General features: G+C 35.0%; 2 protein-coding genes across 2 annotated transcripts; both read right to left on the bottom strand.

Moving 5' to 3' along the window:
* Nucleotides 1–28,338: 28,338 nt before the first annotated feature.
* Nucleotides 28,339–33,253, bottom strand: LOC120274170 (magnesium-chelatase subunit ChlH, chloroplastic). Its single transcript, XM_039280941.1, has 4 exons — nt 31,803–33,253; nt 31,611–31,693; nt 29,585–31,387; nt 28,339–29,328 (listed from the first exon to the last, which is right to left on the bottom strand). Exons 1-4 carry the CDS (start codon nt 33,184–33,186, stop codon nt 28,474–28,476), a joined length of 4,125 nt encoding a protein of 1,374 aa, XP_039136875.1. The 5' UTR covers nt 33,187–33,253; the 3' UTR covers nt 28,339–28,473.
* A 1,547-nt stretch (nt 33,254–34,800) lies between these two features.
* Nucleotides 34,801–41,484, bottom strand: LOC120272982 (putative leucine-rich repeat receptor-like serine/threonine-protein kinase At2g14440). The gene is made up of 9 exons (XM_039279626.1): nt 41,338–41,484; nt 40,736–41,276; nt 40,133–40,581; nt 39,914–40,049; nt 39,752–39,823; nt 39,608–39,676; nt 39,458–39,529; nt 35,235–35,306; nt 34,801–35,153 (listed from the first exon to the last, which is right to left on the bottom strand). Exons 1-9 carry the CDS (start codon nt 41,417–41,419, stop codon nt 35,117–35,119), a joined length of 1,530 nt encoding a protein of 509 aa, XP_039135560.1. The 5' UTR covers nt 41,420–41,484; the 3' UTR covers nt 34,801–35,116.
* Nucleotides 41,485–72,089: the final 30,605 nt, after the last annotated feature.

The raw sequence follows: 72,089 nt of genomic DNA, 5'->3' as shown, positions 1-72,089 counted from the left end.
TAAAACAAAATAAAAACTCAATTGAGATATAAGAATTAGTGAATTAAATTTCTTATTTATTTTAACAAAATCAACCAATAAATAAATAAATAAATAACACCGAGAGAAGTTTGATAATTATATATTAATATATTAAATTTGTAAATATTTAAAATATGTAAAAATAAATGACTAAATTAGAAAACTCTACTGTATATAAAGTCATTTATCAATTTAAATATCAAATTTGAGTAGGTTTTTATAATATAATTATGGATTTAATATTATATTTGCTTATTATTAATTATTATAATATTTTTTTATATTTAATTATTGACCCCGGTTCAACCTCGGTTCGACCCGGTTGAACCCATTGACCCCTGACCCCTGGGTTTAGCCGGGTCATTGCCCTGGCCGGGTCTGACAACCTTGATAATTCTACTCTTGTATTCTCCATTCTTTCATTAGAGTTTGCCTTCACAAGTTAGATTGTGGCTTGCTAGAATAGGGCTGGCACACATGTAATAACATCTTTCGAGCTTGTTTGGAGTTAATTCACATTAGATAGATTTATCCCAATTTTAGTATATAAGTCTTTGTGTGACGTGCCAAAATTAAACTGAGTTTCACGAGTCAAAGTGTAGCTCCTTGAGATTGTGAAGAGATCATCTGTGTTATAAAATGTAGAATGAAATAGAGCAGTGTCACGAAAAAAAAAATGAAAAATAATACTGAAAATAAAAAACACAAAGATATTACTTGGGAAACCCCTAAATAATTAGGGTAAAAACCATGGACAAAAATAAACAAATTTATTAGGTGGAATAATTTTGGAGTTACAATCTCTCTAATAATAAGTAGAAAAACAAACACTTTCTCTTATACTAGAAGAATAAAATACTAACTCTCAAAATTTAATTTTTTCTCACCTTCTCATTTTTCCCTCACTCTCACATTCTCTTTCAATTTGGTATAACGAGAGCTTCATTCTTCATGGCTATTTATCAGCAAGATTAGATGAGATTAAATAGTTTAAACTCTTAATTAACTCATCTAATCTCACCCACCAACCAAAGGTAGGTGTGATCATTTTTGACAAACAAAACCTCACATGCACAACAAGTAATCAATTTTAACAATCTGGCATTGTGGAGAGTTTATAAAACTTGAGCTCTTCGGGATCAAGATGAATCTTCTCACCTCACACGAGCTCACCAAAACCAAACGAGCTTGTCCCCAAAGCAGGGTGAGCATAAAGAATAAAATATAAATAAAATATAAATGTAACAAACATAAAATAAAATTTTTTTTTTATAAAATTAGGTATAAGTAATATTTTTTTTTTTTAAAAAAAATTTATTAGGTATTGAATACTTAGTAGGGATCTTAAGGTCATTTTCAAATGTACAAAGGTACAAAGGATTTTTCGGTCCTTTTCTTCCAAAATATTATTAGGAGTTGTACTTGTTTCTTGAAAAAAAAAAGAAGAAGCGTTTATCAGAAGGGTAGTAATTGGAATTATAGAAAAGTGGGTTGTTTCTTGTCTTTTCTCTGTTTCTTAGCTGCAAAGCAGCAGGCAAACACCCTATTTTATTATATATATATAAGCTCTTATTTTATTCAGTCATGTTATTAAGTCAATGATTAAGGACAGATAGTCAGGAAGTAACCTTATAACTTCCTTTTGCTTTACTTAATTAAATGATGTTAAACTAATGCTAAATATACATACTTTTCTCTAATCAAATATTAATCAATTCTAGAATGAAATTGTCAACGGCGGGACAGGCAAGTCTTGGAGGCTGAAAAAATTAATTAAATGATCAATTAAGTTCTTTTAATTAAATAATCTAATTAAATACTATATTTTGGCATTTCTTATACTTTGAATTTGCTATGAATTTGTTATGATATGATATTGACCTTTCATTGTTTCATTAGAGAAAAAAAAGCGAAATTTGTGAACCATTTAGATGAAGAAAATACATAAAATGATCTACTTCTTTATCTCTTCTTCTTATTGTGGGTGATACTACTAGTATAATTCCGCTCAATTTTTAATGTCTTACCTTGCACTAATGATTTTTTTTTTTAATTATTTTCTTGAATCCTCTATTTATTTTATTATTTTTGCCTAGTCATTTAAAATATGTTTGGTTGTGGAGTGGATTGGGAGTGATATGTGGGGTAGTGGAGTATGAGTAAGAATAATTAATTCCTCCAGAGATTAGATTGCCTATTTGTTTTATCTTATTTAATTTTATTGTATTTCTATTTAGATATGGAATTCTATATTTTTTTTAAAATATAATTCTTGTTTTGTTGATTCTATGGAAAATTACCATAATCATGAAAGAAAATGGAAGTGATGCAAGCTAAGATGAGAAAGGATAAGAATGGTAAGTGTCTTTTTGTTCGCTTATTTCGGATGTTCATTCACATTATTTATTCTAATTAGCTTTTAATTACTCGCATGGATTAAGTTAACAAAGTTCCAATAATTAATAGATAATTCATCCACAAAGTATAAGATATAAAAACTAATGTCTGCCATGCGGAGTTCAATTGGGCAGAAATAATTGGGTATATTAACTATTAGCTCTTGGTTATTTTTACCACAGTCTAAATAATTTATGTTTTCTTTTTTCCTTATAGGCTTGCTAGTAAGACTTAATGAGAGATTGAGTCAAGCTCGCTTGGCCTCATCCAACTAACAAGAGGCTGGGTGAGCTGAGTTCACTCGGTTATTTAGTCTACCTTTAGTTCTTAGGAGCCATGCGCGAATCATTGAAGCTGGTGCATTTGGATAGCCAATGAGCCCTGCTCGAGTAAGAGGAGCCATGTGAGGCTCACAAACCATTTACTGGGGCGGGGTGAGCTAGTCAGGTTATGGGAAGCCTACTCATGACTAATTGCGAGGAGCTATATGCAATTTTTATAAAAGGCTATCCTTTATTTATATTAAAATTAGACTTTTAATTTTTTTTCATTCTTATAAAAAAAATAAAGTTAATTTTTTTGTCACAATATTTTCCCTTGTAATTATTAGGTGTATCTCAAAGTTTTTGAATAATAGGGACAATGGCACTTTTTTTATATGAATACAAAGCAGATGCAAAAGCAGATCTTTGGAGCCGGATGTCTGATATATATGCAGTATGAGAATAGTATAAAAAAATCTCGAGTGAGCGATTATATGAGCGATACGGTGAGCAGATCCTGTCGGGGAGGGATTTGAACCCATGACCTCCCCCTTATACTTTGGTGTCATACCATTGGGCTATCCAATGGTTGACTCTCAAAGTTTTTTAATAAAATTTTATTTTATTTTATTTATGGAGTTTTTTTTGTTTAAACAAAAATTTTCTTTATAATACATAGTATATAAAATATAAGAACAACTTATATTTTTAGTCAAACAAACTCATTATTTTTAATTAGAACTAGTTGTACATCCACATATATTTTTTTTTTTATAAAACTCAATCTTTTTTTGATTAAAATCAATTTCAAAAAAATTAATGGGCATACAGTCACATAATAAATAATTCCAATTTATTGATTTTTTTAAGAATTTTAAAATTTAGAGGGTCATTCGAGAAAGTTGACATAGTTTTACAATTTTCAGGGGTTTTAATGCGAAAAGTACTATACTTCGTTGCTGTTTCCCGCCCCTTTCGTTCATTTGTTTCCTCGGATTAGGGATTGCTTCCCCACTCCCCTGCTCCGGTTATCGCCGGCGATCTCTTTATCTACTCTTCAATCCAATTCAGGGCCTTTGGTACTTCACTTTACCCCTCTCTCTTGGGTTTTTGTAGCAGGAATTCGGTGGTATAGTGCTGTGGTTTTGTTTTGATTTGAGTTTCTCTGTATGTCTTATCTTCTTTGATTTGAACTTTGCTAAGATGGGTATGTTTAGGATTAGGTTTAAGATTGATGTTGATGATGATGATGTGCCATTCATGGTTTATGTTAATATCTTGTGAAAATTTTAATTATATTTGTTGAATCCCATGAATGAAGGAAAGTAGAGGAAAGTAAAGAAATGGAAACTTGAAATATATATATATATATATATATATTTAAGAAATGCTTGTTGTAGTGATCTTGAACATTGAGAAAGTGTTTAGCGCTAAAAATTTTTACTGCTGCATTTAATTTTTGCTTCTTGGAAATGTTTGTGGGAATGATCGAACATCAATAGATTTTCAAAATGTCTTTTTTTCTTTAATTAATGAAAGAATTTGCAAATGATGGGAATAAAAATTAATGGTGATGCAAGGTGGACTTGAAATAATGGAGAGGAAAACAAGAAGAAATCTTCATATGGATAATACTTCTACCTAGAGATACTAATAGTTCATTTAAATCTAACCATATATTATGCTGTTGTTCTTTAGGAGTTGTGTGTAGAGTTCCTGGTAAATTTCATGAAATAAGAGCAAGGAAAACAAAATGTAAATTTGAAGATTGATAGCTTGGAACAATAATATTTATGCACTTGCACCTTGAGATTAGATGCCACTTTAGCTGTATAATCTCTTTTTCTTAAATCTATCTATATATTGTGGTGTTGTTCTTTAGGAATTGGCTGCTGACTTCTGGGGGAATTTATTTTATCTTTATGGCGTTTGAGGTTGATATAAAAGTTGATGAGCTCTATTAATTGTGGAAATTGTTTTCATTTTAACTTTTGGTGATGTGCTTGTTTAAGGATGAGTGACAAAGGTTGATGGTAATACAAGGGTGCTTACCTACTCTTCTTCGAGAAAATTTAATGCCATTTAAGAAATTTAGCCTTGTTGTATATTAGCAATAGCCAATAGGTTAGTGAAATCATGCAGAACAGTTTCAATGGATCCTCATGAAAAAAAATTAATTATCTACTAGCAATAGGATAGTGAAGGATACACTTTTCCTCATCTCAGCTCGTACTATTTTCATATCATTATGTAATTTATCGTCTTCTAAAGAATTCAAGCAATCCCCATATATTTATGGGTTTTTTTTTCACTATAACCACTCGTTTTTTTTTTTAAATTATCAAAATAATCATACCCAAAATATATTTTCCAAACTAACCATGAAACCATCACATCAACCCCATCTCATCACCCATGTATTTTTAAAATATAAAATATTAGGTATTTTTTTCAAAAACACCCTTTATTTTTAAGAAAAATACAAAACAAACATATTTTTATTTTTTAAACCATTTTCTTAAGTTATTATTATTATTATAAAAAACCAAAAAAATAAAATAATTTTTTAACTGGATTTATTTTAAAAGATATATTATTTTTAAAATATATATATATATATATATGGGCCATTTAATAAAATGGCTCTCCTTTTTTTTAAATTAAACCTAGGGCCATTTTAATTGTCAAAATGGCCCTAGGACCATCACATCACCCACATGGGTGATGTGATATGCTGACCGGGCGTTGAGTCAGCGCCAAGTCAACGCTGACTGGGCTGCTGATGTGGCATTTTTAAATAAAAAATCATGATTTTTTTTCATTTTAACCCTTGAATTGTTTTCTAATCAATAAGTTGGCTTATTCTTGGGTTTTTTGACCAAATTTTTTTAAAAAAAATTTATTAAACTTTTAAATAATTTTTTTAAAAAAATATATAAGTGTGTTTTTTTAATTTAAATCCCTTATTTCTTTTATAATTAACAAATTATCTTTTCCCTTTGATTATTTAACCCAAATTTTATTTAAAAAAATATGTATTTTTTTAATTTATTACAAAAATTAATTTTAAAGAATATATTTGAATATGAAAACACAAATTTTAAAATTTTAACTTTTAAAATTATTAAACCTTTAATGAAACAACTTTTTAAGCAATATATAAGTGTGGCTTTTTATTTGTATTATAATTAACAAAAACTCTTTGATTACTCAACCCAAATTTTGCTTAAAAAATAATGTAATTTTTTAATTTATTAAAAAATTAATTTAAGGTTTAATAATTAAAATACAAATAAAAAGCCACACTTATATATTGCTTAAAAAGTTTTTTTCATTAAAGGTTTAATAATTTTAAAAGTTAAAATTTTAAAATTTGTGTTTTCATATTCAAATATATTCTTTAAAATTAATTTTTTTAATAAATTTAAAAAATACATATTTTTTTAAATAAAATTTGGGTTAAATAATCAAAGGGAAAAGATAATTTGTTAATTATAAAAGAATAAGGGATTTAAATTAAAAAAAACACACATATATATTTTTTAAAAAATTATTTAAAAGTTTAATAAATTTTAAAAGTTTAATAAAGTTTTTTTAAAAAAATTTGTTCAAAAAAACCCAAGAATAAGCCAACTTATTGATTAGAAAACAATTCAAGGGTTAAAATGAAAAAAAAATCAGGATTTTTTTATTTAAAAATGCCACGTCAGCAGCCCAGTCAGCATATCACATCACCCATGTGGGTGATGTGATGGTCCTAGGGCCATTTGGTTTAATTAAAAAAAAAAGAGGGCCATTTTATTAAATGGCCCTATATATATTATTTTAAAAAAAAACCAAAACTTTTTTAACGTCATTTATTTTAAAAATATATATTATTATTATTATTATTATTGGTTTATATATTTTTTATTTTTAAGTAATTATTATTGTTGAACCACATTTTTTAGAAAAAATATATTATTATTATTATTATTATTATTATTATTGGTTTATATATTTTTTATTTTTAAGTAATTATTATTGTTGAACCACATTTTTTAGAAAAAAAAATATTATTATTATTATTATTATTATTATTATTATTATTATTATTATTATTATTATTAAAAATGATATGCGTTGATGCACACCATGTAATGATATGTATTGATTGCACACCAAGTAGGCTTTAGATGTAGAAAACATTTGATTCATCTTGTAAAGCTGGTTGTGCATGCTTACTTGACAGGAAACAACATGCATTGATTACACACTAGTAGCTGCAGGCTGATGGGTGAATGAAACAGCAAAGGCTGCAGGCTAGATTGGAGGTCCTCTTTTGCACAGTCAGGGGGCGTTCATTTCAGGGAAAGTGGGGGAAGTGAGGGGAAATGGTCTGACTTCCCCCACTTCTGGTGTTCATTTGTGCTGAAGTGGGGGGAAGTGGCACTTCCCCCACTTCCGACTGAAGTGGATTTTGAACTAAACCCACTTCAGTATTTTTTTTACTGAAGTGGGGGGAAGTGAGTCAATCTATAAAAACTAACTTATTTTCACTTCTAAAGTCTTTTTTGAACTCATAGAACTTCATCCAACACTTAAATCATTCGGTTCTATTCTCACTTTCTGACAAATGAACACAGAAGTTCTGGAAGTGATATCACTTCCCCCCACTTCAGGGAAGTGGCACTTCCCTCACTTCCTGACTTCCCCTCACTTACCACTTACAGTAAAATGAACGACCAGTGGCTAACACAAAGGTCCTCAATTTTCCTTTTTTATCAATTTAGTGCTTCAAGATGGTGTTTGTCTGTGTGTTTTACTAATTTTGACTCTTTACTTGGAATATGAACTTTTATTATTTGATTTGTGCTGATTTAGAGGTCTTTTTTAATCAATAACTGTGATATTTTTGTTCTTTTAGCATCATCTAGGTGTGGATCATCTAATTTCTGATGTAACATTAATTGAAGAATTGTTGATCATATTTGTTTAAGGTGATTGATGTGGTTGCTTTTGATCGAATATGGAAAGCCTTTGTGTGTATAATTTCTATATGAAGTTTGGTTGGAATTCTAGACTAGTGATTTTGTTTTTTGTTTTTTTTTTTTGGAAGAACCTCTCCAAATAGAGATGCTATTTATTAATAACTAAAACAAGTAGGAACAGAGCTACAAACTGTGTTGAAAAAACTAGGAACAGATTAAAAGTTAAAGCCAAAACTTCTAAATGATTTCATGATCCAAAACGGAAGGTCTTTACCAAACAAAAACAAATTGAGATGTTGATGAAGCGATCCATAGACTAGTGATTTTGTTATGGTGGCAGTTAAACCGGGACTGGGTGAAAAAGAAGGAGAAGCATTTAACAAAACCTGTGGATCATTCCAAACTGTGCTGGGGTTTATAGTATTGAGATGCTTGTTAAGTAATTTTTTTTTTCTAATTTTTTAATAGTGTTAGTAAATGGACTGCAATGGTGTATGTTATGATAAAAGACAGATTCCAAAACAAATTGTTATAAATATATCAGGTTTTATACATTATTGAGTTGGAAATGCTGATATATTGGAAGTATAAAATCAATGGAAAGATAATTTTTTTTTTTAATTATTTTGTCTCTGTTTTTGTTTTGTTTTTTTTTTTGTCTTTTTTAATGAGGTTTAATCGTTTAAGTGAGTTTTGAGTGGAATTCTAATTAAAAAAAAAATCACAAATGATTGCGATGAAAAATTATCATTAATGAGGGTGTATTCTTTAAGGATGTTTGTATGTTAATCATTAGATTTGCATCTAATAATTATTGTCAATTTATATATAATATTAAACAATGTTTAACAGTAATTATATATAGTGAATAACACTAATTTTGTACAGTTTTAATTTGTAATAAAAAAGAATCTTTAATAAAATTATATATATATATATATATAAGAGAATATAAAAAAGACACTGGCCAAATTGCTAAATGCTGCGCAACAGGAATATTCATCTAAGTTGTGCTAACTATCATCATGGTGAATATCCTCAGTCTTTCCTCTTCCGTTTGTAGCTCTTCTTTTTTACTTGAATAAATAGCCTCTTCGAGGTTCTTTTTCAAAACTATCATCATGGTGAAAGTAATGATGGGATAATGGGTAACAAAATAAAGAATTTGCTACATTCTTGGCTATTGAATCCTTCAATGCTTGATGTAGCCTCATAGACGGTCTCATTAGCAAGATTGCAAATACATACCTTTCCCATAGCGCATATTAACAGCTTGTAATTTTCTTTTGTTACTCCCGGAAACATGTAATATGACCACGGGGAATAACAAAATGTTAAAAGATGATGGAATTTAATACAGGATTTAACCTCAAATCAATATGATATAAGATAGACCATCTAGAATAATCCTTTGCAACCAAGGGTGTGCAAACTCGGTCTGTACCAAATTCGTACCTGATTTCAAATTAATACAGTGTTTGGTACAAATTCGGTTGCTACTGAACTCAACCGAATTGTAATATGGTATGAAATAGGTAATGAGATTTTGAATTAGGTAATAACCGATTTCTATTTTGAATTCGGAAGTGAAATAAGGTATTGATTTACTATATTCAAATTACCAAATTAATTTATAAAATAATATATTATATAGGTATATAGTATATAATATTAATATAGAGTATAAACAAATGCTATTATCATGTACTTATTGTTTTATACATAATTAGATTATTAGAAATTTAGAATTAGGTATTAAATACTTAGTGTAAGTATAGTGTTTATATATATGCTATTTATAATACCCTGAACCTGTGGATAACTGTTGGAAAATATATTCAGGGTATTATTACAGTGGTAGTAAGATTTTTCTACAGAGTAATCCTGTTGAGAAACCCCAAGTGGAAAAAAATTAAGGACCTAAATGTGAAAGTTTATAAAAGATTTTGGGTTAAAGAGTAATAGAAAAATGATTGATATGAAATGTTTCTGGAAACCAAGGACTGGAAGGTAAGATGGAAGGGATCTTTTTGAAATATTGTGTTATAATCCAGGAACCATTGGATAATTTTAAAGGACCGTTTGAGAATATTATTTCATAATTCAGGGACCATTGGTGAGTTTTTCAGTAACTGTTTTGTAAAACATTATATTTTGAGGGACTAAAAGTGAATTTCGGCTGAAAACTTAAGTTGGAGAAAACCCTAGATTTTGATGGTTCATCTTCTTCTCCATCTTTGTGCAACAGTACCCGAGAGAAAAAAAAAAAGAGAGTGAGAGATTTGGAGAGAAATTTGAGGAGACAAAGCTTGATACTTGGAGGGGAGCATGGATGAAGCCTTCTTTGGTAAGGATTTTGGTAGTTTATGTATTAATTAGTTGGATGTGTGTGTATGTATTTTGCATTGAAAATTTTATGATTTTATTAGAAAAGAGAGAGCTTGATGATGGAAAATGATGATTTATTGTTAATAAAGATTGTTGCTTCAATTTTGGTTAGAAAATACTTGTATTTGTGATGAATCTAGCTTGAATGGAGGATGAGATTTTCGGTTTTACTGTAGCAATTATTGTAGCACCGAGATTAGAGTTTGGTTTAGCTAATTAAGTTGATGATGATGATGATTAAGGTGTTAATGATGATGGTTGGATTGAATTGGTTGAGTTAGCCAAGTTGATTTGGTTGGATCAAAGCAAGTTATAATTGAATTGGTTGAGTTAGAATTGATTTGGTTGAGTTGAATTGAATTGATTGAGTTGAGTTTGATTTGGTTTAACCAAGTTCATTTTAATTGAATTGGAATTGGGTTTGGATGAGAATTGAAGTTGTTGGGTTTAATTGAATTGATCTGGTCTGGGTTTGATCAAATCAAGTTGAGTGTGGTTGGACTTGAATGGTTTGGTTGAATTAAATTGGTTGAAGTTGATTTGGGTTTGGTTTGGATGTTGGGCTAAGTGTTTTGGGCTGAACAAGTTGGTTCAACAGATTTTATATAAAAATTGAGTTGGTTCAAGGCTGGTTCAGTGCAATTGAGCTTGGTTCAGTGGAATTAGTGTTGGTTCAGATTGATTCAGCAGTGTTTACCCTAAATTGAGTTGGCTTAAATGCAATTGGAGACCAATTTGATTATGCAAGGTCAGGTTTAAACCGATTGGAGTGAGTGGACCCAATAGAGAGTCTATTATTGTTTTTGTATTTTATTTTGGGTTTAAATGTGTTATTCATTTTTATTATATTATTCTGTTAGGTGTTGTTCAGTCTTGGGAGGGAGTTCCAGGTCTAGCAAGGAACCCAAGGACACCAGGTGAGTTGGTAGTGGCTATTATTTTAAATAAATAATTAATTATTTTTATTATTTTGAAATAACTGTTTAATGGCTAGTATTTTGGAAATAAATGTTTAAGTATTTCATTTTATCATGTTTAATTACGTATAAAGTCGAAATATACTTATATTTATTTTCCTACGATGTGCCATGATAACCATATTGATATATCAGTTTTGTATAATTATACATATTTGTGAATAGTGGAAATACATGTATATGTGATTTAATTATTCAATTCATGTATTTATTTTTGGATGGTTACATATGCTTTGATTTGGAATGATTTGTGAAATCATGTGCCCGTATTAAAATGTTTTATCGGCATTATTTGTGGAATTGGTTTTCATTCTTGGTATAGGAATGGTATCGTGGATCTAGGCTTTACTGGTGTTATGCATTGTTATACTTTTGGCATTGGATTTGTGGAAAATAATGTTCATTTCCGTGATGTGAATGCTTGTCCTGGATAAGGATCCTGTGATATGATTTATACCAATTGTATTATTGTTGTATCTACTTGATGGTTTGGACGGTGACGGCGTGCTAAGGCCCGACTACTGCAGTAGTGGGTCCCCACGGGTCAGCCTTTAGAGGTGGCGTGGTGGACCTGAGTATTGATTTCTACGAGGGCCAGTTCAGGTGGGAGCGGAGAGCCCTGACTGGAAATTCATCGGGTAGCCGGGGGTCACCGACCGGTGAACCGATGGGTCAACGTTAAGGGCATGAGTTCTTTGACGGCTCTGAACCTAGCCACGGCCACGGCGAAGGTTTAGAGAGTTTTCTAGATCATGTTATGCTGGGTGAGTGTTGGGTATTGCTTTATTTTGAATTTGAGAGTTATGTTATTTTTGAATTGTGATGAGGGCAGTCTCTCACAAAATTTGTGTTTTCTGAGAAAATCAAATTGATGTTGATTTATGTTGAATTTATGTTTCAAGAGTTCTTTAAAGATTGTATTTTGCTAGAATTCTGGTATTTTGGAAAAGTTGAAAAATTATTTGAGCAGTTGGTATTTATGTACTTTATATACACTGTATTTAAGTATTTGAAATTATTAAGCCACTACCGACCAACTGAATGTGTTGTAGCTGCAGGAGCAGGACCCTAGATTGCCTAATTGAATATAGAGCTAGTCGGGGTTGAGTCCAGGATTGCAGTGGGTCCTCTTCCTTTCTTTCTATTTATTGTTGTTGTGATCTTGTAGCGGTTGTACCCGCAAATTTGAGTAATTATATTTGTTGTATTTATGTATTTGGACTTGTAGATGATGTAAAGTTGTAAAATTTGATTTGTAAGTTTGATTTGGTTTTTGAGAGGCATCAGTTTCCAGTTAAAAAGTAATTTTTAACTGATGGGTGCCACATTACCTCGGTGGAAGGGGTGGGTGTGACACTATTAATATATTATATAGGAGTATAGTTTAGGGCTAATGGGCTATTAATAATAGATACTTAAGTAGTATATAGTGTTATTGTCATATCACATTATCACCTAGTGACGGAACCAGGACCAGGGGTGCTAGCGTCTAGCAGGGATTCATAGTAATTTTAGTTAAGTTGTATATAGTGTTATCATCATTTGACTTATTTCATATCACATTATCATCCAATATCTTATATACCCTTCAAAAGTTTAGTTATTAGGTGTATATTTATAGTAAAAATAAAGTTACATGGATACATTATATATATATATATATATATATTAGGACAATTTTGAAAATAAAATTATAAAAATATAATTATTAAAATGTAGTTTCTACGAAAATATTTACAAAACTTAAGTTATAGATAAAAAAACTTCAAATATGATTATAGTTAGGAGTAAATGATATATCATATATTCTGAATTTTAGTGGATAAGGATATTGTTTAAATTGTTTAAACTAAATCTCATAGGATTTATTAGTTGAGATAAAATTGTAATATTTTGTTAAAATTAATTTATCATTAATGAATTGAAGATATTTATTTATAATTTTATATAATTTATTTGTATAATAATTTGAATTTGGGATATGATATAAAATATTCATTGTAAATGCAAATAATTACATTTATGTTTAAATATAAGTAACTTTTATAATAAATTTATTGCAGTTTATTATTAAACATGCTAAAGAAAAAGTCTTAAGTAATAATAGCAAATATACTGATATATATATATATATATATATATATATAAAGATTATAACAGCCAATTTGGGTATTAATTCAGCAAAACCTAAACATTAGGGATCAAACTTACGCTCCTAGTCAACTTAGAGATGGACTGATATTAACAATAATTTATAAAAATATAAATTATAACAATAAATAATAATATAATATGATAGAAAATATAATTATAATATAATAATATAAAATTTTTTATTTATATTTGTTATTTTAATTTATAATATCTTTTAATAAAATTCTAAATAAATCATCAACGACCCGATTTGTTTTTAAAAAGAAAAAAAGAACAATGATTCAATGGCCAAGATTTGTTTTTAAAAAATAAAGAAAAAAAACAATGATTTAACGGGTAGGATTGGTTTTGAGATACCCTAGATCATAAAACCCCAGAACCCTTGTAGCAGCCACCTCTCTCAGGTTAATTTTTTAGGAAGTCACCAAACTTTGACTTATTATCACTTCGGTCATCCAACTTCAAAACGTATCAAAGTGGTCACTCAAATTCTAATTCATATCACTAGACAGTCACCCGTGGCTTTCCGGCCCAAATTAGTCAACATATCATGAGAACCAGAGTCAGAAAAACTGATTGAGACTAAAAAAACATGACATCCATAGACACAATACTTTCGACTAGTCAAGTAGTACAAACGATATCCACGTTAGATGCGGGAATATCAGACAAAGACACATTTAAGCGCACGTGGGCACAGCTTATCAAAACCAAAGGTAAATCCTCATCAAAACCAATACAACTGAAAACAAAAGGGGATAAGCGAAACAACTCAATTACAGGTAGAAGATGACATATAGGCACCTCTCCCCTAAGGGTGCAAAAGGTATATGATTAATAAGATATACTGCAGTTAAAATAGTATTTGACCACAAATACCTAGGGATATTACGCTCTACTAAAAGAGTGCGTGCAATATTTGAGAGGTGTGTAGACAGGTGGTTTGATGAATAATCCTAAAAGATGCACACAAAAAATTTACAACAGGAGATACAAATTCTGAAGGATTATCGGTACGAAGATATTTGAGAACAGCGGAAATTCGATTTTGTACTTCCAAAATAAATGTTTTAAGGACATCAACAATAAATCGACAGTCTTTTAACAAATATACCCATAACACTCAGGAAAAATCATCAATAAACACAATATAGTAACGATGACCGGAAATAGACATGACTTTAGAAGGTCCCCAAACGTCACAATAAACTAGATCAAATGAAGACCGACTAGACACTAAAGCCAAACGTTTAAAGGTAGCACGATGATGCTTACCCAACTGACACGACTCACATTAAAATGACTTGACCCTAATTCAAGACAAACCTTGCTGAAGATGACTAAGGAAAGGATGGCTCTAATCTACAACGCCATATGAGTGATGACTCGGTGTCTGAAACAGAAGGTGCCAACCACAAAGAATATTATCACGCACCAACATATACACGTCGTCACCACGATTATGCCCCAAACCAATCCTCTTCCCCGCCCGCAGATCCTGAAAAGTACAGTGAAAAAGGAAAAAGGTAGCACTACATTTCAACTATTTAGTGATCACAAAAATGGATAGCATGTTGACAGAAAATTCAGGTATGAAAAGAGCAACACTTAGTCTAAGCTGAGAGAAAGCTGCACAACTCCTTCTACAGACACTAAACAAGATCGTCCATTGGTAATTGCAACATAACGAAAAACAGATAGAAAAAGATTTTGGAAAAAAGATTTTGTACCTGTCATGTGAGAGGAGGCCCTGAGTCAGTAATCCAGGAACTGTTCCTGGAAGTAAGAAATGTATTACCTGAGGAAATAGGAGAAGAGACTATGGTGTGAGAAACTGTGCACTGTAACTGCTAAAACCACGCAAAGTCAACCTAAAGATAGTGATTAACTGTTTAGCACCAGAAGTAGGTAACAGATTGGCCACCTCTGTACTAGCATTGGCCACTGTCGGGCAACCATGCTTATCCCTTTAACGATTCTCACTGTGACCCGTCCGTCGACAAAAGGTGCAGACAAATCTACCCCGAGAATCACCACAGCCCGCTCCTCGACTACCATAAGAAGGGCCTTTACCACGCCTATGAGATGAAGACATAAAGATGAAGACAGAAATCATTCAGCAACGAGACAAGGGCATCACTAGTGTGGCTAAGGAACATCACTAGGTGCCCGTAGAACATCGAGAATGGAGAGAGATAAGCGGCGCCTAGCGGTAGAGGTGGCGGTGGCAGGTTGAAGGCTAGAGTTTTGGGTGGTCGTTAGGGTTTAACCTAATGCTCTGATACCATATGAGAATAGGGAAAATAGTTTGTATATCAATTAGAAAAATAGTACAAGGGTATATATAGAGAAATATTAGGGTTTTATGATATGGGCCCAATATGGCCCATTAACCAATCTATAGTAAGGTTTTTCATATATATAATAAGACTTGCCTGTGCAATATATAACTGATTTTGCAGTTCTTTGAACTTGTTCCAGCCAATAATGAGGAGAATGAATTGGTAGGTATTGCTAGATGGGAGGCCCGAAAGCAACAATATGAGAGGTTGTTCGAAGTGGGCTACCAAAAAAAAGCCAGATAATGTTCTCCGCCAACCAAGATTGTTAAATAAAATCAAGTCCCCCCATGGAGTCTTCTAGAAAACCAAGTCCAGAGCAAACAAGGAAGCGATCCCGGGAGGATTCCCCCTAGTCAAACCACTAAAATTCTCTCACCATCAGTCATAGGGAGACGACGATGATGTGTGTGACTTATTGCAACCCTTATTAAAGGAATTTCATGAACTTCGTGCTCGTTTAGACAAGTGTGACGCTAAGGAAAAAAGACGGCAGCGGGTCATCTCAAGGTCACCACCACTAGATTGTAACATCAAACTAGAAATAACGGATCGCTCTCCTCCTCCTCCTCCTTCAGGTATGAGGGTATAGCTTGTATTGTGGTCTTGGAGAGGCCGGTATAACCAAAGTCGGGAAATGGACACTTTAGAAATGACCATTAAGTTTCCTGATCCCGACGACACCCGAGATGAAATACGTTCTACTGCAATCCCCCAAATAAAAATCCTATTCTTGAGGCCCCGGCGTTTGATCTTGTTGTAGTGACTTCCACCACCAAAAGTGGTAAAGTTGAGACACCCCCAAGGCACGTAATGCGTCTCATGCCTAAGGCAGACATAACTGAAGCTGACTCTTCCAAACTATCTCTGAAGAGGCTTCCCCCCAAGAAAGCCCTAGTGAGGACCACAATGAGGAATGCCCCACCGAAGAAATCTACACCAAAGAAAGCTGCACCCAAGGGAACACGAACTACAAGGACCCGTGGTCCAAAAAACGGCACGACTACACGTGCCTCGCCAAAAAGAATGTTCGCATTTGACTCCAGTTCAACTAACTTATCAGATATCGAACTAAAGGCCTAACGAGAAGTCGACGTACTTGTACAATCCCTCACCAGACTGAAGAATGAAACACAAGAAAATGACTCACTTGTAATAGTATCATACGAGGGTCCACCAAGAGGGAAGGTGTATCATTAGCCGCAAGTGAAAGACCCTGCCAGGTTTCCTCCCACAAAAGAAGAAGTATGCAAGTTTTGGGAGACTGAACCAGTTGGTTCAAACAGCCATTACGCATTACTTGAACACCCGAGTTGATGGGTAAGTTATTCTCTTATGAATCTTCTATACAAGAAACAATAACAATTACTTGCTTTATGTGTATTGTACACCTTATGTGTAAACTATGCTATACCTGTGTAAGATATGTTATACCTGTGTAATATAAATATGTGCTATGTAGCCGTAACATGTGTCTGTGTAAACTATATTATAAATATGTAACATTTGATCTCTTATTGCTTACAGTTCAGTAATTTGGAGGGATGACCCTGAATTTATAACTCATGAAAGCATTTACGTCGTCCTTGAAGGCAAAGATCCAATCCGCGATGACGTCATCGATATCCTGGTCAGCTCAAATATATTTTCCCCTTTTTTTTATAAAAAAATTTACTTTTTTTAAATAAATATATTTAATAATTAAATTTTAAAAAGATTATGAATATTAATAATATTTATTGTCATTAAGAAAAATATGATTTTAATTTGAAATCTTTAGTTTTTAATAATATTAATTAAATAAAATTCTAGTCAACGCAAATAAAATCTCTCTCCAAACCAAAATTTTAAAAGAATTATCTTAATTTGACAACATTGGTCAACGGTAAATAGAGGTGGGCACGGGCCGGTTAATCGGGCCCACTAGGCCCGACCCGCCGGGTCCGGTTCACCAAAAACTGATTCCGAAACCGGCCCGTGCTACAGGGAAAACCCGTCGGGCCGGGTTGGCTCGGCAGAACCGCCGGGTCCAGTTCACTCATAACATGAACCGGACCCAGCCCGGCTTTACAGATAACCCGCCGGGTCCGGGCAAGGCCCGTTTGACCCGGCGGGTTGTTACAATTATTATTATTATATTAAATAATACTTTATTATTAAATTAAAATATTTTTTTTACGTTAAATTTCAAAAAGTTGGTGTGGATGGGATTCGAACCGAGTAACACACATGGAGAATTAACAAACTAACTAATTGGCCTACAAACCTTTTTTTGATCTTAGTATAGAACATAAATGAATATAAAGAAGTTGGGAAATATATAGTTTTTTAAATTTAATCCCATACAACAAAAAATTTAAAATAATTCATAATAACTTCAAAATTTTTGAGACATATCAAAATAATTTTAAAAAGAATAAAAAAGTTATATTTTAATTTATTTATCTATCAAATTAAATCATTAGCACACCTTTTTAAGTGTAACAAAAATTAAATATCAAGTAGTATTCTTATTTTAAATTGAAGTTATCATCAAATTATTTATTTATTACAATTAGGTTTTGCTCTCATATTTCACTTTGGTCTCGAACTGTACGGTTATTATTATTGTGCTCATCATGTTGTCATTGAAAAAAGTTACTAATCAAAATAATATGGTGTTAACCATTATTCAAAGATATTCTTTTTTAACTAATATATTTTTCTATAAATTGATATACATAATTTAAAACAATTTTTTCGTTTTTTATTTTATAAATTGAAACAAAATAATCTAATATATATGTGACAAATAAGAGTGTCCCTATTTAAGAGAATTATTTTTTTTTAATATTCATGAAAATTTATTATTTGGTACTTTGATATTTTACATATTGATTTATATAGTTTTTATTTATTTATTATATGATCTCTTAATTTTTTTTATAAATTAAATATATATGTATAATATAAAAAATAATTTTAAAAAAATATTTGTGAAAGTGTAATCCATAGTAGTTGTTTCAAACTAAAATATTTTGACCATATCCTACCCTATCTATATATAGTCTTTTCTAATAAATGTTAGTAAAAAGTTGTAGCTCAAGGGGTATGTTTTTGCTCTCCAACTATAAGCCCATGGGTTCAAATCCCATGAACACCAAAAGAAATGATAATAACATTAAAAAAAACTGGGTGGGTTGACCGGGTCAATCCGCTGGGTTGGTGAACTCGGTTGGCCCGCCGGGTCACGGGTTCAGAAACCCCTGACCTGTAACCGGGCCCGCTATAGTGCGGGCCGGTTACGGGTTGCCTGCCGGGTCAGCTGACCTGGTGGATTTTCTCGGGGCGGACGGGGCCAAATGTCGCGTAAAGCACAAGAATCCCATACAAAAAGATGGGAGCTTCCCTCTCATGATAAATAATATAACTTTTCCACATACAAAAAAAAAAACTCTTAATCTCATATTTTTTTAATCCCACTTATTTATCCCCAAATAAAGAATGTGACCAATATAAAATATATATAATTATAATAAATTTATTTTTATTAATAAATATTTGGTTAAATAATTTTATATTTCTAATTATATAATGAGCATGTGGGACAATATGACTATTATTATTTTAAAATGGGCAATAATCGTCTAATTAGCATTAAAAAAAATAATTATGCGATTGGCAAAAATGGATAGATGAAAATGGCTTTTCCTTTTATTTATTTATTTTTTAACACTGTCACTAATTATTTATGAAATATGTCACAATATGATCATATCCATCAGATGTTCAGATTCAAAACATGCCATCCATCATGTTGTCTTCAATGTGATAAGTCTTTAATAAAAATCATGCTTCTCAATGACAGTGCAATAACTTTGAGGTGTTCATTTCAGGGGAAGTAAACTGAAGTGGGAAAGTTAGGGAAGTACCACTTCCCTAAAGTGAGGGAAGTGATATCATTTCTACCCACTTTCCCCACTTCTGGTGTCAAAAAATGAGAATAAAATTGGAGAATTTAGGTGTTGAGTGAAGTTCTATGAGTTAAAAAAATTTTAAAAGCGAGGGAAATTAGTTTTTATAGATTGGCTCACTTCCTCTTCAATAAAAAAAAATGATGAAGTGGGTTTAGTACAAAATCTATTTATGAACAAATAAACATTAGAAGTGGGGGAAGTCAGACCACTTCCCCTCACTTCTCCCCACTTCCCCTGATATTAAATTAAGGACTTATAGCAACCCCAACTAATTAAAAGAAAGACCAAATTATTAATAGATCGTGTATCATACGCATGTAAATGAATAGAGATTAATATTTTGTAATTAAAAACTAATAATTCATAATTTTGATTTTTTAATAAAAAATAAATAAACCATAATTTTATTGAAAACAATTACAAATAATTAGCTACATCCCATAAAAATGAGAGGAGAAAAACTAAACTAATAAAATAAAATAGAAGAAGAAACCACTCAATTGTCGGGTAATTTTTTTAGTAGAGCATCAAACTATGGTCTTTTCTCATTTTGGGGTTTAAACTTCAATTTAAATCAAAATGGTTACCAAAGAGATTTTGTTTTTTTTTTTTATGATGTAGATGCCGGAAATTCGCTGTCAAGATATACATGACACACTGTCTGTCTAGTTGGCAATTTCATCTCATTTGCAGACAGTAAATTTTCAACATCAGATCATCAAAAATAGACCGGGTTCCTTCGGATGACCATCCAGTAAAATATAATTAAAGTTGGGCGACCATTTTAATTTAGATTAAAGCTTGGACCCCAAAATGAAAAAGGGCTATAGTTTAATGGTCTATCAAAAAATTTACCATAATTTGTCTAGTGAAGAAAAAGCTGAAACAAAGGTAATATATCCATCCACAAAAAGTACTAGTGACATCCAAGAAATTATCACTCAAAAAAATATGGGTAAAATACCTGGATGGTCACCCAACTATTCAAGTGTTACTATTTAGTCACCCAACTATAAAATTTTTCAATTTGGTCATCCAACTTTGAAATTACGTTCAATTAGGTCACTCAAGCTCACACCGTTAATTGTGGTGATACATGTCACCCATTTATCGCCACATCAGCACAACCACATGGCATAAAACAGGGTAAAATACCTGGATTGTCACCCAACTATTCGAGTGTTCCTATTTTAGTCACCCAACTATAAAAAATTTCAATTTGATCATCCACCTTTGAAATTATGTTCAATTAGGTCACTCAAACTCACGCCATTAACGATGTGCTACTGTGGCGATACATGTCACCCATTTTTCGCCATGTTAGCACAACCACATGGCATAAAATATTATTTTTTAGTTTAAGTTACCATGTGGCTTAAGTTACCACATTGACATCCTCGTGGCATGGAGAGCCACTTATATAAACTATAATATATTATATTTGAGAGAATTAACTATGTCAATAACAGCATTTGAAAAAAAATTTACATATAGCGATTGAAATTTATTAAAAAAATTACATCAACATGAACTTTGACAATTTACAGAAAGTTCTGTGCTGCTTCACATAAAACAATTAGGGTACCCAAACAATTAAATTGAAAAAAAAAAAATACATGGAAAACTCTCTATATATCCAAGCCAATTGCAAATTTTGCCAATCAATCTAAACTCACCATCAACATTAGAGACAGAATGATAGGGGGAAATCATCTCCTTGATTGTATAAACCACTTTTCTTTTTCTTCGTTGGCAGCATCATTTAGCATCAACATCCAAAGTGGCATTATGATCATTAGTGTGGGCAACTCTCACCATCTTTAAATTTTGAAAAGGGGCAAGAAGGAAGAATGAAAAGGGTTAGAAGAATTCTCTATACTTCTTAACAAAGAGTTTTTAGGATTCTGAATGGAAGAATGAAAAAGAGAAAGAAGGAAGAAAGATGAACATCTGGAAAAAAAAATTAAAAATAAGGAAAATCTCTTCATGCCAAGTGGATCCACATGGCAACTTAAGCCACATGGAAAATTGAATAGAAAAAAATAATATTTTATGCCACGTGACTGTGCTAACATGGCAAAAAAAAAAAAAGGTGACGTGTATCGCCACATTAGCACATCGTTAATGACATGAGCTTGGGTGACCTAATTGAACGTAATTTCAAAGTTAGATGACCAAATTAAAAATTTTTTATAGTTGGGTGACTAAAAATAAGAACATTTGAATATTTGGGTGACCATCCATGTATTTTTACTATTTTTATGCCACGTGGCTGTGCTGAAGTGGCAAAAAATGGGTGACATGTATCACTACGTCAGCACACCGTTAACGGCGTGAGCGTGGATGACCTAATTGAACATAATGTCAAAGTTGAATGACGAAATTGAAATTTTTTATAGTTGGGTGACTAAAATTGTAACACTTGAATAGTTGGGTGACCATCCAGGTATTTTACCCAATATTCATCCTATGTAGCACTGAAGAATAGTGAGAGAGTCTCTTTCTTTAACAGGTTTGAGATAGTACATCCAAGATTCTCATAAAGGATGAAGAGTCCTCCAACTTGTGACTCTTAGAATTCCTTTTTTCTTGGAACAACAAAGTTGTAAATAAATAACTGTTTTAGTTGGTGTGAAAAAAATTATTTTTTTATACAAAAACCCAATTAATCATATAATAAATTAAAAAAATAAATTTGAGAGGAATTGCTCAAATCATCCCTCTATCTTTACTCAATGACCATTAAGTCTTTTGACTTTGTCATAACCCAAAAAATCCCCTCCTTTATAGAATATGGACTTGTCAATCCAACTAACCACTAACGGAGTTAAATTGAGTTGTAAATTACTCATTTGCCCTTGGTGGTTTGGATGTTTTACAGGAGAGAAGAATTTGGGCTGTGAAATTACTCATTTACCCATGTTGGTTGTTCAAGTTTCAAGAGGGAAGTTTCTTTCCCATCACATCCTTTCACATCCCAAGAATACTAACAATAAGTTAATCTTGAAACAATCTTCTCTATCATCTTCTCCATCTCCTTAGTTCTAGGTTTTACCAGAGGATACAACGCTGGCGCCGGAGAAATCACTGGCCTTGTGGTGAAAAATATTGTAAGGTTCTTATTCGCAAACCCAAAATAACGCGAGAGAATGTACCACACATTGACGGTATGGGGTGAAACCCTATTATTTCATAGTAGGCATTGTGGTTTTGATCTTTATCTTGTGTTCGATTTGGGCATATGAGCAAAATTGTAGTGTTTTAGGGATTAGTTAATCTTGCAGGTACATGTTCACCCCCAAAGACAAGATCTTGAAATTCTATGGCAATGAAAGCACTTGATGTGTTGTTTATTGATTCTGTTCTATGTTTTCTTCATCTGAATATGGTTGTCATCACTTTGAGCAATTTATGGTGGACAACGAAGATTTACTTTTGAAACCTGAATGACAACCTAGCATGAAGCACACATGATGTTTATGTTATATGTTACATATTTATTTTCTTGCTTTAGAGTTCATAATTTCATTCTAAATCGCGAGGACATTATTCTCCTGTTTACCATGCTATGCACGTATTTAAGACCACGGATGCCTTCTCATGTAAACCAAATTTTTTATTATTATTATGTAGGAATCAATGACATGCCAACCAAATTGCAAACCTCTTGAATGGGAGGTGTTACCTAACACCACTCGTTGACACCATACAAAAACTAAAGGAGAATATGACAAGGAAACATTGGGAGTTAATCTAACACACACCATTTGCACATTTCCTGAAAATGGAGGCTGTAATCCAAAAGTGCATTATGTTAGATTTGCTGATGCAAGTGTATGATGAGTGGACTAATACATTCAGGCTAGGTGACAGTCACATCCAATTCAGGCCACAGGATATGGCAATCGTGCTTGGTTTACAGTGTAGCGGGTTGGCTATTAACTTCAGAAGGAAGAAGGAACGATGAGAATTAAGGAGGAGTTCCTGCCTAAAGGGGTAGACTGAACCAGAGACTGCTTTGTGAGGATGTTATTTACATTAGTGATCAGAAAAGATGGCATCAAAGAGGAAAGTTTCGTGAAGTTGTTGTTAGTATATATCCTGGGATTCATACTCTTCCCCACCACGTCATGCTCGGCACTAGGATGGATAGCACAGTATGTTGATGACCTACCCAAATTGCATCAATATGCTTGGGCCCATGTGGCACATAAGTGGCTGATGGATAATGTGCCGGATGCTGCAACATGAGTTAGAGACAGGTGTTTTGGGAGGTCTTCATCAACAGGGTACTTGCAAGGATGCGTTATTGCCTTGAATATTTGGTTTTATGAGGTTATGGGGATAGGAAAGAAAACACAATTTGAAAAATTGCCATGCATCATGTGCTATGGCGAGAATAGCTTTAAGAAACAATCTAGCTTAGGGAGCCTGCTGGAGGCACTCACCGGGAAAGAGGTGAGTGGTTTCTTCTTACTCTTTTTCTTTTCTTTCATGTCAGTTCCCTTCATAATGTCAATTGTTTAGGTTAATAACATAGAAGTTCACATTATACTCTTTAATGTCAAATATTTATGATTCTGTTTATAAAATGACGTTTCCAATTACAAAAATTGATTGCAGTGTGCTATTAAACTTTGAAGGATAAATTTTCTGAATCCTAAAAAGAAAGCCATATTCAACATCAAAAATAATTGATTGTATTAAAAAATCTTAGTTTATGTTTATCCCCTAACCATGTAGTTTATGTATATCTTTAAACATATAACTAAGTGGTTATTATTATGACACAGTTCCAGCCATTGGTCCCAGAGGGCAAGTTTGAATTTGAAGTTATTAGTTCTGGAAAAGTTGGCTATAGGGCCTTGTAAGACAGTCTGCTGGAGTTATCTACCTACCCCCAAACTTCAAAATTCATCAAGAAAAGACACATAAAAGGCCACGATAAAGCAAGGGAGACTTCATCATCCAAAAGACACAACCAAGAGGTTATACCAACTAGCATCAGACATAGTGCTTGTAGACGTTCCCCCCTTCATCGAGTCCGAACGAGAATAAGTTTGCTCGTCTATGGGATGAGATTAGGTCACTGCAAGCAAGGGTCAGCTTCTTGGAGGAAACATCTCAGACGCATAAGGACGATGATGATGAGGACATGATGAAGCCAAACCCGAAGAATGATGTCATACCTTTCAGAAGGAAGCATCCCCCGTGCTACAGAAGCATGGAAAAAACCTCCCACTAAAGTGAGCCCAGCGTAACATTGTTACTGATGAAATGTCGGATGAGAACCAGTACGAGAGGCCTCTCACCCGCACTGCAAAGGCAGCAGCAGCTTCTCATTTGGCAACTCCTACCACGCTAAAGAAGTTAGCAATACCTGTAAAAGGGAAGAAGAAAGCCGCATTACCTCCATCGCAATTGACTGCAGTAGGTGAGGAAATAATGGATGACATAGGCAAATTGGTTGACTCTGTACAAGTTGGTGAAGCACAAGTTGAAGTTAACACTAGTGAACCCAATGTAGCAGACATTGGGTCAGATAATATGCAAGCATCGAACCACGCTATCATCCAGCAAGAAGCAATAACTATGCACATTGATTCCGACAATGACATACCTCAACCCCCAACGAACTTTGTACCACAGAAAAAAGGCCTGCAGGATTTCAAAGGCTGACCAAACTGCAACAGATGACTCTTTCTGTCTTCCTTAACACCCGAATGGATGAGTAAGTCAATTTGAAAAACTTGTTAACTTGTCATATTGATTGGTACTTATTTTTTGTTTCAATGTGCATTAACTGTTTATAGTTTAGAAAACAACTTAAAGGTGTACAAACTGGGGTTTAAGTATGGATAACACATTATTAGTTATAAATTTAACTTTCCTGTGTAAGAACCTGCATTCATATTATTCTTTTCTTTTGTCGTTCAATATTGGAAGTATGTGTTTGCAATTAGCATTTCCTTGTCCATATTGGTGCATATATGTTATATTATTTTATTTTTATGCTAAATCTTTTGTTTGAATCAGAACATATGTCTGGGCAAATGAACTGGGGCACACAAGTCGTGCCCATCTGTACACCTTGTTAGATGACAAGCACATGGTACCGGAGGACGTTGTCGACACCTTCGTCTTGATGATACTCGATTCCTTGAAAACAAATCCAGGACAATTTAAGCGGAGGAAAACCATGACTAGCTATTTGATTTAAGGAAGTTGGCCTGAAGATGGCGTAAGCAATAACCATGTGTGGCAGATGGAAATACCTTGGCAACAGCATTCACAAGGCCCTTGGACCAATCTGAAATGAATATAATAATATCATGGTATTTGTCATCGCCATAGAGTGCATCACCCAATTTCGATATGAACCATGTCCAATTATCATCTGTCTCATTGTCCATGATGGCAAATGCTAGGTGAAAGAACCCCTTATTACCATCTTTCCCAGTCGCTCCTAATAGAATACCGCCGTAACTCCCCAATAAATGAGTGTCGTCAAGAAATAACATGGGCCTACATCTCTTCCTAAAACCATCCAGGGAAGCATGGAAGCAAAAAAATCCCCATCTGAACCGCTCACCATCTCTCTCAATTAGAACGATGCTGTCGGGATTGGTTTCAGTTACCTTACTTGCGTACCGCAAGAACATATCATAGCTAGCTTTATCACATCCGTGTAGAATCCCTCGAGCTAATTCTTTACCCCTCCAAGCTTGTTTGTATGGTAGCCGAACGTCATGGTCACGTAGCATATCTCGTTATATATCCACTGCTTTGTATAGAGGCCTATCGCGGAGTTTTTGAATTACTTTCCTACTGACCCATTTTTTGGAAGCTTTCGGATGTGATGCTGAACCAATACCACCACCACATGAATGTACATCATGTGATGTTTTGATTCTAAAAGTGGCAAGGTTACCTTCCCGCAAGGCATGGATACGCCATTGACATCCCTCAGCGGCACAAATCACAGTAACTCTCTCTTTATTGTTTTTTATGAACCTATAGTTGAAATTGCGCCTAATGGCAAAGTCAGATAAAACATCCTTGAAGCGCCTCGCATCCTCATAACAATGACCGATTGTAATTATTTCAGAGTCTTTGGGTCTTTGAGCATTCGATACTACTGTACACCTCCTTGTGAAATTGATGACAACAGTGGGCATAGACTCGATGAAGTGCTTTGAGATAATGGTTGCCTGTGTAAGATGCCGTGAGTGACTGATTAGTAAAATTTGTAAATATAAACCACGACATATAAACATGTAAAACAATTTATAAACAGGAATATTTAGGAGTAAACATGAATACAAATGTTAATGCTCAACACATGGCAGTAAACCGGTAATAAAAATAATAAACAAATACCACGGAAAAAAGTCTAATGCAGAATATAGCAAACAGCAAAACAAAAAAATACACTAATGACAATTACCGTAGCATTGATGGGCTTCCCCTGCCTTCAAGCTCTTCCGTGACTTCATTTATATACTCAATAAGCATATCAGCTACATTTTTTTAAAACATATGGTGGACTTCACACATTCTCGTGAAGTCAGTTTCAAAGTTGATACAAGAAGTTGTTCTAACCGCATCCGGGATTAAATACTTCACTCTAACCAGAGGAGCTTCAAGAGACCAATGTGCACATATTTTGGCCAAGATAGATTCCCATCCGGTCAACATAGTAAAATAAACAATGAATCCATCATTGTTATACCTTACGATCCCAGAAAATGAATCTATTAATGATCTGCAAAAGAGAAAATTAAATAACCTTCAAACATCTAATCGGTTGGAATCTAACATGAAGATAGCGCATATATATGTTCACCTTCACTGCTCTCACCAAACAATTTTCACTATGCTTTACAGCAAGGAAACAATCGAAACAGATGAGTAGTTTACAAATACTACCAAAATATAAGACCATGAAGATAACACCTAACAACACCTCCACCAAGCTGCTGCAATAGGAAGAATGACGAAGAAGGTTCTCAATGAAGAAGACGAAGAAGCTTCTCAATGAAGAAGAAGAAACCCAGTTTCATATCCATTACCCAAGAATAACAACAAGAAATAAGAAGAGAAGAAGAACAAGAAGAATGAAGAAGAGAAACTTCTCAAGCAAGGGAGAGATGGTACGACAACCATCATGCCTTCTTCGTACAACCTTGCCTCTAAAAAGACCCGGACTCATGCTTCCCGCTTCAAAGGACAAAGGGCAATTGGTGGCATTTCACAAAATTCTCACCGTGCAAGCTAACAGGAGGGATCAGGAAGACCACCTTTCAAAAAGGAAGGACTGAATGGTCTACGTGCATGTCAGAAGGATTTATTAGGTATTTTAAAAAATTTCGGGGACTAAAAAGTAATTTACCCTAAATTTTAAACCTATTAAAATAGATAAATAAATAAAATGCTCCATTTATAAAGATTACATGAATAGGATAGATGCACTAATAATTACAATCTCTATAACATGGTGATTAGTATTTCATTCTCATAAGGCTTATTTGTCCAAATTTCTAGAGTTCATCTCCCCTGATTCTGGAACCAGGGAATACACTGGTTTCAGCTTATTATATTCTGACACGTGTCCCATGTGATGTTATTATATTTTTCCTATTGTGATTGGGGACACGTGTCAGGTTTTAATAGGCTGGAATCAGGGTATTCTCTGGTTCCATAACCATATGAGATGAGTTCAAATTTCTATCTATATATATAAAAAGAGTACTTCAATAAAAAATGATTTACCCATTTTTAATATATATACATATATATATATATATATATTATGTACCAAGTAAGATATCTACACATATTAAAATACACCTGAACAAAATAACACACACAAATTCATTCCTCACAAGCAAAGAAAAGAGCCATCACATTTCAAATTTTCAAAAGGCTGTTCAATACTTCAATCACAAAATGATGCAACCAATACACAATAGTTTACATACAAAAGATCACAAAACCACAAAGCACACTCATCTATCAATGCCCTCAATCTTATCCTCCACTTCAGAGTACAACTCTTTAAGCCTCTCCAAATTCTCCTCGCTAGTCTCCCAATACCCTCTCCCATTTGCCTCCAAAAATGTTTGCACCAACTTCCTAAATGAGTTTGGATTGACCTCCATCAATCTCTTCAGCATCTCTTCATCCTTAATAAAAGTTGTGTTGGCCTCCTCGTAAACCCAATTATCAACTTGTCCTGAAGTAGCACTCCATCCCACAGTGTTTGTCAGTCTTTTCTCAATCTCTCTAACACCTTCATATCCACTCTTCATCATTCCTTCATACCATTTGGGATTCAACAACTTGGTCCTTGCATCCAACCTCACTGTCTCTGCCAATGTCCGCACTTGCGCATTGGCCGTGGTCGTGTCGGCAATGTATGCAGCCGGTTTGCGGCCATCTTTGCGCAATGCTTGCACAAGATTAGTCGGGTCAGAGTCGAAGTAGTGACTTACATCAGTGAGAGAAATTTCGGAGGAGTCAAGGTTTTGGAATGTGGCCTCGGCCGTGCTAAGGGCCATTTCGAAGACTTTGCGCTTCTCAAGCATGCCGGCCCCTGGTGCATCGGAGTCAAAGGCGAAGGATTTGCGGCTTAGGTACATGTCTTGGAGTTGTTTTTCGTCGTTCCATGATGAGTTTTCAACGGCAAGGTTAACGTTGGAGGAGTAGGAGCCGGAGGCATTAGAGAAGACACGGGTGGCGGCTTCGCGAAGCGGGACGTTGAGCTCAGCAGCTTGTTGCATTGCGTGCTTTTTTACGTAGTTTTGGTCTTCTGGCTCATCTAGTTCTGCTACCATTTTCACCGCACGGTCTAGCAGGTTCATCTGTGGTGGTCATCATAAAAAAGGAATAAATTTAAGTTGATAGATGAGAAACTAGACTTTAAAATTAATATCATGATATTGTTTGCATAAAATAACTGTTTAAAAAAGTTATATAATTACTCCAATTTACTAAGAGAAAGACAACATCCATTATTCTATAAGTTAGTGATATGCTCAAATAAAGAAGGTAGTAAGATAATGATAAAAAAAAAATTTTAGATTGAAAACAAGAATAACATCAAATAACAAAAAGTACCTGGTTGATGAAGAGATCTCTGAAAACACCAGAGCAATTAACAACAACGTCAATCCTTGGCCTTCCAAGCTCTTCCAAGCTCACTGGTTCAACTCTGTTAACCCTCCCAAATGTATCAGCCACTGGTCTCACTCCAATCATCCACAACACTTGTGCCAATGACTCCCCATATGTCTTTATATTATCAGTCCCCCATAGAACCAGTGCCACTGTCTCAGGATAATTTCCTCCATTGTCCACCTTCTGCCTTTCCAACAACCTCTCCACCACCACCTTTGCGCTCTGCATCGCCGCCTCTGTTGGTATCGCTTGTGGGTCCAATGCGTGTATGTTCTTACCAGTCGGTAAAACCTTCGGGTTTCTAATTGGATCTCCACCCGGCCCTGGCACAACATAACTCCCTTCTAATGCTTGTTTCAAACTCCCTAGCTCATTATCTGCCACAACCAGCTTCAAACACTCTCCTAAGTACTCGAACAATGTTCGCAGTTTCTCTCTGTCTGCTCTAATGAATTTCGTCTTTGACAGATATTGTGCCCATGGCTCCATCAGACCAAATCCAAGAATTGAACTCAGCTTCTCTGCGACATCAACTACTTGGCCTTTCTTGTTGGTTGTTTTATCGACAAAGGCAGTAATGGCACCTCGAGAGGCCTCTGTTATCTCTCGCAGCAATTGAACATCAGCAAGCACACCTTTGTCATTCCCTCTGTAAACATCTTCGATGTTCCGGCCCACTGTCTCAGCCAGAATTCCAGGCAATGAGTAGATACCATCCTCTGGACGGTCCAGAGCGGCGATGTTAACCAGTGTGGCCACTGCTTCCATTGCTGAAGGGGGCTCACCAATCACATGAAGACCGCAAGGAAGTAATCGAGATTCAATCTCCATGATCTTCGAGTACACTTTGCCTACAACTGTATCCCTTTCTGTTGGTGTGAGCTCCTCCCCATCTTCTGGCAAGCTCACATCTTTGTCTAGATTGCATTGTTTCGCTGTACTGATAATTGAGCTAACTATCTGAGGACCGCGACCAGTGTCCTTCAGTGACTGATAAGAGGAAATCAACTCCGAGAGTTGCTTGAGTCCTTTGTAAAGCCCAGCATTCTCCGCAGGAGGAGTCAAGTAGCTAATGGTATTCGCGTAACTTCGCCTTTTCGCAATGGTTGCTTCTGAAGGATTGTTTGCCGCATAGTAATAGATGTTGGGGATGTTTCCTATTAAACTATCAGGATAACAAGCATCACTCATTCCTACTTGTTTCCCAGGCATGAATTCTAGTGACCCATGAGTGCCGAAATGCAGCACTGCATCAGCCTGAAAGATCTTCTCCACAAAGGAATAGTAAGCAGCAAAGCCATGATGAGGACTAGCAGATTTGGAGAAGAGAAGACGCATAGGATCTCCTTCATAACCAAATGTTGGTTGCACACCAATGAAGACATTTCCATACTGTTTGCCATAGACCAAGAGGCTTTCACCATCAGAATTGAGGTTCCCAGGCGGTTTGCCCCAACTCTCCTCAAGAGCAGAGGCATAGGGAGTGAGAGAGCGATATTCGCGAACACTCATCTTGTATGCTACATTCAAGTTCGGGCTGCTGAATTTGGCTTCCTTGTCATGAATCACGTCTTCGATCAGTGCTTCTGCTGTATCAGGGAGGCCTTCGACATTGTATCCGTCTTTCTTGAGGTCTTGGAGCACCGAGAAGATTGAATCAAAAACATTGAGGTAGGCAGCAGTGCCTACGTTGCCTTTGTCCGGTGGAAAACTAAAAACAGTGATTGCAACCTTCTTCTCCTCCTGCAAAGTATTCAATTCAATGAAGGCATAGTTCATTTTAAAAAGAAACTAATTAGACCAAAGAATAACAAGTAAATTTTTTGCAGGTTTAAACGTTTGAACTCTAATTGATTTGTTTGGGAGTAAATATCTTTTGGACGGTATCTAGAGTAAATAAATTCATTTACCAAAACAAATACTATAAAAGGCAGACTTTGAAAGAAGATAAGCAATATCTGCATACTTTGGATTTTCTCTTGAGCTCTGCCCATCTGATTGCTCTTGTGCAGAGTTGCTCCACTCTCTTATGCAATGCATGTGACTTCCCTGGAAGCAAAAACAACAAAACTCTATTAGCAAAGAACAACAAACAAAACAAACAATAAGCCCAAAGGGGAAAAAAAAAATTAACCAAGTTTTTTTTTTATTGCATTACCTGTTCGTGCATCTCGTCCAGAGAACACGATCGGTTCCATACCGCCATCAAGCTCCGGCAATGCAACCTGCAAAGCCACCTGAACAGGATGCAACCCCAAACTACTAAGAAGCCACTCCTCAGTAGTCTGAAACACCAATGGCAATGCAACTATATAAGGCACATCAAGCTTCCTCAATGCCTCAATAGCTCTAGGATGATCCTGCCTCGCCGGACCACCAACAAGAGCGAACCCCGTTAGCGACACAGCCGCATGTACAAATGGTTTCCCGGTGACAGAATCAACCAAATATCGATCCACCGGGCCGGAGAAATCAAGCCCTCCGGCAAAAATCGGTATAACCTTTGCCCCTCTAGCCTCCAACTCCATAATCACTGCAACATAATGACTATCATCCCCTGTCACAATGTGGCTCCTCTGCAAAATCAACCCAATAATTGGAGCATTGTTGGATTTCAACTTCTCATTCACATCTTTCCTAGTACCATACCAATTCAAGTACTCTTTCACATCATCATACATACAAGGAGCCAAAGGATGCCAAATTCCAGAGTCTAAGAACAAAACAGGGTCCTCATACTTGATATCCTTCCCTTTCAATTCCGGCACATAAGATCCAGCAATCATCTTCACAAAGTTTTGCAAATTCTCCGGCGAGCCACCGAGCCAAAACTGCAAACTAAGTATATAAAGCCGAGCATCTTGAGCTTTATCACTTGGCAAATACTTCAATACTTTCGGCAAAGTCCGAACAAGCTTGAGCATGCTCTCGGCAAACCCCGCTGACTGTTTGCGCCGCTTGAACAATTGAAAGAAGGGGCTTTTCGATTGCCCGAGCTGCGACATACTGAATGAACCAAGCTTGTTTAGTCGCATTACCTCCGGCATTGACGGGAAGACAAGAACAGCATCCATTCTATCTCTTTCCTTCTCCACCGCCTCCTTGACCTTCAAGGCGAGCTCTTCGACAAAGATGAGTGACCCAATGAAGATGTTGGCGTCTTTGATGTCTTGGCAGAAGAGTGAATAAGTATCGGCATCACGAAGTTCTTCGACAAGATAGCCAACAACTTCGAAGGAGGCGTATCGGGAGTCGGCATTGAGTGAACGGACGGCGGCGGAGAGGGAGGATTGGTATTGAGCCTCGAGGACGACGTAGACGATTTTGACTCTGGGAAGGGAAGGGTTGAATTCCGGGAGGATGCGACGAGACTCTGGCGATGTTTGAGTGAAGAGACCATTGCCGATGGCGGCGCAGCGGATCTTGAAGCTGCGTTTGGGGGAGTGAGTGTGAGTTCTTGGAAGGAAGGAGTGGAGAAAGAGGTGTTTGGGAGAGGAGGAAGAGGAAGGGAGAGTGAAGGGGATTGAAGTAAGAGAAGCCATTGTCAATGGAGGAGGAAGAAGAGGAGGAGGAGGAGGAGGGAGTTAAAAGAGTTCAATGTAGACATTGGAATGGAAGGGAACATGGGAAATGTATAGGGAAAGGAGGGAGAATCTGTTTGTGGAAGGAAACAGGACACGTGGAGTCAGAAGAGAAAAGAGTTGTGATTGGGAATGAGTGGGGAGAGTGAAAAGGAGGGGATTTGCATGGTGATGTGGCAGTGGTTTTATTGGTTGATTTGGATTTCTTGGAGGATGGAGAGTGGGAGTAGTAGTACTAGTACTAGGTGATTGTTTCGAGAGTGTTTTTTGAGGGGTTGTGTTGTGATTGGTGTTGGCAAGGTGGTGGGGATATTTGTTTTGAGGGGTGTCTTTGTGGAGAAATATAGACTTCTTGTTTTTGTGTGCTAGTGTTTGTGTTGGGAGTGTCCTTTGTGGAAAGTGAGGGAGTGTGTTTGTGTTTGTGCTTGCGTGGTGATATTTTATGTTGTGGTTGTGAATAATTGAAATTATGTGAGTTTGTGAATAAAATAAATGTAATTTTTTAATATTATGTGAGTTAATAAGGTGATGAGTCAGATTTATACTAGGAAAATTGGTATTCTGTTTCTCTCTCAAAAGTTCTTTTGAGGATTCAATAATTATGTGTATTATCTATATTTATAAAGGCATAATACCCTAGTTGGTCCCTCTACTTTTCTCTCTCTTTTCTTTTGGTCCCTCTACTCATAAATGCTCCCCACTAGTCCCTCTACTTTTGAAAATGTACCCACTTAGTTAAAAATGCTCCCAACTAGTCCCTCTACTTTTAGAAATGTGCTCATTTAGTCCCTCTAAGTGGGCACATTTTTAAAAGTAGAGGGACTGGTTGGGAGCTTTTTCCTCTAAGTGGGCACATTTTCAAAAGTAGAGAGACTAGTCGGGAGCATTTCTGAGTAGAGGGACCAAAAGGGAAGAGAGAGAAAAGTATAGGGACTATTTTGGTGATTATACCATTTATAAAAAATAAAGTGATAATAATATTATATGACTTGAAGGATAAGAATGATTATTGAATAAAGAGTGGATAATTTTGGTTATGTTGTATCTGCATGATGGTATTTCATAGCATGGTTGTGAATTGTTGAAATTATGTTAAGTTAGCAAATAAAATAAGTTTATTCTAATGTGATGTAACTATGCAAGTCAACAAAGTAATAACAATATTATATGACTATGGTGATTATTATTATTATTATTATTATATGACTATTTATAAAAGAAAAAAAAATTTATTGTATGACAATGGCTACGTGATATTGCTGTATAATACGACCCAATGGTTTGCATTATGTTGGGTTATTATATGACTATAATATGACTCAATGGTTATATAATATATGGCTCAATAGGGATTTATTAATTATTATATGACTCATTTGTCTGATTTTTCTTTTTTTTCAAGGCATTGTAATCATTTAGCTACAAGACAAGCTTGTAAGTATTCATGACAAACAAAGCTGATCTATCATTTACATGAGGACCTTATTCACATTTAAATTGTCCTTTCAAACACAGCAACCCTAAGGGTTCAATAATTGTACCTGAAATCAATAATTATTCACTAGCATACTATTACCAAGCCCAAATTCTGACTATTGTTTCAATAAATACAATCAATAATAATGTAAATTGGTATGTTCTTTACAAGGACACACATTGTGCAAAAATTACAAACAAACAAAAAAATAAAAATAAAAACAAAAGAATGCACTACACATACATAGTTATATACATTTGCCAGCTGGTAACATGTTTGTCTAACTTCTTTACTTCGATCAAACTCTAAGCTTGGTTTGCCCTTGTATATGAGATATTTAAGAATTTAAATCCATCGTACACCGAAGAAGTGAAGGTGTGAATTTGCAGTAATTGAGAAAAATATATTGTGCATTTATGGAGTCTGAGTGAAGTTATTTCCAGGTGATAGCCTACAAGAAAAAGAAATGGCTATTAGTAATGAAACGGGTGATTGTGACGATGCTCATACGGAATTGTTTTATATCACTTACTGGAGAATCAATCCATCTTTTAATTTCAGGCTCTTTGGAACTACACCAGTCAGGTTATTATTCTGCAGAAAGCTGCAAGGCAAAAAATGGGGGTAAATCTTGATGAGTGATCAATAGAACATAATAGTATTTAATTGATAAAGGATACAATCAACATAATTTTGATAAAGAAATGGTGTGGATTACATGTTAAAAGCATTTCAGAAAGTTACATGGCAATTCCACCCGATAAAATCACTTGCATAACACTAGAAAATAAAGCCACGCCAACTTATAGGAATGTGTTCAATATTTATACATAGTGGATCAGTAAGATGAGAACCTTGACACCAGATAATGAATACTCAAGAGAACGTCAAAAAAAAAAAGGATGGGTCAAGAAATTTTAAGAGCCAAAAAACCATAAAAATAAAAGGACAAAACTTGACAGTCACAAAAAATTTTGTTTCTGTAATTAGATAATTTGATTACTGACTCGAGTTGTTTACTAATAATATGTAAAGCAGATCAAAGTTTTTCTATACTTAGCATACCAAATAAAATCCCTTCATCCCAAAATCAGAATAATCAAGAGCAATACATTCAAGAAATACTGGTGAACACTGGGATCAAATAGAATTCTAAATGACAGCAAGCCTAAAATTGAGCCAAGAGGTTTTTATCCAGTAGCCCATTAATCACAAATTTGAATCCATCTGCTCTTGATGAGATTGTTTAAGCAGGAAATTATAAACCAATAACATGACTGATATACAAATGCTTTCCCTCCAAATAAATCAAATTCCAAAGACTAGCTCAATTGGCCACCCATGTAAAAGCATTATAATTTACTATTAGCCCATCATTCATTCTTAACACCTGATATTAAAATTATAGAAGATGTTCCTCATACAACAGATATATTTAGAAGATTTTCTATGATACTTTACTTGTGTATCTTTAAGATTCACAAGTAAGATATGGTTATACATATAACACTCTTGACCATATCTTACAAATTACTAAGCTCAAAGCAATGGCTAAAAATTCACGGGAACTTCATATAGTTTTTGCGATAAGGACCTCTGCTCACTACGGAATTTTTATCAAGTAGCAGACTGTGTCTTAAGTTTTTAAAATTCTTTGTTGTTCAATCAAAAACTTTAGTGTTTGAATAAGGAATAAGAGAGAGATGAATTAAGTTTTAGAAAAAACTTATTCCCTCTGAACTAGAGTGGGAAAAATACGATGAATGGGGGGGATGGTGATTCTTTTATTTGGACATTTTCCCCGTTATTTGTCAATGCTCAAAAATATATCATTGCATGTGAAAAAAAAATGCAAAAAAAAATAATAATAATTAAAGAAAGAAAACAAAATATAAACAAAACATATGATCCATAAAGACAGATATGAAAATCTGAAAGTTCATAGGTATATAATTAAAGGATATAATTGACAGAAGAAAAAAATTAGGGGTGTCTTTTAAATTAACATTATTAAATTTAATAATTATTAAATAGCACTCCTTGAATATTTATTAAACTAACATAATAACTCTACATTAATTTATGTGACTAGTTACTTGTATATGTTTGTGTTATTTTTTTTAAAAATTCATTTCATGTGATTAAATTTATGTACTTGCATCTTAAATCTAATATAAATTTTAATAAATCTAATGAGATTCAAATAAGTTAATATTCAAAATATTTTGATTTTTCCAAATATTCATCAAGAGTTTCGAGTTTTTGATCATCATAATCTTTTCTTTATCAAAAATAAAGAAAACCAACATCATGGTATTGAAAAATATGACAGCATTTGCATTGAATATTATAATTGCAAAACAACACCATGCATACATAAGCTCAACTTATATCAACGTAAAAGATTTTTAGATGTTTTCAAATTTCAACAAATAAGATCATCCCACTATAATTTCTAAGTGCATTAAGTAATGATCAAATGAAACTAACTCTTTAAATACAATTAATAGTGATCATATTTAAAGCTTTAGAAAATAATGAGACATAATTGACTTTATTCTATTTTGAATTCAAACTAATTCTAATGGTTTGGGTGATATCTCTAACGTCTTCTCAATTAGCAAATTTTAACTTAACCTTGGAGGAAAGACTAGACATGGATTGATCTATAGCATGGGTTTTCAAAAGAGAGATTAGAGCTTTAGATTTGATGATAGAGACTTTTGCAATCTCTTGTTGACAAGAGAACTTTAAAAACAAAGAGAAATGTGGAAGCTAGGGTCACAAAACACATTAGATGAAGAAATGTAGAGAAGGCTGAGATCACATATGTTATTATATAATAAGAAAGGTACAACACTAGTTTCCTAAATATTTTAGGAGGACCACTATTTTAATAATGTTATATTAAAAAAAAAACCAGAATTACACAAGTATAAATGTAATTTTAAATTTTAAAATTTCTTAAGTAAATTTTGAATGAATTTATTAGAAATTGCTAGTGCAACCGCACTATAATTGGCATGATTTGACACCAAAACAAGATGACTTGAAAACCTTTGTGACGTGGCATAAATGATGACATGGCAAGGAGCCTTGGATTGGAGACAAATATCTTGGGAGATCTTGGAAAAGCTATTTTTGGTAATGTGTTACAATTTGAAGACAAATCATATCAAGACCATATTTAGGTGAGTTGATTGAAGACTAAATATTGATGGAGCTTAATTATAAAAATACCTATCAATGGTATGATTGAAGGCTATTGAAGGTATGAATTGAAGAAACCTTAATTGGTATGATTGAAGACAATTAAAGGTATGATTGAAGACATGCCTATTTTTTGCATGATTGGAATGATTGATTGAAGATCTATTCTTGGAAAGATTTGAAGGCCAAACTCGGGTGAATTGAAAATCAAGTTTGAAAAGTTTCGTGAAGACGCACAAGGACGTGCGCCCCTTGTGAATGGATTGCGTGGCGAGGAACTGAGGAGGTAGGCTAGTTGCCGGTAGTCGAGATCGGAAAATCGGGCTACACCGGCTCAAACTAAGCATGACCGGAAGGTTGATGGGTCTTGAGGTCGTTCACAACGTAACCAGAACTCAATCAAGTCAGCCGTCAAGGCCATGTTGCAATTCATGTTACAACAAGAGTTGCAACAGCTAAATTTGGAAGGTTTTAAAATTAGAAGCCGTGGAGATTCTAAAAGAGGTATGGACTATATTTGAGATGTTGAGGCGTCTATATAAACTACCTTGCTCTGAGATTGGGTGTGAGGAAGAGAGTGTGTGAGCACTAGACAATCTAGAGAGGATAGTGATCTTTATTTGTGAGAATAAGTGATAAAGTGCTTTGTATTCTATTATTTTCACCTCTTTTAGTGGATTGTTTATCTCCGGGCTTGTCCCCCCAAACGTAGGCGAGTGGGCACCAAACTGGATTACCAATCTTGTGTGTCTCCTTCTTGTTTGGTTTGTGTGAGCTTTTCTATGAGTGTTTGAGTGTTCTCAAAACCACAAACCACATCGGCGGAACTAACAAAAATTATAACAAGTTATGTACAATTGTTTCTTTAAATTTTTAATTAATTAATAAGCATAGCCAAATATTACCAACGGTATCTGCATTAAGAGGTGAATAGTAAATATGGTAAAAAGATACATTCCAAAACATTCCCTTAATCAGGAATAAGCAAATCCTAGTGTGGGGTTGTTCGTTTATTCCGATTAAGGGCCATTATTCCTTATAAAGGATGAATGAGCAGTCTATTTATTCCCAATCCAAGGGTGTTTTTTAGAAGGAATAAGGAGCTAAATCCACCCAAGTCTCCAGTCAAGCATAATTGAGAAAATGTGCCGTGGTTTGCACAAAAACCATTATCAAGGATTTTTATAAATGACAAAAATTATTTTCTCAAAAGAAAAATAAAGGGATGTTTTTTCACTCTTATAGAGTTCTAGCTTCTATCTTGTAACTGATTAAATAATTTCGACAAGTGATAGAATGAATAATGTTGCATGTCACAACAATGAATAAGTAACAGATACAATTTAAAATTTTCTTGTTTGATGAAAACTATTACTTTTGTAATATAAAAACAAAATAAATTGATTCTTGGAATCTTAATTAAAATCTAGTTAACTGCATGGAAATGAGATAGCAAGTTGGTAAACTACCACATAAGCATTTTCGAATGCAAAGAGGAGAGAAGAAGACATGGACAAAGAAATTAGGAAAAATGTTCAAACTTACAGTTCCCGTAAACTCTTAAGATTGCTGAATGAAGGAGGGATTTCTCCTATGAATTGATTGTCCTGCAAATGCCTAAAGCAAAGTTACAATTAGAGAAGTTCTATTACAAGTAATCAGAATAAGTAAAATTATCAGGAGCAATAAACATACAAATTTTCAAGCAACTTTAAGCGATTGAGTTCTGGAATAGGTCCTGTCAAGTTATTATCTGCAAACGATCTACAAATGCGATCATTGTTAGCAATAAACTTTTAAAATATGCCTAAAAGAGATGCATTCATTTTGGATACCCACATATTGGTCAATGCAGTCAAATTACCAATGCTAGGCGACAAAGTCCCAGAAAGCCCCATGCTCGACAAGTTCCTGTTATTCAAGGCAGAAAGCATCTCAATTTTTCCTATACACGGTAGAATACAAAGAAAATACAATCTCAGCATTTTCAAACAAACTAACAGGCTGATAATACGAATTTTGCCTCCTTCAGAGCAAGTGACTCCAGTCCATGAGTACTCACGAGGCAAACAAGGATCCCCAATCCAATTAGTTGGTGGATTAAGAATACTTTTCTTTATGCTCTCAAGAGCAATCACTACAGGCAGATGCAAAATGATCAAAGTAAGATTCGGATCAGTTCAAAAGTACCAACATGATGATTAATACAAGCAATCTTACCATCTTTAGGGATTGTTAATCCTTTAACAGGGAAAAGGCCAAAAATCTCTGCAGCATTGATTAACGGAGGAAGAGTAGATCTCGGAAGTAATGTAATTTTTGTAAAACCAGAAAGATTCCATATAGATGAAAACACCATTAGACCAGATGATGTCACCTCAAGGTTATTGATGAAGTTATTTTCATTTATATAGACACTAAAAGTCCTTGAACTGCTGAACAATGGGTCTGCAAAATAAAGAGCAATATAATAGCTGGAACTTGAGAGAGACACAGGGGGCCACTGTAGCTCCATGGTTTTATCTGGATCAGCTAATAGGGCAGTGCGTAATACATTTTCAGGAGGTAGATTCCAGAAACCAGATGCTGATATGGTCTGATTGCTACTAGTGGAATTCATAATTCCTGCAACTGGCTGCCAGAATCGACGGAAGTTGTCATCAGGGTACCTAACGTTCGAAATCATACACCAATTTCAAAATTGGTGAGTTCCACAAAATAAATTTATCAAAACAGATAATCAAGAAAAAAAAAACAACAGTTACTAAAAGGGGAAGAAAAACAATGGAATTTTACATAAACTGAAGAGCAAACAGGTATTACCCAATAGTAGGTCCAGTACTGCCAAAATTGCTCCTTGCTATAAGCCCCATAGCATTCTTACTGAAATCAGTAGCGTTATACACAGAATTCTCCAAAAGAATCACTTCAAGTGCAGAAATGAAAGGATCGGACTCCGTATACACATTCACTCCAAGGCACACACTCAATCGCTTCCCTCTAGCCCGGAAAACACCTTCATAATAAGATGACAACCTGTTAGCATAATCGCCGGTGGTGTTGACGACGGTCCAGAAGGTCCCATCGACGATCAGGTCAAACACCGGCGGCGATCCAGGGCCGCCGTAAAAGTAAGTGGCGCGAACGAGGTAGGTGGCGTTGCGAACAACGGGGATCGCGTAGCAGAACTTGCAAGGAATATCAGAGGCTTTGAATGGGAAGGAGCGGAGGGTGGAGAGGATGGGAAGGAGGCCGGAGATTGGGAGGTTTTTAGAGACGCCATAAGAGGTATAGGGATCATCAGGAATCCAAGAAAGGCCATCGATTTCGGACGCAGAGGAAGCTCCGCAGTCGAGGAGAATACCTGGAAAGAGATGAGTGAGAAGAGAGAGCGGAAGAAGGAGAAGGATGGAGATGGGGCATACCTTGAAGCACTGGGGATTGGGAGAGGACGGCGGTGAAGAAGGAGGAGAGGAGGAGAAGGAGGGTGGAGAGAGGAGTCGCCATTATCGTGATGATGGAGCTGGAGATGGAGATGGAGATGTGGAGCAGGCGGGAGAGGAAGAGAAAGAGACCAAGTTTGATGGTTGAAAAGGTCTGAAGACAAAAGAAAGACGCCAAGGAGGGCAAAACGGGAATTTTATAATTATTTTTGTTTTTAATTTGAGGGGCAGAAGAGCGGTTTCATTGAAAAATTTATTTTTAATGTTATGTTTGGATTGAGGGCCGACGAAAAAAAGTAAAGTAAAATGAGAGCTTTGGAGGGTTAGAGCCGAGTCTTCTCTCATTTGGATTGATATTTTTAATTTAACTAAGAAAAATGAAGGGTTAAATCTGACCCTCCGAAACCCCTCTTTCTTGGACCTCGATTTGGGGTGCCCGCGAAGAAGAATGATTTTAAAATTTTTTAAAAAACCTTATTACCTTTAATTTTTTTTAAATTAATTACATAACACCACTTCATAAGTTTTTCCGTTTACTTTTTTCAATCAAATTTTATTTTAATCAAGTATTCACATAACATCCATCACAAATTTTTGTTTTTATGTATTTCTTTTTTGTTTACTTATTTTTTTTATCTGTTGTGTTTTCTATTTCTCAATTCATCCTTAGAATCATTTATCTTAATAAAATTTTATTTTTTTAATATTTATTAAATCTATTTAAAGTGTGAATTTATTTGAGATATTCATAATGCATGTGTTTAAATAGAAATAAATAATTTTTTATTTAATAATAAGAGTATAATTGGTAAATCATATTATTATATATCTTTTCTTTTCCTTTCCTTTCCGTAACCAAACAAGGTTTACTAGAGAACTCTCATTTCTTTTTTTCTCCATAAAGTTTGTCTATCCAAACGAGGGTTGAACCCGTTCTTCCTATTCCTCACTTTCCCTCCCCTTTCCTCCCTTTACTTTCCCTTCGACTTTTGACTCCAAACACTATGTAACCAACATCAGATGTATTACATAGAATATTATTTATAAAAATGTGAAATTAAATTTTAAAATCCACATAAAAAAATTTAAGTGAATACTGAGTTTATAGTTTTGCTTCATATTTGCACATTCTTGACTTTCTTTAAATATGATATTTATCCCATATTTATAAAAAGAATTCACTTAATAAAATAAAAGAATAAAAATATAATAATAATAATTTGAAAATTTTTAAGTAGGTTAGGATCCATTTGTGAAGATTTTTTTAATCCCTAAGCTATACATATTATTAAAGTAGATGTATAATCTACTCCGAGAGAGTTTCAAGGAATAATTTTAATTTTTCTTAATAACATTTAACTTTTTATTTATATTACTTATAATATTAATAATTGAAAAACACTAATTATGCCTAATTATTTATGTAATAAATATCTATAAGACCTTTAAAAATTTATTTATGTAATAAATATCAATAAAACCTTTGAAATTAAAGGTATAAAATAGTTTTTATGATGAGATTGTTTAATTATATTATTTTATATATGATATTGCCCTCAAACCTCCTCACAAAATTTTAAAATCTCCCATGTGAAGCCGTGGAAAATGCCTAATTTACACTAAAGTTGGAGTTTTCTTGAGGTATATGAGGGATAAGGTAAAGATTATAAAATAAAAAAATAAAACACACAAAAGAAAATTATTAGACAACAAGAAAGTCTTATTATTTGTTTTTTATTAAATTAAATAAATTTTAATTATTGTTTGATTCTTATTTTAAAAGTGGATCAATTCTAAGATAACACATGTCAAACTGCACTGATTATACAATAAAATACTATGTAGTAAAGACTCCCCATTTGATCAAAATTATTAAATTCAAAAATAAATCATATAAAAATATTTTAGTATAATAACTTATATTTTTATTATAAAATAAAAGTACATTAGCATGGGAATAAATTTTTTTTTTTTTTTTCAAATGATACCTCAAAAAATGGAAAACACCCCAACATTGAAGAAAATGAAATTCCTCCCAATCAGAAAATCTCATTCCCAGATTTAATCTGATACACTTGTAAAGAGTGATCTCCAAAGATAGAGAATCTCACTCTCTACAAAATTACCCGGTAAAATTTAAACCAGTTAGGGGGTGTTTGGTTGGAATGATTGGATTGAGAATAAATTTTTATATGATGTAAGCTTTTGTTTGGATGTGGAGTACTGGGAGTGGGAGAGGCAAGTAAGAAATAGAGACATGAAGGGGGAGTCTCTCATTTTTTATGGGAGTTGGAGGGGAGTGGAAGTTATGATGGGTAAATGGGTTTACTTATTTAATTATAAATATATTAATATAAATAATTGATTATAATAATTAAATAATAATTAATCACAAAAATACTTATATATAATATTAATTATAATAAATAAAATGAATCGTATTAAAGTGAACTACTTTAATTTTAATACTTAATTATTATAATTAAAGTGAATAATTATTATGACTTAATTTTCTTAATTAAAATTAAATAGTTATTTATAATTATAAATATTTTTAAAAATATAATTAGTTATTTTTATGGTTAATTAATTGTTAATTAATGATATTAGTAAAGATTTGGATATTAGCAAATGGTGCCACTAAAGTTAAATATTTATTTATAATAATGAATTCATTTCAATACTTAAATAAATTTAAAAATAATTGTCCCAACTCATTATTATCTATATAATAATATTATTCATTTATATAAAGAGTATAACAATCATTTATATATATATATATATATATTTATTTATTTATTTATTTATTTTAACTATTTTCATTCCTAATAAACTACCTCCCTTATCCTTTCAATCAAATATAGTTTTTATTCTCATACATTTTTCAATCTCCTTTATTTTCATTACTCTTTCATTCCTCTATTTTTTTTTGCAACCAAACCACCCATACATTCTTAATCTAGAATAAAAAATTTTATGTGATATATGATGTAATATTCGTCACTTTTAAAAATTCCAGGTGAATGACATTTGATAACTTCAATGACATGATTATTTAAATGAATGCATTATGGTACTTACAAGCCAAATAAAATAATATAAAAATTATATGTGTGAATTGTGAAATGAAATGATTCATTCGTAAATTCATGAAACAATTCTATCAAAATGAATGCATGGGAACTTCTAATGTTAATTACCCCATATTAATGCATGGGAATCTCCGATTAAGAATAAGTGTAAATGAGAAGCAATAAATATGAGAGAAATTAATTTGATCAATTACATAAACTTGATTGAGAATACAAAGATTAGAAAACTCTAACTCTTATAATTCTACTTCCCTAATCTCTCTCTAGCTTTACATAATTTGAGTCTATTTCAACTTTGTTTTATCCTACCTTTCTGCTAAAGATTGCGCCGAGGATGTCTCCTTTGACTTTATTGACTTTGGTCTTATTTTTCTTGCTTGTATTTTGAATATCAACTGGATTTCAAGTTGTGATTTCTCTACATTTGTGAATCACAAACTTTAATTCATTTGATCTAGACTTTTGAAAACCCCGACATTTAACGCTTGTAAAGCTTTCAATCTTGAACTCATGAAGCTCTTTAACTCTTTGACTTTTGATGTCTCGAGATTCCTGAACTCATTTGTCCAATCATTTGGACTTTTCAAACCTCGACTCTTCTATGCTTTTGAGCCATAGTTTGTGCATCTCTGAGTCATGATCATTCATATGATTCGATCACTAACTTATTTTCTTTGACTTGTTTTTTTTTTAAGAATATTTTGTGGATTTTGGGTGGTGATCTACATTTGTTTGTGAATCATAAACTTGATTTTTTTTTGAAGGCTTAGTGTCTCACTTGTGAAACCTCTTTCTTCATCATTATCAAGTAAACATTTTTTTGTCATTCACTTGAAACATTTTGTTTTCTTCTGCTCAAAGCTTTTTTTCCTCCGAAAATATTTTTTTTAGACATCACTTAGGGAACTTTTTTTTTCACTAGTTGAGATTTTTTTAGTCAATTTGAGAGAGCTTTTTTTTCCCTTTTTTTTAACATGTAAGGTGTGAGCATCATTCAATAATTTTTTCTTGCTCGGAAAAGACCACTATTTTCCCATGTAGATCTTAAGAGAATTTTACTTATGAAGTTTTTTGACTCACTCAAATATTTTCCACTTCATCAAGAGGGTTCTCTACCACTACATTAAACCTTGACATAGTGGGTGGTCTTCGAGATATTTTCCACTCACTCAAGAGAGTCTCAAGAGGTAATGAGAAAACTCTCACAAGAGCTCTCGATCACTGCGTTGAACTCAGCATGAGACTTGTGGTCTTCAAAATATTTTCCACTCAACTCAAAAGAGTCTGAAGAGGTAATGAGAAAACTCTATAATAAGAGCTCTCTACCATAACATTGGACTCAGCATAAGACTTATGGTCTTCATAGCATTTTCCACTCAACTCAAGAGAGTCTCAAAAGTTAATGAGAAAACTCTCAAAAGAAGAGCTCTCTACCACTACATTGGACTCAGCATGAGACTTGTGGTCTTCATAGCATTTTCCACTCAACTCAAGAGAGACTCAAGAATTAATGATGAACTCTCACAAGAAAAGCTCTCTATCACTACATTAGACTCAGTATGAGACTCGTGGTCTTCATATCATTTTTTACTCAACTCAAGAGAGTCTGAAGAGGTAATGAGGAAACTCTCAAAAGGAGAGCTCTCTACCACTACATTGGAGTCAACATGAGACTCGTGGTCTTCATAACATTTTTCACTCAATTCAAGAGACTCTCAAGAGGTAATGAGAAAACTCTCACAAGGAGAGCTCTCTACCATTACATTAGACTCAGCATGAGAGTCTTCATAGCATTTTCCACTCAACTCAAGAGAGTCTCAAGAGGTAATGAAGAACTCTCACAAGAAGAGCTCTCTACCACTACATTGAACTCAGCATTAGACTCATGGTCTTCATAGCATTATCCACTCAAATTAAGAGAGTCTCAAGAAGTAATGAGGAAACACTATAAGGAGAGCTCTCTACCACTACATTGGACTCAGCATGAGTTTATGAAAGTAAGTCTGCAAATTTATAAGTCTGCGAATACTCTTTATTCCCAAGTTGTTAGGAAAAATTCTGGCTTAGTTTCCTTTTTTGGCAAAGGATCTCCTTCAAAAGGTAAAGTTATCACAACCACATAAACATGAATATTTGAGGGAGGAAACCACAAAACTACACGATACATCGAATTGACATCTCAACCACAAGGGACAAAATATATGTAGTACTTGATCTTTTAAAAATTGTGCATGATTTGGAGGGTGGAGAAAATAACCCAATCATATCAAAAAAGAGTGGGTTGATGAAAGATATAGAGGACAAGAAGGAAATGAAGTCATTCCTCACAACAACATCCCAACATGTGGATGAGGCTGAAAAGCAGCTCATGCTAATAAGAGAGAAACTACAAGAGTTGAAATCTCAAGAAGAAGAACAAATACAAATCATCTCCTCAGGGAAAGACCTTCTATCTTCTACCCCTTCTATTGATGTAGTGAATTGACACGCGTCCGAATATGCGTGTAAACTGCAAGTGCACGGGTGTCGAAGTAATAATTACCCGGTGAGTGGGTAGTCGAATCCACAGGGAACAGGGCTACTAGTACTAACTTCTTCTCTGCTTTCTAACCTAATGATAAATGGAAAGGTGTGGTGATTTAATGTGCGAAGAAATGAATACCGCAGACAAATATACAAGGGTAAAATGGATGGAGATCTCAATCAGTAAAAGTGGGGTATTCGGGCAATGCCCCCCCTAGGATTCAGTTATTAGGTACCGAATAAGCAAAGTATTTCTATGATGAGTAAGTTAAATCGTGGAAATCCAAATATAATCGGATCCGGCCTCCCGATCACCGATACTAGTCCCCTACGAGGTCCCGGTGGAGAAATCGCTCAAACTCAACACCTCACACCACATATGACTGCAAAGCACTCTAGGGATTCCAAGAGTTGTATCCGATTCCTAAAGATTGATCCAACCCTAATTCCCGGCGAAGAATCCTAACCCCCTACAAGGTCCCGGCGGAGAAATCTCTCAATCTCACGCCTCACACCAAATATGGTTGCATAGAGCTTAAGGAACGGAGATAGAATACACTCAATCGGAAGGGAGAGGGGACACTCCACTATCTCATGACTCACCCTCTCAACCCTCTTTAACCTTGAAGTTCTAACTCTAATGGAGACCTCTCTCACATCAAAGTAACAAATCATGCAAATCCAATCAACCACAAGGATTAATTAAACAAGCAAGCAATGAGAATACAAGATTAAAAACTTAATCAAACTCGGATTAAATAGAAACACTAAGCAAATCCACAAAAGATGAGAATCCTAGGGTTCACAAGCCAAAAATACCCTCTTGAGTTTTTAGCTCTCCATGGAGCAACATACAAAAACACACCATCAATGAATGAAAGTACATTAAAACCATAGAAATAAACCCCCTTATATATGAACTGATGGCATTGATGGAGAGCTTCGACGTCTTGAAAGACCCACTCCGAAGCTAGGTTCACCGGTGGCTTCCTTGATGCTATGACGGAGGAGGAATCGATCAAAGTTGGTGATGAAGCGCCTCCAAAGCCGCAAAGACCTCCTCTCCAAACCTTAGCCGTCTCACCCCTCAAGAGCCGCACAAAAGATGAGAAAGAATAGGGCAAAACGGCTATTTATAGGCCTTAGATCGCGTCTGTCACGTGCCCTCACGCGCCCGTGTGGATTTTCCACGCGGCCGCATGGGCTGCAAGAATTTCCACGCGTGCTGCTGGAATTTCCACGCCGCGATGAGCGATAATTTTTGCTACAGATCGCTACGGTGAAATTCCTACGATGACTTTTTTCACAAAACGCGATCCCGAACACTCTTCTCTTAAGGCCACATGTCCCGAGCACGCGTCCCATGTGGTAGGCTATAAAACTTTTTCTTCATCGACGTATCTTTGAGAGGTCTTGCAATCTTCACAAAGAGAAGGAATATGAAGATGTGGCTGCCTTTGTGCCCTTCCAAATAGTGAATTGACTTGAATCTTCTTGAAAGTTGGCACACATCTCCACGTTTATGAACTGCTCTCGTGTCTTGGTCCTTGAATTGAACAAGAACTCCCAACATTGTGTCTTTATAGCCTATCTTTGCTTCCTTTTTACTCTTCAAGGCATTCACAACCTATATACATAAAAGAACACCAAATACACAATATGAGACATAAACCACAGTAAAAATGATGCTTAATGCATGTAAAACATATATAAAAATATGTCTACTCAAGCACTTATCATGAATCAATCCTTAATTGATGATCTAATGAAGCTTAAAGAGCTTGGAGGAGGAGATGATGTTTTACAAACCTCATCACCACTTGCGGAAGTTCGAGCCAATGGAAAGCTCAACTTTAAATAGCTTAGTTTATTTGTTGAGTTTATCTTAGTCTATTTCCATCATTTAGTTTTAGGCTCTAGTTATTTTATTCATTCAACTTTAGCTTAATGTAATAAATTTACTAAAGGTCCATGTCTTCCTGACTTTTCTCTTTAGTAATAAAAATTTTCCTTTCAAAGTCTTTTCTCTTTTTTTTTTTTTCATTTTTTTTATATGAGTGTGCCTAACTTCAAATATGATCTCTACCGTCCAACTCAAAGAAAAGTAATCTATGAGCATAGATAAAAAATTTCATTAAGACCAGGAAAGATTCTAGCATTTGATCATCAACTTTAAAATCAATAATGAAGACCATAATAATTAACAAAATCTATATTAAACTTATGAATTTTTTTGTGAGAGGTAAATGAACCTAAAACTTAATCTCCACCGTCCATATTGAAGATAAAAAGCGATAAACATTTAAAAATATTTTCAAAAAGAACCCATAATGTTTAGCTATTTGATCATCAACTTGATGACAAGTAATTTCCATTGATTATCAATGAATTTTGCTGCTTAATCACAAATTTATTTTGAAATTTTCTAAACTTAAAATATAATCATGACTGTTCATATGAAACATCATACATCATGATGTTTCAAAGCTTCAATAAAATTTTCAGGTTGATCAAGGAAAGTATAATGATCAGATTAATTTTCAGGTTGTCCAATTCCTAAATTTTCGCTTGAAATTTAAATTCTTCCTGAAAATCATCGGAACTCCAAATTTAATTTCAACCGTTCATATTACTATTGTCATGTGTTTGTAAGTTAGTTAAAATTTCATGATGATCAGAGCCAATTTGGACACCTGATGAGCTATTTGATCAAAATAGCGATTCTATGGAAAACTGCAGATTTTGCCTTCAAAATTCCTCATTTCCTTGATTGTTTTTTTTATTTTTCAATTTTTCCTTTTTTTTGGGATTTTTTTACTTGATTTTATATTTTCTTGTAAGATTTTTTTTTAAATATATATATTTTTTGTTGTGTTTTTTTACTTGATCTTGTATCTCCTTATAAGATTTGCATGTAATCGCTTAAAGCAAAATTCACAAGAATCATTTCAAAATCTATGGAATCATGTCTTTATTCAATTTGAAAAAGGAAACAACATGATAGAACTCGTGTTTTGCCTGAAGAAGCATACGTCATGCTTGACCAAATTGCTAAAACAAGAGCAATGGGCGTTCCATCATAGACAAACATAAGTTCCTTTTTCTTACATTTTCATATCATGCAGTACATGTACATCATAGTTAATATTTTTCAAGAAACACACATTGATGAATAGTAAGGGGCTTCTTCCATCGGTGTCAACTAGTTGATAAGCTCCTCCTTTGTAGATGACCTCTATAATGTACGGGTCTTCCCAATTTGGCTTGAACTAGCCCCTAGCATGCTTGTTGGTGATGATTGGTCTTCTTAATACCCAAACCATCTCTCCTTTCTCAAATGTTAAAATGCGAGCCATTTTATTGTATGCTCATGTCATCCGTGCTTTGTAGACTTCAAGGTTTTGCTAGTCTCCTTTCATCTAAGGAGTCAAGCTTATCTAAACACAAGCGAGCTCTATCTTCATTTGTGAGTTCATTTTGCAAGGCAATTCTCAGAGATGGAATTTGAACTTCAAGCGGTAGAATAGCTTCCATACCAAAAACTAACGAATATGGTGTTGATTGAGTTGATCTTCGATAAGTTATGCGGTATGCCCAAAGGACTTCAGGGAGCCTTTCATGCCAATCTCTTCGGCCATTTGAAACGGCTTTCTTCAATAACTTAGATAGGGCTTTGTTGAATGCTTCAGCGAGGCCATTAGCCCTAGCATTATAGTTAGAGGGATACCTCCAGTCTATTTTGTGATGCTGAGCAAACCTTCCAACCTTGAAGCTTCTGAACCCTCGCCCATTATCAGAAATGATCTTTCGGGAAGTTCCAAATTTATATAGCACATGGTCTTTAAAAAACTTGATGATATTTTCTACCTTTACTTCTTTTAAAGGAAGAGCTTCTACCTAACGTGAAAAATAGTTCATGGCAGCTAGGATAAAACGATGCCCTCTTGATGATGGAGGCTTAATAGGGCCTATCACATCAATCCCCCACATTTGAAAATGCCTTGAAGAGACTGTAGGGTGTAAAGGGTTGGGATGTTGATGAATGAAATCCCCATGAGCTTGGCATAATTTACACCATCTTGCATACTGTAGGTAATCATTAATCATTCTTGGCCAATAGTACCCAATATGTTTGATCTTCAACCACATCTTGGGTCCTAACTGGTGAGCTCCACAAATACTAGAATGGATTTCATGCATGACTTCTTCAGACTCCTCCTTCGAGAGACATCTTAGTAGGAGTTGATCATATGATCTTCGATAGATAATGTCATTAACAAGGGTAAACCTCATCGCCCTTTTCTTTAACTTCTTTGCTAGAGATTTTTCACCTGGAAGCTCACCATACTTGAAGTATTTGATGAAAGAGTCCCTCCAATCATCTTCAGCCACTATAAAAACTTCTTCTCTACCAAAGTGCTTGTTTTCTAAATCTTCATCAAGGCATGAATTCAAGACCCTCCTATTTCGAATGGTGACTTAGATCTCCTCTTGATCTGGATTTGCTAGCTCTTCTGCCAGTTTGGCGAAGCTGTCTGCTTTTCCATTAACAGACCTAGAAACCTCTCCAGCTTAATATCAGGAATTTGCTTCAATAATTTTATAACTCTTTGACAATACTGAAAAAGTTCTTTCTTATAAGTCTTGAAACTTCCTTCAACTTTATTTATAAGAAGTTGTGAGTCACCATATATGTGCAAACTTTGAATCCCCATCCTGATTGCTAGCTCCAATCCAGAAATAAGAGCTTCATATTCGGCCTCATTGTTAGTACATGGCTTCAGCAAGGAAAGAGACTACATCAAGATCCCATCCTCAGGAGAAATGAAGATGAGTCCAATACCAGCTCTAACCTGAGAAAATTTGGGACTAACAGCTGGTTGAATTAAAGAAGCTCCATCAAAATATATTTTTCAACACTGTTCCCTTTCTTCTATTGCCAAAGTCTCTTCATCAAGGAGATCACATCTCAATGGAGATTCATCGGGCAAAGGATACGCTGTGAGAAAATCTGCCAATGCTTATCCTTTAATTGCTTTTTGTGGAGTCTAAGTTATATCAAACTCCATGAGTATCAATGCCCATTTTGTTAATCTTCCAGTGAGCAGTGGCCAGGTCATCAAGTACTTGAGTGGGTCTATCCTTGAGATAAGATGACTTTATGTGAGAGTAAATAATACCGAAGCTTCTTTACTACAAATACCAAGGAGAGATAGTGCTTCTCTATTGGTATATATTTGTTTTCAGCGCCCATCAACATTCTACTAAGGTAGTATAGGGTGCTCTCCTTCCCCTCCTCAATCTCTTAAACTAGGAGAGCCCCAAGGGATCCATCCAAAGCTGTTGTATATAAGATTAATGGCTTTCTTTCAATCGGCACTGCCAACACTAGGGCGATTTAGTAAGTCGCGCTTGATTTCTTCAAAAACATTTTGGTATTCAACATCCCACTTAAATGGAGAATTATTTTTCACCAACTTTGAGAATGGCTTACATCTTCTTGAAAGATTGGCGATGAATCTTCGGATATAGGCAAGACGCCCTTGGAAAGACCTTAATTGCTTCAATGTCTTTGGAGGTGGCATTTCTATGATCACTTTAATTTTGGAGGGATCAATCTCTATTCCTTGGTGCCTCACGATGAACCCAAGAAATTTTCCAGATAGTACCCCAAATGCACATTTCATAGGGTTCATTTTTAAGTTGTATTTTCTAATACGATCGAACACCGTTCTTAAGTCATTGAGATGTTAGTCTCTTGATTGTGTTTTCACCACCAAGTCATCTACATAGCACTCAACAACTTGGTGAATCAAATTATCAAAGATTTTTGTCATAGCTCTTTGATATATTGCCCCTGCATTCTTCAGCCCAAATGGCATGACCTTATAATAATAGATGCCTATCAGTGTACGGAACACAGTGTGCTTTTTATCCTCTGGATCCATCTTAATTTGGTAGTAGCCAGAAAAACCATCCATGAAAGAAAACATCTCATATGAAGATGTGTTATCAATCATGATCTCCATGACAGGAAGTGAAAAATCATCTTTGGGACATGCTTTGTTTAAGTCACTAAAGTCCACACATATTATCATTTGCCCATTCTTCTTCTTGACAGGCACTATACTGGCGACGGAATTAGGGTAGTTTTCTTCCCTTATAAAGCCAACTTCAATTAGTTTCTTAGTTTCTTCAATGACATTTTCTTCCAGATAAAACTTTATCTTTCTCGGTGCTTGTTTCACTGGTAGAAAATTTGGGTCAATGAGGAGCTTGTGCACTACAACCTCTGTGTCGAGACCCGGAATCTTCTTATAGCTCCATGCAAAACCATCAATATACTCTACAAGAATGCTTTGAATGGATTCTTTCTCTTCCTGGGTTAATTGTGCACTTAAGAAAGTGGGTTTAGGATCATTCTCACTTCCCAAATTAATTTCCACTAACTCATCAATCGTCGCTTGCCCTCCGTCTTCAAGCTCAAGGGATACGTCCTTTAATTTTATATCTTTCAAAAGGTGATCATCTGATACTTCTTCAACTGGATCTTCATCCCTTGTATTCAACCCTTCAATAACTAACACCATGCGACATTCATATACTTGCTCATCTTGAAACCCAAGTCCCTTCTTACTTAAGCTTTGACCTTGCATAGAAATCTTGAAAGGGGGCCAAAGTCTCTCAAAGAGAATATGTTTGTCCTTCGAATGCCTCAAACTAATTTCATCTTGATTTATTAATTTTCTTAGCTTAGGAAGATAGTAATCTGGAATCCTCAAAGGCCAAAGTTCTTCATCTTCCATTGTTTTGCTCATCAAAATATCTTCATTATTAGATTTGTTGGGATCAGACTTATTAAAAAGAATCTCTTTTTCCTCTTGATAGCGAGAAGGCACATAGAAGGTGATGAGCCATTCTACCGAGTTAATATGCAACTCATCAAGTGCTTTGTAAAGGCCCTCCGGTATTCTTATAACTTGAAGAAATCTTTCAACCAGAACTTCACCATCATCTTCTTCCTTTTTAATTAGTGGGAATAAAGATTCTTTTCGATCAAAACCATCACTTCCAAAATGTTGGTTCATCTTATGATGACGAGTAGATAAGTGAGCAATTTGTATGTCTTCATAATCTCTTTCTTCTCCTGAAGACTCCGTGTCACTTCCAAAGTGTGGTTTTAAAGGCAAAAATGAAACCTTCTTTTGAGTGAGCTTGGTAGTTTTAGTGACTTTCATGAGGGCATCATCTTTGGTTGCAGAAAGCTTTCTCCTTTTTAGTATATCCACAAAATACCGTACATCATCATAGTTGATTTCATGCACGCCAAATGGTTGAATCTCTCCATCTATGCAGTATACATTATCGTCCTTCATATACTTTAAACATTGATGCAAAGTAGAATTAACCACATAGTTTTCATGTAGCCATGGTCTTCCCAACTATGCTCTATAGGAAGTATCAATGTTGATGACATGAAACTTCACTTTTGATGTCAGCTTCCTAATCTTGAAAGGGAGAGTAATTGACCCAAGGGCCTTTTAACTACACTGGTTGAAGCCTTGGACAATGATCTTTTCAGCTGATAGGTATGTCTCCAAAGCTAAGGCATGGAAAGTCTCTAGTGTCATCAGATTTACTGATGGGCTTGGATCAGTGAGGATTCAGTTGACTCTTGTCCCATCACAAGACCCAATATCATATAAGGGTTTATTATGCTTCTTTATTCCCAACAACAAGTCTTTCTCTGAGAAATTAATCCCTGGAGAACAAAACACATAGAGAGCTTCCATCATATGAGCTTCAGTAAAATAAGCTTGGTATTCTTCTGGGTTTTGCAGGACATGGATCAATGTGTCTCTGAGCTCTTGTCACTCTCCATCTCATCTTCATAAATGGTGATGACTCTACATGTCTTGATTATGAACTATTCATCTTCAAACCAATTTAATTCTTCAAGTATATCTTTAACTTCATCAAAAAAATAATCATCAAGTGTAATTAAGGCTTTCTCCTTTTGTTGTTAATCTTCCACTGAGTCAATATATTCTTCAATAATCGATTTCCTATGATGGAGCTCTATGGGCTTTATTTGTTTCTGCTCCTTTTTCTTGTTCTTGATCTTTTTATTCTTCTTGGCTTTTTGCTTTGGCTTCTCATCAGGGCCTTGAGCTCTCCGCCACTTCATACCAGTAAGCTCTCTCAATTTTTTCAATATCTTTCTTGACTTCTTTAAGATAAAAATTTCCCATAAGCCTTCTAGAACTCTAAGAGGAGCAGGCTCCTAAGGAACTTGAGAATCTCTTTCAACTTGCATACTCTCTGACATGCCTCCTACATCTTGCCCCCATGAAGCTTCTTTTTGTAGTGCAACCGACACATAGTTGGTATGCTCCGCTGGTTGATCAAGCAATACACTATTAGACAAAGTAATCTTCCCTTCTTGATATTTCCGCTTAATCCAATCTTTGAAGACATAGCAGTTCTCGATCGAATGACTTAATATTCTATGGTATGGGCAAAAATTTGGGTGATCTTTCTTATTTGCTTCTTCCGGTAGCTTGCTCTTTGGTAGTTGTAGTCCCACCTTCAATGCATCTTTAAATATCTTCATTACTTTGTCCCTTCTGAAAGAATACTTTTTGCTCATCCTTTCCTCAAGAGAAAGTAAAGGCTTTGTTAGTTTATTTCCACCCCCAAGTGCAGGTGGCTTTGGTTTGTTATAGTTTGGTGTTGTTGTTTCCTCTTTCACTTTATCAGTTGCGATGGCCACATGTTCAACACCTTCTAGCTTCTTTGCTTTTCCTTATCTACCCTGGTGGGATACATCATAGAAACCACATTTGGACTAGTTCTTTCCTGCTTCTTTACTTAAAAAAATCAATCCTTGGAAGGTATGGATATCAGATGAGCTGAGAAAAGGGTGCCATCCAGTTATCAATGTTCCCTACTAATAACCCCACTGCTTGTACTTGATCAAGCAGCTGCTTATACTTGATGCTCAGGTTACGCCATCTCATCACATAGTCAATAACCTTCTCATCTTTATTTTGTCTTGTGTTAGCCAAGTCTGCTATTGTGATCTTATCACTTACTCCACCAAATCGGACACTAAAAGAGTCCTTTATTTGTTGCCATGTCAGAATGGATTCAGGTTACAAGTTTGCATACCATTCAAAAGACACACCAGTTAAACTAGCAGCAAATTGTCATAACAAAAGAGATGGGTTGCTGCTTGTGTCCCCACATACTATTACGAAATGAGCCAAGTGTTGATCAGGGTTCCCTAAACCATTAAATTTCTTAAACTTAGGGACATTGTATCCCTTAGGCACTTGATCATGAAAGCTTAAGTACGGTTTATCACCATCACTTTTTAGTGTAGCACCCTTAGCTTGCTTCATTTATGCAATAACTATTTTTTGTATTTCTTCTCAGGACATCAGTAGCTCAGGCGCTGCCGATGTCCCAACTCGCTCATGTAACCCTAGAACTTCCTCTACATCATCATCATCATCTTTATCTTGGGCAATATATACAGATGGTATTTTTTTTATGAACCCTTTGGTTTTCTTGAAGTGAGTTATGGACCTGATCACTTAGATGAGATATCACACTAGTCAAAGATGTAGCAGTCTACACCATAGACACATGATCTTTATCTCGTTAGTCCAACTGCTTCTTTAGTTTTACAAGCAACGGATCTTTATTGGATGTGAAGATGAGATTATCTTCCTCCTCATCACTTGAGTTGTTCTTCCTCCTTGGAGTAGTATGGAACCCACCTTTGACATAGCCTTAGCCTTTTCTTGTACTACTTGATTAAAATCTTCATCTATAATGCCAATTTGACCAATAAGGGTTTTCTTCCTCAATCTAGTGTATGGACATTTTGATTTGAGTCGATGTTCAGACCCTTCAGTAATCACTCTCACTGTATGCATTTCAAGGTCCTCCATTTCTTCATCTTGCTTTCTTATCCACTAGAACCTTGAATGAGAAGTAGAGGGGGTGGTCACTTGCCTCCCACTTAACTTCTTATAAGCTTGCTTCTTCAGCATTGCAATCCTATTAAATACATAAGCTCGTGACTCCGAGAGTAAGTTCTTATTTCTTAGGTAAAACTCCGTCGGTGCTATCTTTTCAGTTTGTAGCTTCCTATAGGATGTGTAGTTGTTATAAATCTTCTTAGAAAAAGTAACCTTGGAATGGTGAGACTTTGGTAGTCTGGCCCCTTTCATCTTGTTATTTGGTTGGGAGCGAAGCTCGCCCGTCATGGAGTTCTCTTTCACCATTAGCAATGGTTCGAAAGAGTTGGTAAATGAACTTGATGAGTTATTCTTTGTCTTGGAAATAGACAAAACTCGCTTTCTCTTTAGGTGAGGGTATCTTCCTCTTAGTTAACCTTGGGCGCCCCATTGAAAAGGATTTTGTTGGGATAGCCTTCGACTTCTTAAAGATGACACTTTTATCCCCTTTGGTAGTGACTATAAACAAATGCTCTTCCTCATCTTCTCCTCGAGTAATGCATATGATTCTCTTAAGAAAAGTGAGCCGATCAAAAATAGATGTTCTTGTAGCAAGAATATCCTCTTGAACCTCAACAGGAGGTATAACATTTAGATGTCGTCCCCTTGATGGCAAACATGAGACATGGACCTTAATTGGTGATGGTGGTGGGCTTGCCACGAAGTTGGCGTAGTCCAACACCGTCCCAAACTTAATATCAGCTCCGGTAACACAGTGTAGATAAAGCGTATGGCAGCTTCAGTTGGGTGCCTTCCCCAAGGAAAATGGTGCATGATGCAGCAGTGTTGTTAGGGTTGTTTGCTGGTGGCATTGTGAAAACTTAAAAAGGAAAACGTCACATTAACAGCACTAGTTGATTTAATTTTTTTTTATCTCTTTTTTTATTCACAATTTTTTCAAAGACGGGAGGAGAAGTCGAGGTCCCCATAAGGAATGCCAGATTTTGTGGACTCTTTTATTTTTACCCAACCTTTAACAAGGGTTGACCAATTAAAAATGACGGATTACAAATCAAATTTAAATTTTTTTAGAGTTCAAGGAATTGTGATTTCATCACTTCCATAAGAGGCAAGCCTCTAATGTTAATTACCCCAGACTAATGCATGGGAACCTCCGATTAAGAATAAATGTGAATGAGAAGCAACAAATATGAGAGAAATTAATTTGATAAATTACATAAACTTGATTGAAAATACAAAGATTAGAAAACTCTAACTCTTATAATTCTACTTCCCTAATCTCTCTCTATCTTTATATAATTTGAGACTAATTCGACTTTGTTTTGTCCTAACTTTCCGTGGAAGATTGCGCTGAGAATGTCTCCTTTGACTATATTGACTTTGGTCTTATTTTCCTTGCTTGTATCTTGAATATCAACTGGATTTCAAGTTGTGATTTCCCTATATTTGTGAATCACAAACTTGATTTCATTTGATCTAGACTTTTGAAAAACCAGGCATTTCACGCTTGTAAAGCTTTCAATCTTGGACTCATGTAGCTCTTTGACTCTTTGACTTTTGATGTCTCAAGATTCCTGAACTCATTTGTCCGATCATTTGAAATTTTCAAGCCTCGACTCTTATATATGCTTTTGAGCCTTAGTTTGTGCATTTCTGAGTCATGACCATTCATATGATTTGGTCACTAACTTATTTGCTTTGACTTGTTTTTTTTTAAAGAATATTTTGTGGATTTTGGGTGGTGATCCCCATTTGTTTGTAAATCATAAACTTGAATTTTTTTTAAGGCTCAGTGTCTCGCACTTGTGAAACCTCTTTCTTCATCATTATCAAGGAAACATTTTTTGTCAAGTCACTTGAAACACTTTTTTTTCTTCTGCTCAAAGCTTTTTTACTTCGAAAATCTTTTTATTTAGACATCACTTAGGGAATTTCACTAGTTGAACTATTTTTAGTCAATTTGAGAGAGCTCGTTTTCCCTTATTGTTTTTTAACATGTAAGGTGTGAGCATCATTCAATAATTTTTTCTTGCTCAGAAAAGACCACTATTTTCCCATGTAGATCTTAAGAGAATTTTATTTAAGAAGTTTTTTTACTCACTCAAATATTTTCCACTTCATCAAGAGGGTTCTCTACCACTACATTGGACCTCGACACAATAGGTGGTTTTCAAGATATTTTTCACTCACTCAAGAGAGTCTCAAGAGATAATGAGGAAAATTCAAAAGGAGGGCTTTCTGCCACTACATTGGACTTAGCATAAGACATTTGGTCTTCAAAATATTTTTGACTCAACTCAAGAGAGTCTCAAGAGGTAATGAAGAAACTCTACAATGAGAGCTCTCTACCACTACATTAGACTCAGCATAAGACTTGTGATCTTCATAGCATTTTCCACTCAACTTAACAGAGTCTCAAGAGATAATGGGAAAACTCTCATATGAAGAGCTCTCTACCACTACATTTGACTCAGTATTAGAGTTGATTAGACTCGTGGTCTTCGTAACATTTTCTAATCAATTTAAGAGAGTCTCAAGAGGTAATGAGAAAACTCTCACAAGGAGAGCTCCGTACCACTACATTGGACTCAGCATGAGACTTGCGATCTTCATAACATTTTCCACTCAACTTAAGAGAGTATCAAGAGGTAAAGAGGAAGCTCTCACAAGGAGAGCTCTCTGCCATTACATTGCACTCAGCATGAGACTCGTGGTCTTCATACCATTTTTCACTCAACTTAAGAGAGTCTCAAGAGATAATGAGAAAACTCTCACAAGAAGAGCTCTCTAACACTATATTTGACTCAACATGAGACTTGTGGTCTTTATAACATTTTCAACTCAATTCAAGAGAGTCTTATGAAGTAATGAGAAACTCTCACAAGGAGCGCTCTATACCATTATATTGGACTCAGCAATAGACTTGTGGTCTTGATAGCATTTTCCCCTCAACTAAGGAGAGTCTCATGAGGTAATGAGGAAACTCTCATAAGAAGAGCTCTCTACCAATATATTGGACTCAGCATGAGACTCGTGGTATTTATAGCATTTTCTACTCAACTCATGAGAATCTGAAGAGGTAATAGGAAACACTCAGAAGAAGAGATCTCTACCATTACATTGGGCTCAGTATTAAACTTGTGGTATTTATAGCATTTTCTACTCAACTCAAGAGAGTCTGAAGAGGATGGGGAAATTCCCATAAGGAGTGCTCCCTACCATTACATTGGACTCAGCATTAGACTTGTGGTCTTCATAGCATTTTCCACTCAACTCAAGAGAGTCTCAAGAGGTAATGAGAAAACTCTCTCAAGGAGAGCTCTTTACCACTACAATGGACTCAGCATGAGACTCGTGGTCTTCGTAGCAATTTTCACTCAACTCATGAAAGTCTAAAGAGGTAATGAGGAAACATGTAGAAAGAGAGATCTCTACCATTACATTGGGCTCAACATTAAACTTGTGGTATTCATAGCATTTTCCACTCAACTCAAGAAAGTCTGAAGTGGCAATAAGGAAACTCTCATAAGGAGAGCTCCCTACCATTACATTGGACTCAGCATTAGACTTGTGGTCTTCATAGCATTTTCCACTTAACTCAAGAGAGTCTCAAGTGCTAATGAGGAAACTCTCACAAGGAGAGCTCTCAACTATTATATTGGACTCAACATTAAACTCATGCGCTTCATAGCATTTTCCACTTAACTCAAGAGAGTCTCAAGAGTTAATGAGAAAACTCTCACAAGGAGAGATCTCTACCATTACATTGGACTCAGCATGAGATTTGTGGTCTTTATATCATTTTCCACTTAACTCAAGAGAGTCTCACGAGGTAATGAGAAAACTCTCAAAACGAAAGCTCTTTACCACTACATTGGACTTAGTATGAGACTTGTGATCTTTATAGCATTTTCCACTCAACTCAAGAGAGTCTCAAGAGGTAATGAGGAAACTCTCAGAAGGAGAGCTCTCTACCATTACATTGGACTCAGCATGAGACTCGTGGTTTTTATAGCATTTTTCACTCAACCGAAGAGAGTCTGAAGAGTGACTTAGGAAACTCTTACAAGGAGAGCTCTCTACCACTGCATTGGACTCAGTATAAGACTTTTGTTCTTTAAAATATTTTTCACTTAGCTTAAAAGAGTCTCAAGAGATAATGAGGAAACTCTCACAAGAAGAGCTCTATACCACGACATTAGACTCAGCATGAGACTCGTGGTCTTCATAGCATTTTCCACTCAACTTAAGAGTCTCAAGAGGTAATGAGAAAACTCTCACAAGGAGAGCTCTCTTCCACTACATTGGAATCAACATGAAACTCGTAGTCTTCATAGCATTTTCCACTCATCTCAAAAGAGTCTCAAGGGGTAATGAGGAAACTCTCACAAGGAGAGCTCTTAACCACTACATTGGGCTCACCATGAGACTGGTGGTCTTCCTAGCATTTTCCACTCAACTGAAGAGAGTTTTAAGAGGTAATGAGGAACTCTCACAAGGAAACCTCTCTACCACTACATTGGACGTAGCATGAGACTCGTGGTCTTCACAGAATTTTCAACTCAACTAAAGAGAATCCCAAGAGATAATAAGGAAACTCTCACAAGGAGAGCTCTTTCACACTACATTGGAGTCAGCATGAGACTCGTGATCTTCATAGCATTTTTCACTCAACTCAAGAGAATCTCAAGAGACAATGAGAAAACTCTACAAGGAGAGCTCTCGACCATTACATTGGACTCAGCATGAGTTTATGGAAGTAGGTTTGCAAATTTACAATAATACCCTCGACTTTCACTAAAAGCCCATTTTTTCCTTTTTTGCATTTTAACCCCCTCTCATGACATTTTTGTACATTAACCCTTTAAATTTCTATGAATTGAAGGATTCATTCAACTAAGCCCTCTAACTTTTCACTTTTTCACATTCACCAGAATTTGCAAATAAACCCATAATTTCAACTTTACTTTTTTGCATTTTTCGCCAAATTTCACAAATCAACCCGTAACTTTTCCACTTTCACATTTCCCTAAGGATTTTGCTATTAAACCATCAAATTTTAGTATTTTATGCTTCCCTCAATTTTATTACAAATAAACCCAAACCTTATGTACATTTTTTTTTTGCTCTACATTTATTGCAGACAACCCTAAATGTTCCTATGATTTAGATTCGTAGCCTTTTTTTCTTTATGAACTCTTCTCTTTTTTTTTTCAACAACACAATATTTTTCAAAGGGATTCTTTCAAGTATCTTTATGCCCATTCTATTTTTTTCATTTTCCTTTTTTTTTTTTAACTATCCCTGCCTCTCCACATCTAAAATACAGATTAATTAAATCACTTGGATAAAGCAATCAATTACTAACATCATCTATCAATCCTCATGCATCAAACATGGACATAAGGCAAGCAACATAAAACCTAATGATCGGGTGAACAATGAAATATTAGGTGAAAACTAGTGGGAAAGTTGAAAAAGTACTTCAGTTTGACACAGTCAAAGTGACAATGACAATGATTTTTTTTTTTACAATAAAAAGCTAACAATATCTCTGTCAAGAAAGGAAGAGAGTGCACAACAATGAAGGCTTGACATCACTAAATATTTTCTTTTATAAGATCAATTAATGGTCTTGATCTTACTTAATTTTTTTTATCTCAAACAAGCTCTAATGATGATATTGTACCACTCGGGAGAACACTTACAAAGGTTTGGATATGAGGGATCAAAACAGGGAATAGCTTTTATTTGATAAAATAAACGATAGAGAAGGAAGGATAGTGGAACATGGTCATGCAAACAAAAAGATGTGCATGTGCAGTCATACATGTATATTTTTCTCCATGATGAGTAAATGGGGCACCAAAGCAAGCATATAGATCTCTTTATAATGAAATCACCATACACAGAAACCATGCATATGTTTTTATATGATGAAATTATCATGTATGAAAGTATGTGCATGTGTTTTCTCAAAATCATCACGGACTTTCACATGAATAAACATTCTCATATAGTTTTTTTATTAAATAATACCTAAGATTTTTTTCTTTCAAGTTGTCGATGCCGCCCCTCCTCAGCCCAATGAAATTTTTTTATATCGTTGAGCTTTTCGAACCTATCCGATCTCCTTGTGAGTCTGATGTCATTTCCTTTGCTCTTCGTCTCCCTGGTCTTCGTCTCTCTTTTTTTTCAATATTTTCTATGAACCCATTTTTTATTGTCTTCGTCCTCCCTCCCACTTTTTTTGGAATTTGTTTTTACAACTTCAAAGTAGTTTTTTTATATCTTAACCACCTCCACGATCTTCACATTAGTTTTTTTTGTTTCTCAAATCATAAGCACTGAGAAATAATAACTCTCTTTTTTTTAAATAAGTCTTAGATTTACCTTTTTCCGTATTTATTATTATTTTCAAGTATTTCTTCTTGGATTTATTTATTTATTATCTTTTATAATAAATCCGATTCTTTTTTTTTTAATTCTCATATATATATATATATATATATAGCTTTAAATTTAAAATCCGATATCCTTTTTTATTTAAAATCTAATATATTTTCTTTCGGATTTATTATCATTTAAAAAAAAATCGATGGGTATTGGGAGATTCTTTAAGGATTAATCTCTCTTTTTTTTGGATTTATTTTTATTATTATTATTTTTTTAAAAAATCCGATATTTTCTAACCATCACCCTAGATAAGATGGTTTGTTTCTTTTATTTATATTTATCCGAATTTAAAAACAAAAAATGGATATTGGTAGATTATTTTTTTAAAAAGATTATCTCTCTCCTATAATTACCTTCTTTAATTTATTTATGTTGCAATCCAAATAAAATTATATTTCTATTAAAATTAGGATTAAAAAAAATTCTATATAAACAATATCATTTTAAACATATGTAATAAGTTTTTATTGCCCCAGTATTAAGTCGTCTTTAAAGAGTAGTTAAGGTACCATAACTTTAACATCTTTATATCTTTATATCTTTTTGAAAGTGATTGTTGTTTTTGTAAAAAATAAAAAATAAAAATATTTAACCGGTAATGACCAAAAGATCCCTCTCAATTTTCGTTATCCATAAAAAAACCCTACAACTTTCAATATTCACATAAAGTCCCTCATTTTTGGTTGCCTTTCTTATTCAGTCCTTTTGTCAGGAAACCGTGTTAATTCTGGGGTGTTTTGAAGAAATTGCCCCTCCACCTTCAAACATTGGGAATCAGTTTCCATGTAAAGTGTTTTGACGAAATTACTCCGCCACCTTGGAAGCAATTGGGTGGTTTGTGAATCACGAGACTTGAATGGGGAAAGTTTCAGGACTAGTTGGGTGGTTTAACGAAATTTGCTCTTTCTCCTTCTAGAATAATCGCAAAGAGGAGTTGTCTCTTCCTTCATTCAATTCGCCCATCATCATTCAGAGAGTTTGACACCGAAAGCAGAGCCACACAATTGAGAGCCTCGTCGATGCTATCTCTTCAGTATTCCTGAAGCAATGGAAGTAGCGCCCTAAGGTAGAAAGGCGGGTTGGGGGTTTTGTGCTTTTTTTTCAGCTATTCTGGGGCTTTTTCGGATGTTCTATGGGTTTGCAATATAAGATTTTACATTCTCCTTTAGGATTTTACCCTAACCTAGTTAATTAGGGTTCTTATAGTAAAATTAGGGTTTCAGTTGGTTTTAGATTTTGTGGATGCCGGCATATGTGAGATTGTGTGATGTGGACCTGAGGGTGAAACCCAATTGTATGTGTGTTGTTATATGGAGATAAACTGTGTTGTAACAATTAAACCATATCCCTCTGAAAAAATAATATTTTCCGCTCTGTTACAATGTTTTTTGTTTAAATATTGATTTTTACACGTAGAAATATTGGTTTCCATTTAAATATTAACTACTATTAAGTTGAGTAATATGTTGGTTTTGTTGTAGGCAACAAAGACATGGCCACCAACCTCATGAATGGGAGATGCTACTTGGTACCAATAGTGGAGACACTTGACAAGTTAAAACCGCAAATGAATGTAAGGCATCTTGAGATGATCAAGAGAACACCCTTTGCCGTGTTAATGGATATTTAGGCGATATTGCAAGAGAGGGGTATGCTCGATGCCCTGATGCAAAGGTATGATGACCGCACATGAAAATTTAGTCTTGGGGAGAACTTGTTAAGTTTTAGACCCCAAGATATTGCCATTATACTTGGTCTCCATTGTGATGGTGATGTCGTGGTATTCAAAAAGAAGGAAACGCAATCCGCCTTCAAAGAAAAATATCAGTCCAAAAGCTATGATAGAAATAGGGATTCTATCAAGAAAACCCTTGTAGAGATTGTCCGAAAGAAAGGAGAAGATGAATACTTTGTGAGGCTCTTGGTTCTATATATCATGGGGACTATGTTGTTCCCAAACACATCATGTTCTATACCCAACTGGATAGTTGACTGCATCAAAGATTGACCTTTATTGGCACAATATGCATAGGTTGAGGCAACGCATAAGTAGCTTATAGAAGATGTCCCCCAAACAGCTGCTCAAGTGCAAACAAGGTGTAGTAGGCAGGAGACAAATGCAGGCTACCTGAGAGGATGCGCCATTGCATTAAATATATGGTTTTATAAGGTAACTGGTACTAGGAAAAAGGTTCGTATTAAGAGGACTCCCTGGATACTGTGTTATGGTGAGAATAGCTTTCGGAAGCAAGCTACACTCGGTCCCTTGTTATCATCTCTGAAAGGCAAAGAGGTATTCGTAAGACTAATTTCCATAATTTAGTATATATATAAACCTTTTGACTTACATTATGAGGTTTATATGTAACTTTTTATGTTATAAGTCATCTTTTAATTTTTTCTAATATAATAATTTGTCTTTTACATTAAAATATTGATTTATAACTTAGTGTTTGTAGTTATTATTTAATATTATATATTTCCATTTAATATTTATTAATGTCGTTTATAATACAGTATTTTGATCTCGCCATCACTGGAAATGATGAAGAAGCCCTCGTTAGGGCAAACCGTCATGCAGTTCTACCTATCAGCAAACCGATTTCTCATAGTAGATCAGGATTAAAGAGTTCAAACAACGTGATCTGTCACAGTCCCCTCCAAGGAGTCCCCATCGTAACACTCATCGTAGTCCATCTACTGCTAGTTACCTGAAGCAAACAATCAACGACGACGTGGCTACCCAATTATTGCAAGGATTTAAGAGACTGACAAGAGAGTTTGGCGGTCTACAAGCCCGTGTGGGGGCAATGGAGGGTTGTGTCCAAATGCAAGATGTACCGTTTCTCCCCGTTGATGGAGACAAGCCTATTCCCCCGTCAGCATCATCCTCTTCATCTCCTAAGTGTTCAAAAAAGTTGCCCATAAAGTGCAATCGACCATTACCCCCTTTCCCAACAGATGAAGCACCGCCTCCCGAAGAACAAGTGACACAGACAACACAGGTGACACGGCATGCATCTGCACAAGTCAATCGCCCCGTACCACCGCAAAAGAAGATTGACTGTAAGGGAAAGAGAGAAAGGAGGATAGAAATCTCTGACAACGTTATCTCATGTCAATGATGGTGACGCTATTGACGTTGACAACATCATACAATTGCTAACGAACTTGAAAGATGACACACCAGCACCTAACAAAGATGAAGAAAAATTGCCCACTCCGGTGAATCCTGAAGATGGACCGACACTTGTCTCCCCATCACAAACTGAAGTTCCCCGGATCATCCTGTAGATGATCCAACCAAGACTGAAGAAAAGCCATAGATGATCCAGCCGCAGTCGAGGAAGAAGCTCCCTTGTTAGATCATCCTATACACGATCCAACACCCGTCTCCCCAGTTCAAGCAGCTATTAAAGAAAAAGCAAATTCCACGAAAAATGTTACAAATGAGCCAACACCCTTCTCCCCAGCTGATAACATCAATATATTGGAAATAAACTGACACCATTCTCCCTAATTCATATGTCTCATGAAGAAAATGCACTCTCCACTATTGCATCTGCAGAAGAAACAAAAGCCTCATCGCCAAATATACCCCCCGGTAATAAAACTAAAGAACATGATTGTGTTGAAGAACCAACACATGAAACCAACATTGAATTGACCATTGTTGAAAAACAACAAACAGAAAAAGTTAAAACTGATTTCATTCCTAAAAAAAATGTCCTACCGATTTTATGCGCTTAGATGAACTGGAGCAAGTCACAATATCCATATACCTCAACTACATGATGGACCAGTAAGACTTTCGCTTAATCAACTTAGTTACCACTTGATATGTTACGTTTTCAATTAATATTTAAATTTATCTTTAGCCTACTTTGTTTCTATTCTGAATTTATGTGTTTTCAATTAACATTAATTGTTCCCCTTCAATACTGTGTGATTCCACTTAACATGATTTTTTTATGTCTAATCATTGTATTCATTAATTGTTTTGTGTTCGTATAATGTAGGGCGGTCATCTTGAAGAACGACTTATCATATACCACTTAAGATCACCTGTAAACACTATTGGAAGGGAAGATGATTACCGATGATGTTATGGAGTCACTTAAGAAGAAATCGTATCCTTACAAGAAACGTGTGGCAATCACGCGCCCGTTAGCCTTGTTCATGTCTAAGTCGCAACATACTATAGGAGTCTCTTTGACCTTGATGGAAGAGGCTGCATGCAGCTACCATGAAGTGGAATTGGTCCTCCTGCCCATCATCTTCAATTCCCATTTCCATGTAGTCACTCTTAACAAAGAGATAAAGGTATACTTTCACTATTCATCTTTTGATAATTGTATGTACAATGCCGACGCCAAGGACATGGTGAGGATCAATTATATCAGTCGAATTTAATTCTTTTCCTTCAATTTTTTGTCGAAAACTACATTTGATAATGTTATGTACACAGCGGGAGCTCTTTGATCGATACCTAGCAAACGAACTAGGTGAAGCAGAAACAGAGAAATACCCCCTCAACTATGAACATGATTGCCCTCGTTAGAAAAAAGGCACACTTGACTGCTGCCTATTCACCATGCGCTTTATCGATCAACACCTTCTAGGTGAGAATCTCCATTTGCCACAAACTGGCATGCCTCTCTTGTGATTACGTTATGCAGCACAAATACTAATGGACTGCATCGCTCGAGGTGGTAGAAATACGCGGGTCAAAAAGGAAGATGTTTCCTTCGAGAAAGATTAGAACAGTTAATATGTGAAATTCCCAAACAATATCTGTGACGTCTTACTTTATCGCTTAAAACTCAATGTTTATGTTTTAACATTCATGTTTATGTTTATGTTAACACTTTTAAACCTAACATAACTTAGTACTGGTTAATTATATATGTTCCCATTTACTGTAGCATGGTAAAGTTTAATCTAAGCTGGTAAGGTTTAAAGTCTACAAAATACAACCCTGGCAGGACATTAACTTCAGTGAGTTAGTCAACTGTTGGAGCATTGCAAGATCTCCTATTGTGTCCAGCTTCACGACATCTGCTATAGTGTAATTCACGTATAATAGATGGTTGTGATTCAATTCCTTTCCGCCTCGGTTGTCCCAGTGGCCTCTTCGTTATCGATGGTCACAAAAGTAGCTTTCGAGTATAATTGGTTGGCTTGTTGTTATCCGGGATGGGAAATATAGCTTCCGCATACACTAGACGATAAGCAGCAACAATAAAATAGTGGTGAACATATCGATGGACATTTGCATCCGTTTGAATTATTGCCGCACATGAGTGCTTACAAGGAATGCCATAAACTTGCCATCTATGATAGGAGCACATTCTTGTTAGAAAACTGACGAAGTTGCTATTCTACTCGACCACCTCGAAATGATCAGCATCAGATCTGGCAACTAGTAAAGAGCATGATGACTCAACAATTTCCTCAACCTTTTTGTGTATGTTAAGGCATGGGTGCATTTCCCATTGGCGGAAATGTTCACAATGTGAAGACAAAATGTTCATCAACTTGAACCTTAGGTGTAAAAAAAAGTTACAAAGAAACAAGGCTGGTAAATGATAACATCTTATCATAAATAGAAAAAAACATATGTTAAAACTAAACGTCTACTTATAACTACGAACTGTACATATTAAAGCGAAATAACATGGATTAAGTGCTAACATCGCATTGCAAATGCTTATGCTTTAGCTTAAAGATAAACCTAATTTTTTAACTAAAAAGATGAATCCATAAACCGTAATTGGTAGAGCTAAATAGAAACATGGAATACTTAGTGAATAGGAACACGTAGCTTAACGTATGGAGTTGACCATGTTAGATACTGAGAGGTGTCGTGCCTCCTTAATCCATGCATTGAATGACTCAGCAACATTTGAATAAATCTCACCCCATCTTTCTCCCTTGAACATGTAGTTTGACCAGTGAGCGACATCGGATTTTTGGAGTAACCAAAGATGTGCATCCACCGAAGTGGCTCGCAGGTCATTAACTGCATCATCATATTCCTTCTCCGTGTATGCGTATGTAATCCTTGCAAATATGGACCAACGCTCCTCTTTCAATGCCTTCCCTAGTCTGATATTACCTTTAATAAAATTTGCTTCCAAGTGCCTTAAGCAATATGCATGTCGGGAGGAAGAAAAAACTTTCGAAATCACGCTGATGAGGCTATTTTATTTATCAGATATGAATGTAACAACTTCTTTGTAATCATCATCTCCATATAGAGCATCCCCAAGCTTTGACAGAAACCATGTCCAATTGGCGTCTTTTTTTTTGTTGACAATAGCAAATGCGACATGAAAGAAGCCATCATTTGTATCTTTACTAGTTGTACCCAACAAGGTTCCCCTGTATTTATCAAGAAAGTGCATTCCATAGATGAATAGCAAGGATCTGCAGCCTATCTTGAAGCCAACAACACATTTATGGAAAGAAAAAAATGCGTGCCTAAAACAATCGCCATCATCCTCGACAATGGCAAAGCTACCAGGGTTCGTCTCCATCACCTTGCTTGCATACCACATCAATAGGTCATAGCTTGCCACCTCACTCCCATGAAAAACACCTCGGGCAACCTCTTTACCTAACAAAACTTTTTTATAGGATAGTTTAACACCATGATCACACTATCACATTGAATGTCAGTCAATAGCCCTATACAATGGGCAGTCTTTCAGTTTCTATATCACACTCGAACTAACCCATTTTTTAGAAGCTTTTGGGTATGATGTCGTGTCGATACCGTCTCCGCATATGTGTGTTAGGTATATAGTCTTAATTCTAAACGTCTTATGTCACCTTCCTTAGATGAGTGGACACACCACTGGCAACCCTCAACAGCACAGTGGATAGTCATCCTCTGTTATTGTTCTCTGTGAATGTAAAGTTAAAATTCCATTCGATAGCAAAATTCTGAAGTGAATCATTAAAATGATCACCATCATGAAACTGTACACCAACTTCTAATGAAACATTTCTAGGATGATCTAATGGATTATGGATCGATAGGACTCCCTCATTTTCTTGTTGAGATGGGAATGTGCATTGCTCGAATGATATGCTCTCTGAAAACGAATCTCTGCTGGTGGTATGAGTACCACACGTGAGATTAAAACAAATGAAACAACAAGAAACGAAATATAAGAAGAAACATACAGTATTAAACAAAAATATCACAACTTAAATGATAAATTCAAATATTAAACAGGAACGGATATAACTAATCTAGAAAATTGGATTATATACGAAAACTTGCAATTATAAACAAGAAAGCCCAATAGAAACCGAAATGTCAAAATTCTAAATGGAAATTCAAGCTATTAATCATAAAGCCATTCTTTCATGAATTTGGTGATCAAACCGAACATATAAAGCATAGAAATTTACGATGGGACTGAAGAACACGATGGCACATATGCGACCCCCTCGACAGTATCAACAGTAAGATCAATGGCAGCGTTGTTGAACATGTGGTTTACATGACACATACGTTGGAAGTCCACCTTGGAATCAATGGGACGAATCATTCGGTGTGCATCTGGTGTGACGAACTTCACCCTAACACTAGAACTTCAAGCCCCCATCTCTCACATATCTCGCCTAGTACTGAATCCCAAGAAGTTAACATTGTGAACTGCAGGACGCAATCCTTCCCCTAATATCTGGAGACTGCCCAAAATGTATCCATTGATAACCTGCACCAAAAAGGATTACAATACAAGAATGTCATACAATGATATGGTTTATAGATGCACATCAATGGAAATAATCTCACCCAAAAAAAAAAAGACTCATAGGGCCCTTTGAATGTTTTCTCAAGCCTTCCTCGACAACCTTTGGTTGTTACAAAGATCTTGAGGAGTAGGTAAATTGCTAACACCGAGGTGAACATGAATGTGAGATAGTAGAGACAAAGCTTGCCCAGATGGAGACAAAAGGAACAAATAGAATTTTGGTTGAAGAAGAAGGAGACAAGTAGAACATCTAAGGAGGGTTAAAACTACACACAAAGTACAAAAGTTAAGTGAAAATATAGGAAAAATGATTGATTTAATGGCTATCTGTCCGCTTTTAAAAAGTCATTCAAGGTAAATGTTGGAATTATAAAAAAAAAACAACAAACGGAGTGAGATGCAAGAATTAAAAGAAAATAAACTAAAAAAAAAGCTTATTTGTAATATTCAAATGTCAGAAGAACTAATCGGGATGTTTTTGAAAATTTCAGAGAACTATAACTAATTTTCCCAAATTTTAAACAAGACTGTTTTAAGACAACAGAGCATGCCAATCCGAGGAGGTCAACTCAGCACAGAGTGAGCGCCTTACCCATTGAGTATTTTTTAAAAATTTTAAAACTAAAAAAAAAATCCAGAGCTTTCAAAAAATAGTAAATAAATAAAATTTAAAGATACGAAACATATTTGAAAATAATCATGCGCTCAAAAAATTAAAACTAAAATTTGTCACTTTTTGTGAATATTAAAAAGACTTCTCATTTGAAAAACATCCGCATATATTATTAAAACAATTAATAAAATTATTTAATAAACTAGTTTAAAATTGTGTACATGCAACCCTGTTGACACCTTGACTTGCCGTTAGGGGTGGACATAGGCCGGGCTGGGTCGGGTCTGGG

This window comes from Dioscorea cayenensis, chromosome 12 (genome assembly GCF_009730915.1).
Source record: "Dioscorea cayenensis subsp. rotundata cultivar TDr96_F1 chromosome 12, TDr96_F1_v2_PseudoChromosome.rev07_lg8_w22 25.fasta, whole genome shotgun sequence".
NCBI lineage: Eukaryota > Viridiplantae > Streptophyta > Magnoliopsida > Dioscoreales > Dioscoreaceae > Dioscorea > Dioscorea cayenensis.
The sequence above is the reverse complement of the archived record's forward strand: the minus strand, read 5'-3'. Positions and strand labels throughout refer to the sequence as shown.

Bases quoted from the DNA above. Each gene is read 5' to 3' on its own strand.
- LOC120274170 (XM_039280941.1), bottom strand. From the start codon at position 33,186: ATGGCTTCTCTTACTTCAATCCCCTTCACTCTCCCTTCCTCTTCCTCC. The intron at 31,694-31,802 runs GTAATGCAATAA...TTTTGCTTCCAG, and splicing joins TGGACGAGATGCACGAACAG to GGAAGTCACATGCATTGCAT. The intron at 29,329-29,584 runs GTACTTTTTGTT...TGACCACCACAG, and splicing joins GAGATCTCTTCATCAACCAG to ATGAACCTGCTAGACCGTGC.
- LOC120272982 (XM_039279626.1), bottom strand. From the start codon at position 41,419: ATGGCGACTCCTCTCTCCACCCTCCTTCTCCTCCTCTCCTCCTTCTTC. The intron at 39,824-39,913 runs GTTAGTTTGTTT...CTTGAATAACAG, and splicing joins AAAATTCGTATTATCAGCCT to GAACTTGTCGAGCATGGGGC. The intron at 39,530-39,607 runs GTATGTTTATTG...ACTTTGCTTTAG, and splicing joins TTAAAGTTGCTTGAAAATTT to GCATTTGCAGGACAATCAAT.